This window comes from Dendroctonus ponderosae, unplaced genomic scaffold, assembly GCF_020466585.1.
Source record: "Dendroctonus ponderosae isolate FM_Combo_2020 unplaced genomic scaffold, Dpon_F_20191213v2 Dpon_F_20191213_4, whole genome shotgun sequence".
Taxonomy (NCBI): domain Eukaryota; kingdom Metazoa; phylum Arthropoda; class Insecta; order Coleoptera; family Curculionidae; genus Dendroctonus; species Dendroctonus ponderosae.
Genome location: NW_026018611.1, coordinates 9,840,258 through 9,912,346, shown reverse-complemented (window position 1 = coordinate 9,912,346; position 72,089 = coordinate 9,840,258). Strand labels below are relative to the sequence as shown.

The 72,089-nt window shown below is 30.7% G+C and overlaps 2 protein-coding genes across 4 annotated transcripts; one reads left to right on the top strand and one right to left on the bottom strand.

Moving 5' to 3' along the window:
- The first annotated feature begins 14,911 nt into the window (after positions 1 to 14,911).
- Positions 14,912 to 46,375, top strand: LOC109546442 (ATP-binding cassette sub-family D member). 3 transcript variants are annotated; one of them, XM_019917400.2, is made up of 13 exons: positions 14,912 to 15,134; positions 38,060 to 38,642; positions 40,796 to 41,016; positions 42,669 to 42,808; positions 42,891 to 43,071; positions 43,346 to 43,596; positions 43,682 to 43,930; positions 43,998 to 44,156; positions 44,270 to 44,398; positions 44,473 to 44,601; positions 44,999 to 45,209; positions 45,327 to 45,452; positions 45,756 to 46,375. In XM_019917400.2, the coding sequence occupies exons 2-13, from the start codon at positions 38,274 to 38,276 to the stop codon at positions 45,937 to 45,939; spliced, it is 2,349 nt and encodes a 782-aa protein (XP_019772959.1). In that variant the 5' UTR covers positions 14,912 to 15,134; positions 38,060 to 38,273; the 3' UTR covers positions 45,940 to 46,375. The 3 variants fall into 3 exon arrangements, with proteins under 3 accessions (XP_019772959.1, XP_019772960.1, XP_048522097.1); XM_019917401.2 differs by lacking the exon at positions 14,912 to 15,134 and adding an exon at positions 26,503 to 26,700; XM_048666140.1 differs by lacking the exon at positions 14,912 to 15,134 and adding an exon at positions 37,532 to 37,606.
- A 157-nt stretch (positions 46,376 to 46,532) lies between these two features.
- LOC109546443 (choline/ethanolamine kinase) lies at positions 46,533 to 69,057 on the bottom strand. Its single transcript, XM_019917402.2, has 9 exons — positions 68,640 to 69,057; positions 68,264 to 68,376; positions 60,264 to 60,457; positions 58,166 to 58,311; positions 50,596 to 50,753; positions 49,066 to 49,187; positions 48,753 to 48,903; positions 48,145 to 48,289; positions 46,533 to 48,086 (listed from the first exon to the last, which is right to left on the bottom strand). The coding sequence occupies exons 1-9, from the start codon at positions 68,661 to 68,663 to the stop codon at positions 47,985 to 47,987; spliced, it is 1,155 nt and encodes a 384-aa protein (XP_019772961.1). The 5' UTR covers positions 68,664 to 69,057; the 3' UTR covers positions 46,533 to 47,984.
- Positions 69,058 to 72,089: the final 3,032 nt, after the last annotated feature.

Genomic DNA, 72,089 nt, shown 5'->3' with positions numbered 1-72,089 from the left:
GATTACGGGCTATTATTTTTTAAATAAAGATAATGCTATTTGCAAGTGATTTATTTTTATTCGTCGTAAATTTCGCCACCCAAAGTGGGACAAAGTGTGATTTTTCGGATCTCAACACGAAAAGTTCAAAGATAAACTAAATAGCTTAAAACGAGGTTTGCGTTTTTCCGTCATCTCATATTTATCTCAATAAATCAACTTTTCGTTTTGCAGTGGTAACGTTTCTGCTCTTGGGCCGATTTTCAATATTTTGAGCTCATATTGAACCTAAAACTTAATAAAAATTTAAGACGTCGTATAAAACTCGTTATATCTACAAGGTTGCATTAAAAATTATTTAAAGCAGAATTCTGGAAGCTTTTCCAGAATTATTTGTAAAAATTAAGGAAATTAACTGAAATGTACTGCGAAGTTTCAGCCTAAACGTGAGCCTAAGATTTTATCAATCGGTTCAAAAAAAAAATTATTCCTGCAATACCAAAAGTTGATTTTTTAAGACCACTACGTAAATTAGCTTGAAGAGTCAAAAATGAAAAACATCAGCTTTGCCTGCTTGCTAAAGCTAAAGCAGTTTGGTAAAAATTCGATAATTTATCGCATTTTATTGCGGATTTTAACTGAAATTACAATTTGGGAATACCTCTAGAGCGACAAACAGATAGATAATTGCGGATTAATTATTTGCGGAAAATAGAATTTAAATCAAATTTTTAACGAACCTTTTCATTGGTGGGTGTTTTCTAGCTTGTACGTAGTGCTAGTCTTGACTTTTTTGTGTTAAATAACAGTTGTTTTCAAGCTTTTCTAGTTATTGTATCCTTATGGCAAGGCAAATACTTAGTAATAGTTTAAGTTTACATTCTAATTAGTTTATTATTCTTTAAAATAGCCAAATTACAGTTATAAAAAATTCCTTTGATTGGTGGTATTTTGAACATGTTTTGCCACTTTTTCTTTGTACGGTTACAATTATTTTAAAACAACTTAAATACATTTTTTGTTCAATTGGCGCAATGCAAATAATACCCGCGTCTACTAAATATTCAGTACTCAATAACGGTCTAAATTTTATTATTTTTATTATTATGTCTAAACATATAAATTCAAGTCAAGCACTCAAATAACCTCAGTTTTATAACAACTTTCTTTGAAGTTTATATGCAGTTCAATTTTCCTTTGCTTTATGGCAAAAATCATTTTTTGTAATTATGAATCAGTGCAAATAATCATTAATAATTCATACCAATTACTAAATAACAAACTTTAGTATGTAAGCAATTTGTGAAAGTATGCAATTTCCCACCGCATCTTTCCGCAAAATTTGAAAGTTGGCTTGTACACCATTGAACACCTCTATAACCAAAATTTTTTAAATTAAGTATTTTTTCGATTGGACTTGTCTGCCTAACTCCTAACTGCCTAAAATATGAAGGAGCGGATTTATGAAAGTATTGAAAGTATAAAAACATGCTTCTAAAGAAAGGTAAACATAAACTTACAATCATGCCGTGGTTTTTTATTATTGCATGGTGATAATATTGGATGAATCTCTTAGCTGAGTTATTTTTATTGTTGCCTTTCGTTCTGTTCGAAAATTCTAATAATTTAAAAAATGCTGATATTTATCGGATCAGAACTTAGTTAATATTCACCGGAAATAGGTTTTCCTTCCTGCATTGTGCATTATTTCAGAAAATATTTTCAGTTTACTTTTAAGTTACTCTGCTTATTACGTTTTTGAAGTTCAAATGCAATACTTTTAGTTTTAGACTTTACATATTATGTAAAAATTAGACGTTACTCAGTTTGTCCCATGCTTTCAAGATATCAATTATACCCAGCTTCGAAACACTTTAGTTTTTTCAGACTTTATAGCAAAATTAATCAAACATTCGTCATATGTTTGTTTGTTGCTTATTGCAATTTGTACTTTTAAATATTTCAAATGATAAAAAATGCACAAAGGAGTAACAGTTTGGATTTACTTTCCACATAAACATATCGATAGCGACAGCAAAGCGTAAATAGGTGGTTAGCTTAAAGCATTGACTGAATATACGAAGCTTAATTCGTAAGCATAAACTATAAGTACAGGTTTACTATAGTGTTTGACACGTAGTTAAGAGTCGTCTTTAAGTTCCAAAATGCTATTTAAGTGACTTTTCATAGGCCATAAATTCTAGTCCATTTTAAAAACTAATTATATAATTGATCAACTCTATAAAACAAAATTATACAGTTTCTCTCGATAATACCGGTCCTGGATTGCCGTTTTCCATTGCCCGCCCACCCGTCCGGTCGTCTTCCTCTTTTGTACGATTAATTTCTTTACTTTGCTTTTAAAATGCCATTAATTCTGAGAAGAATTAGAACAAATTGCGAATCGTTTCCAAAGGGCTTAAGAACAGAAACTTTTTACAACTGCACGGGGATTTAATCGAGAGCTACTTCAGTTAAATATTTAGGTTAACAAAACGAAATGCACTGTACTTGTAGTAATATTAATAAAATGCTTACCATTTACAGCTTAGATGCAGAAAGTTATAACTATATTTTTCCAAGGTGTGTAAATTAAAGATCACACAGCTATTTTCAACTATTGCTAAACTACTCGATTATATCCATAATGACAGACATTTTAGAAAAATTGGGAACATAAACGGTGTACTATCAAGTTCTACTCAATTTATAAACCGTTGTATCTACGACAAGAAAAAACTCGTTGAGCCATCAAGTGGGGAATTACCCAAAACTCTATTCGCATAATTCATCACTTGCGCCATCCCATTTTTTTGGGGCTATAATATCCAGGCGACGTCGATAAAAACCAAGATCGTAAAACTTTTGCAACAAACGACGATCGGTCTTAAAAACAGAAGAAGCTGTGCGAAGAAACAAAAGAAAGGGACACTGGGACAAAAGGTAGTTAAGGTTGTATTTTGTTAGGGTGAAACAAAAGAGTAACTGCGGACGGTCGACGTTGGAAAGAAATAAATGAATGTTGTCAGTGGCGTGCTAATCAATCATTACTATTCGTATCACTGATCATTAATAAAACTTCAAAACTTTTCACATTTGCGGACGTTCCAAAACACCATCGAAATGCAGAAAAGCTTGAAGAGAAAAAAAATCACATTTTTCACATTTTTGAGGATGAAATAACATTAGACATCGTCTTTTAAGTTCATATACATCACATGTGAACTCACAAATATAATATGAAAATCGCTAAAAATTCCTACTTTCTACTATTAGAAATAACCTTAATCTCTTCTTGAAAAATTCGAAATAAGCTTTGCATAACTCAACTTCTGGAGGAATTAATTGGCAACTAAAATTAAATCGGTATGATTATCAAGGGCGTCGCACCACTTTGAGGATAACTGAAAAGGCCGTGAAAAGTTACAACTTTAAAATCGAAAAATTAAAGAATTTACCATCGCAACTGATCGAACAATATTAACTAAATTCAACGTGGACCCTTTTAAGCGACACCACTGATTTGCAAGGAGAAGACACGACTCCGTTAAAAAGATATCACAAAAACACTATTTACATTCGCCGCGCTTTTGTTTTCGAGAGAAATAGAGCCTCTTTAAAAGCAGGAAGGGTTGTAATTATTGATACGGATTTTGGATTGTCTCCTGTCTAAGGCGAAAGAAGTCCTTTTTAAGGAAGAAGCATTGTCTCGTGATTGTCAGTTAGATAAGTACCGTCTTTTAACATTTTACTTTCACTTTGTCGTCGGTAATTCGGCATATGTTCATTTGTGTATGATTCGCAATTTCTCTATTCATATTTTGCTTCTGGGTTTAAATTTGTTTGAACTTGCTGATTTTTCAATCGACATTTTATGCAGATTTTTCAATCGATCAGATAAAGATAAAATATGATATAAACACAATATTTGAGTAGATTTTGGTCCCGAAATGACAATGTGATATACGATTGAAATCCACCACCTAAATGCAACCAACCCGGATTAATTAAAACACATTTTTTAATACTTTCTATGGTATGGATGGTATTTATAAAATACATCTCTGGTTGCAGCGAGCTAATCAACGCCTTTCAGACAATCAAAGAATTTTATGCAGACCCTGTATTTATTCTTAATTAAAAACCCCCCAAGTTGAAGCGGAACTGAAAAGAAAGCCTATTTGCGTTTTAAATTATTAGGGGATTCGACGAGCTGCAGAGATCATCAAAGAAAATTTATTTTTCTCCTGGAATTTTAAGAAAACTGCCCTGGGGCTACTGAATCGTTTGGGTGAAATTTATTGAAACGCCTGTTCAGTGAAAATTTCAGATGCATGTACACGAAGGTGAAACGAAATATTTTTTGTTTATTTTTAACATTTACATTTAGTGCCTATTTTTTTCTACAGTTAGTGTTCTAGAACTTGAACACAGGAATTATGTGGCACGGTCATAAATAGCTCGCATATAAATCGCATAAATAATGGATATATTTTAAGTTAAAATAGTCAAATAAATTTCCTCAATTTATGTGAAAATTACTAAAGTTCACAAATCTTGTAATTGAGAAAGTTGTCTATATTGACTAATTTAAGTTTAAGTTAATAGTTTTCTTCAATAGTAAAAATTTGCAGTTTCTAAATAATTGAATAACTGCCAACTACACATTGAGCAAAGTAGATGCAATTTGCAATAAGAAAAATGTTTGAACTATTTTTTTAAATTGTTTTCGCGTCGCAACATTTTGGCCGATTATTCAATGTATTAATAAATAATTTGAGTAAATGATACACTAATATAAAAATAAAGAAGTTCTTTCAAGCCATATGAAGCTAAACAAACCTTTTAAATTTGAACTTTATATAATAAAGCTCGATCTATTTTGACGTATTTTTCAATTTAATTTTTAATTTTTATTATTAACCAGGGCTTTGCGATAATGTAACAAAATCTGTAATTCTTAATACTGCTGACATTCAAATGACTCAAAATCGACTCTGTAATCGAATCCTGGAAGATAAGGAATAATCAAAAATTAAGGAAAAACGGTTTTGGGACGATCATGCGTCTTTCAAATGAAGGTAGAATTGAGTGGAGATGATTTTGTTACATTTTTTTGTTTGCCAATTGCTAAAGCGAGAAGCTTTATTTTTAAGAAAATCGGGGATATTTTGTAGTTATGTGATATAATAATTTAAATAATGGCAAATATATTATTTTGTTACTTTGGGCGATAGCTACATAGACAACAATATCTACGGTTGATCTCATATATTATTTGGTCATTTTGCAAATAAAACAAAATTAGCTAAATAACTCCTATAAAAAATAATTCAACATTTTTTTCTAAATTAGCTCTAGTTCTCCTACATTTACTTGAATAATGGAAAGGGTTGGAAAGTTTCTTTGCAGATGTTCCTAGCCTGCAGATATTAAGAAAGCTTGCGGGTCATTTCATTGTGGTGCTGCTTGATTTTAGCTCAAAGACGAAAATATATGTTCTGTATTATGAAGACCATTCACTTTAAATCGACCTTTTATTACAAATCTTCCTCTACTTGCACAGAGGGTGTTTTATACTAAGTATTCACTTCAAGTCATGGGACATCCTGTATTGTATAATATTTTAAATGTATTGGTCAAAAGCGGTAAAAGCGGGAAATCCCGTTGATAATTATTTGTAGTTTGCCGATCATTATTCACTTTGTTATAATCAATTACAAATCCGTTTCTTTTCTTTAACTGCTTTCAGCCACTTGCGGAGAATTTCAACAGCAGAAAAATATCAACATAAGAGGCTTAACTATCTTGGTCGATACGACCCAGGTTTGAAAAGTTGTGCCGCTGGTCGCTCTTAAGCTCTGAACAATAGCTGATCGATACATTATTTTTTTCTTTGCCGACTGCAAGAAATAAATCCAAATCTTGCATCTGTTATTATCGAAAACATTCAAATATTCTCTAACTCCGTTATTAATGTGAGCAAAACATACTCCATAGAGTTATTTTAACCTATTCACGAATACAACCAACACAGCAAAATGCAAAAATATGTTTTTAAGATTTCCATCAGGTCTTTGCAGTGAAAATGATTTTCCGTCGCAAGCAAATAAAACTGCCAATATGTGCTTAAATAACTTCTAATTCATATTGATTATCACCTATATTGATAATCCTCTTGAAAATTTTAATTGACTAAAAAACTTTAAACAATGCCTGTTTGACGGGACAGTTCTTGCAAGCGAAAATTAATTGGTTAATTAAAGAATTTTCTAAAAATTTTAATTAATTGGGAATTGTTTTTTGTTCCCCGGTCGGCAGCCGGGTAGAAGGGCATTATTTGGGCCCTTTAAAGTATTTCGAATCGGGCTGCTAATTAAAAGTTCGAGGAAAACTTCGGTGAAAAATATCTAGTCGTTAGGACGACAAGATAAAGGACAGAAGGGACGCTGAAGGGAGATGGGAAAGTATTTTCGAAATACAAAGTACTTGATAGAGTTAAATTGTGCTTTGTTTTTATCAAAAGATGCCAGCAAATATCTATACGAAAATTATTTCGGAAATAAACTTCCGCCAATTAATAAGACTTATCATTTGCTTATTTCTTTTCTGTAATAATGTAGTTAGTTCTTTGATCAGAATGCAAATTTTGGGTGTTTTTGTAAAAGCAATTTAATTGAAAAGATATCACATTTTCGCATTGAGTGGGACCTGACAACAAATTAAAATTGTCCCCCTATTTACTGCCAAGTGCATCTTCCCCGCCCAAATCAGATTTCCCAGTTTCCTTTTTCCCACTGTCGTAAATCCACCATTGATTAAGGTTATAATCTAAGAGAAATGCTCTTTTCTCTATCTGGATTCTTATCATTCTTTAAGAGGCTGAAGCTACTTCGTATCTACCCCGTTTAATGGGGTGCTACAAAAATGGCGGTTGGGGCTTGGATAAGCTTTTTAGGATTTGTTTGCAGGAAATAAAGTGACATTTAATTAATATTAAGGTGATTTCTCGAAAAAGTATTTAGTCCACAGTGCACTGACAGCTATTTATATTAGATAAAATTTAATTTTGGCTTTTTTTTAAATTCCAAAAGTTAACGCCTTGGATTGGAGAGTAAATAAATATTAATCCCAATATATTTTAGGAAAACTTACGTAAAAACAAAAAAAAGTAAAAACTTGCCCAATTGCTTGGCAAATCCAAATGCTTGGACTCAATTTTAAGTTGCAACAATCACATGAATATTTACAATTTTTTACAAATCAAATTAAGCAAGAATTATGCGTAAAAGGGCATCAAATTAAGAGACATACTAAACAATATAACATTAAAAAATACTATTTTAATTGATAACTGATCCAAAAAGTTGTGTAATTGTTCAGGTTGTTCTTTAATGTAGCTTTCAGCACCTGACGAACGTAAATTTTTCGATCATCCTGCCACTGCAAGAAATTGAATTCATTTAAGTCAAATATGTGGAAATAGTTAAATAATAGGCTAAAATGTAGCCCTGATTTTATGAGCCCGAACCGAATTTTATGTTCCAAAAGGAGGACGATATAATAGGGAAACGCTCAGTAACGTTGAACGAAAAATTCATGAAAATTAAATTGATTATTACTGACTGAACTAAAAAAAAGTACAAACTTATTTGCTATTTTGCTATTTCTATTTAGTCTGATATGTAAATAATTGAATCTTGTAACTCAACTCCAACTTTTCCTTTCCATAATAAAATAAATTAATTTTAATATTTTTAAGAAGCCGATAAAATAGCTGACTTCGTTTTGAAAATGAATCGTTATAATGTGGCAACTTTAGTATTTTACGGCACATTTCTCCATTGTTCTATTGCAACAGAAAGAACTTTCGTAACTTATCACTTCTTGTTTTATAACTAGTTAGTATAATTTATTTTAAAATATTGACGTAACATTTTCAGTTGTTTAGGTCATTTCATTTCATACAACTTTTGCAACAGACAAATGATAAGAACTGAAGAATCGGTAAAAAGCAATAGTCGAAAATTACTACAAAATCAAGTTTTATGTTAATTTATTAGCTGTTTTTCATTTTTTAACATGAATTATGGAAATTAAACGTCTAGATATTTTCATATGACTACTAATATATTCCGTATTCCACTTCAAGTTGTTCTCTTAAAATATTCCTCCTTAACTGGCTAGTGTCTAACGCGATCTTTTGCAAATTGAGAAAATATTAAATATTACCTTTCAAGGCCTGATTCAAAGAAAACATACCTAGTTAAACAGAAGCACATGATATGAAAAATTTCCAATAAATTTGAATCAACGAATGGTATTTTTAAGTTATTTGCACACGACCTATATTTTAAACCTCTGTTAAAAACTGGATTTTCATAATGGACATAGCAAGAAGCACAAATTGATCATTAAAATAAAGACTTATTCTAAATTATATTCTTGGAAAAATTAATTTCCCTGTCCTATTATTAGGAATCCAAACTGCCCGATAAATATAAATTTGAAAAAAATATTCCCTAATATTCTGTTACTAATTAAAAACATTTACGTTTTGCTTCAATGTGCATAAAAAATTAACTATATACATAATTGAAAAATGTCCTAAAACATGTTTTAAACCTAAGCGATCACAACATAGGACAGTTAGCAACTGCGTCTAATTGCTATCATCTAATTGCTAATAATGTGAATTCATCCATCCTATTGAATTAATAATACTATTTCTGTAATAAATGTGTTACAGTGAAGTATTCGCTACTTCTTTTATTATAGCCCCGAAGGCGAAATTAAAATTCATCTCATTGAAAAAGAAGGCGAGACGAACTAAGTTTCTATTAAAAAGTTTAAAGGGAATTTTCGCCTTTGAGAAAAGTACAAGACTGCCTCATTAAAAACTTTAATTGCGAGAAGTGGACGATCGACAATTCAATTTTTTTTTGGTCGTTTTGCAATTCGGGAATAATTACCGAAGGAATTAAAGTTAAAAAGTAATTTTCAGTTGAATCTTTTAGGTTCGTGCTGTGTCATAACGTAAAATCTTGATTAAAAAGTTTTAGTAAATAAATTTGTTTTTGTACTGTTGTAACGCAAAGATTGCTAAAATGGCTGTGTGCAGTCAGTTCTTGTGAGAATTGCCGGAAATTATTGCTCTATGTTATATCACTTCTGTTGTTTCAACCATTTTTTTCTGTATAATAAATATTTTTTACAGAATTTACATTAACAAAAGGTTCCATAAATATAGTTACTATTGCACTGATTCTGTAAAATTACACAACACTGAGAATCATGCTATTTTTTTTAATTACAAATATTATTGTGTTTTTCCCTCTTTAAAATCGATAGTTAACTTTATTTCAGCAATATTGTTTCATTCCTAATGCCTAAATTGAAGCAAACATAATTTAAAGTAAGATCTATATTTTATCACTTTAGAATTTAAATCTTTATAAGTTTCTTAGTTAATTTGAAGGTTGTAATGCTGCTGTTTATTATTAGTTGTTTTGCTTCCTAATAGTAACTATGAAAAATTTTAAAAAGTATTATTTGGAGTATATTTTAACTCGAATGTATTTCATTTTAATTCTTATTTGTTAGGCATTAATTGTATTCCAGTATAATATTTCTCAAAAAACTATTGTTTTGCTGTCATCCATCACATTCACCCTCTATCAGAAGACCGTATCATAAATATACGTACTTTGTTAGTTCTTTACTGATAGGTTTTCAATAGTTTGTGCTAAGAATTGATGAAATGTTGTGTAAGTTTGTATATATTTTTGTGCCGACAGAACTATGTGTAAAATTCTCGAAATTTTTATTTCTGAAACAAACTGCATGAGTTCCAAAGTCGGCATAATTTAAACTCGGTTATATTTCTAATGAACAGGGCTAATATAATTCAAAAATCTCCATCGCAATTTTAAGGAGTTATCGGTTTTTACGCCGGATTAATTTAAACTTGGCAACTTTTCTTTTAATAGTTTTTCAACGCTTAACGGAACTTCTTCAAAAGTTCCCTTCCAAACAGTTTTACTTCTTTTTCATTTTCCGATTTATAAAACTTTTAAATGCGAATGCTGATGAATTTATGCGTTGCTTTATAACAGCAAGATGAACTAAGTTGGTTAGTGTTTCGAATCTAGCTTAGGCTTACTTTAGTAAGTTAATAAAATGTATTTGGAACATCTGTTTTACAGCAAAACAAATTTCATGTGACTTTTTAGTGCAAATATACTGGTAAAATTATCGTTTTTTAAAATCAATTTTGTATAGTATTGACTGAAATCCGGCGTCAAGTTGGAAAATATTTCAGATTTCAATTGAATAACGGACTGTAAATTCAGATCTTCCATCTACTACGTATATATAATTAATGGAAAAAATGTATAGAAAATATATTTATAAATCATAAATTCTAAACCAGATTTATACGGCAGTGGTAGATAGTAAATAACGCAATATATAGCGTTCCATGACTCCCTTATCCAACTGCAAACAATGTTCTAAGGCCTTATTCTCCAAAAGAAAGAAAAATGGTTTGAAATTAAGAAAATTGCGAAACTCTTTTCGCGTCTCGAGGGAAAACTCTGAAAAATCACAGTTTAATTTTCTTCATTTTTCACCCGGGCTGATTCTGACAGGTCCCATTATAAGAAAAACTCGAAAGAGGGGAGCGAAAAACTTATTTGAAAGGGGCTGGGAATTATAAGTCCTTAAGAGGGTCAATTGATTAGCATGCACTTTTTATTTAAAATGTTTTTTTTTGTTTAAATTCATTGTAATTTAGTTCATCGATATATGAACTTTATTACAGTATAATAATAATAATAATTTCGGTTTATTGTCCAATAAATGAACCAAATGAAATAAAGTAAACATACCGAAAAAAATTTGTGAAGTCCGCCAAGCTAAAGTTTCCTTTCGAATATTTTATTCACGTTCCTTAATTTCAAAATGGCCCAAATGGAATTATACTTTAAAATTCGTCCTTTAGAATTACAAGTGCCAAATTTAAGAGACTAAATTGGAGTTGATAAATGATTTTCTTTTGTCGTTGAGCGAATATACTTTCTTCTCCCCCTTTTAAAACGTGGCGAGTGGGAGACAAAGTTGCAAAAAGAAAAGTTGCATTGAAGGAGGTCAACTGAAATTTTCCAGATAGAAGCAAATATATTTGAAGCAAATTGGAAAATTAACATGGACACAACGGTACTAAATGATAGGTAAATGAGCGAAAATAGGCATAAGATGTTGCCAAAAGCTAAAAGTAACTGAATTTTATTACCGTTAAAGGAAGACTTCGTAGAAATAGAATTGATTGAACTTTTAATAGGAAAATTTAGCTACGAAGTATGTCGATATGGATTAGAAAATTACGAGCAAGACTTCTTCACATTTAAAATTTTATGTAAAAATAACGAAAATGGAATTGTTGAAAATACCGGTTTTGAAGTGACGATGATGTTGATATTGTGAGAAAATGTTAATTTTTTGATGGATTCAAAGTGTCCCTTTTATCCGAAAATGTAAATTACCATTTCTGATTGATGTGCCAGTCGTTCCCCTAAGAAAGCAGGATTTTTTGCGTTCCTTCTCCTAAAGAGACTAATGGCCATTCATTTACTATTATAATGGGACTCTAATAGCCCAGGAGATTCAAAATGGGGGGAACGCTTACAAATAACAGCTAATAGCCCGCATGTCGATTGAATGCTGTATCATTTTGCCATTTAAGTGTTTCCATTTAAAGTTTGGAATAACATCTTTAATGAAACTAAAGGGTCTAGAACTTTACCCTGTCCATTTCCAAGAATAACATGATGCATTTCAATTATTTCAAAAAATTTTGGACCTCTATAGTTATGGAGATATCAGCTCGTTTTTCACGGTTTCGTAATACGGGTATTTGAAGAAATAAACTTTGATACATTTCTTGAAACAATTGTATTACTACATTGTACTGAGCTACTTCAAGCTTTTTCAAGCTCTTTCTTCTGCTTCAAGTTAAGATGTTTCCACACCTAAATATATAATTGTTTTGTTTTTAATATCATCCACGGCAAAGCATTTTTCGGTGTTTTTACATATGTTTTTCCTGAAGAAGATCTAATCCCTGAATGAGATTTTAATAGCAGAAATGTGTACTTTGCTTAAAATATTTTTCTTAAAATTCGTTTGACATTGGCTTTTTTTTAATTGATAACCAGCTAAATATTTTAGCGTTTATTATCAAAACGAGCAAAAGGAGTAAAACATAATTCAAAAGTAAATAGTCATGCGGCCGATATTCATGGAAACTACAGCGGTGCTCAGAAGAATTATATCCAATCAATAATTCAAATGGAAGGGTCCTGTTGCAAATATAAAGCAGATTTCTTGTCTTCTGTTCATGGATCAATACCAGCCTTTTGTCGCCACTATAGGGAACATTACTCTAACGTTAAAACTCTTCTAATATATTTTTCAGTCGCAACAAGTCCAAGCGCCACTTTACGGGTTAACAAGCTGCAGAAATATGCTTACCCAAGGAGGATTTTTGAAATTAAAATAATACGATTGTACAGAGAATCAATTGGAGTAAAGTAAGTATTGAAAATACTGACAGGAATCAGGAAATATTTAGACTTTGTTCAAAACTAGAGGAATATGTCGAAACAAAATCAATTAAAATTTTTATCCCGAAGCAATCTCGTTTACACCTTACAATTGTCTAGAAATCAACATCATTAGTAATGCCTAAAAATAAGTAAAGTTGTGTAAAGTATGTTAAATTTTAAATTCTAACTAAACGACTTTGTAAGTTGCGGCATTATTACGTTCTATTTTATTAGTGTCCCACACCTGCAATCTTTTCAACTTAATTTAATTTTATTATTTTTTCTGCAAACTAGAATACTAGAAAACAACCAATGTATATGAGAGTAAAAATGTTTTAATCTGTGCTACTAATGTTGAAAATGTTTTTAATATATCGCATAGAATGTTACTGTTAAATCAGTTTCCTAAGGTTTCAAATAAATTGATCAATTTCTGAAAAACCAAAAAAACTAGTAATGTTTCTAAGTGAGTGTATTATTTGTTCATCTTTAAAAAGAAATGCTTTGCGTAAGACATTTTTAAATCAGTCCAGACACAACATTGAATTTTGTAATAACTTTGATGTAAATAAAAACCAGGTTGTCAATCAAAAAAATCTTAATCGAGATTTTATATTCCCTTTCTCGTGTGTACACATTGTACCAGTAAAAATATTGATAAAATACCATTAAAAATAAACTATTTTGAAGATAAAACTATATCAAAATGACTTGTTTCAGTTCTCTACACATAAAAGCTAATATCGAGCAAATTTTTAAACAAAAACTTAGACAGCACATAAATACATGACAAACAAATCACATGTAACCAAACTAAAGTAAAAATTTAATTTGTCACCTTTTTTGTAATTGTGGGTTTTTAAATACTTTTAGTTGAAAGATCATTACAGAATTGCTCGGCTATAAAGATAGATGTGATTTTGAACCGTAACAAAATTCCCGTAGTATAAAGATATAATAAAAAAGCTATTAATATGTAAAGTAAATTAACAAAGTGTCCTGATATGAACGTGGGAAAAATATGTAGATATTAAATAGAAGCGCGCTGATTGTAAGCGTCAAGTATCAAAGAAGACTGGCATTAGCGCACAGCGCATCTGTTGCCCCACTCTTCTTCCCCCACCGCGCTACAGACGCAAGTAGTATAAAGACAGCAACAGTTCCAGTTAAAAAAAATAGTCACCGGAAATTGACACGGAAAACAACTTTTACCGTTGCCTGATCTCCCCCGATAAAGTTTTTCTCCATTTATTGAGTCGGTCTGTTCCCAATTGCAATTAATTTCACTTTATTTCTGGCTCTTCTAGATGATTTGCTTTGAGTTCTTTAATTGCTTAAGTGTTTATTTCCTCCTATTTTTGTTTCCTCCTATAAGCATTCACCACTTCTCTCTTGATTCTTCTCTCTATTTCTCGTAATTTTTCAGCTTCCGTTCTTCTTGCTCGTCTTTTTATTTTTTACTCTTACTCCTTTATAAATGTTTCTTTGAAACTGTTTAGCCGGTCTACCTTAGGCATTCATTGGTTCCTCAATTATTCTTAGTATTATTAGCTAGTCATAGCCGTTCATTCAGAATTGGTGCTGATTTAATTTTGTATTTTCTAAATAACCTTGTTTTGCTTCATCATCAAGAAATTAATTCATTTGCTGGTTGATATTTAACGCAAACTTTATCCGAAGTTTAAAATAGTCAACTAAACCACACTGTTTATTGATATTTAGAGCTTTCTGAATAAATTTTCTCGCTTTCGTATTCAAACCACATGAGTTGCGATTGTGGCAGTTCTAGACAGGTTCAAGTGAATTGCATTGAATTCTCTATTACAGCCATAGATGGCACAGGAACATTATCGATGTGTCTGCAACTTGCGATTCAGCACGTTGTCAAGACAAAATGTACCTTGTCACTTGCTCTAGGAGCTTAACTTGTTCAGAGTTAAAAATATATTTACCCTTTTATCCAAGAATTTGATACAATGTTAGCTTAATAAACGATTGCCGTCTAACGTGGTTGTATATAATTAAAGTGGAGTGTGTTACAGGAAGCGCATTCGAAAATATAAGTTAAAAACAATAGGTAAAACACATTTTTTCAAATATTATCGTATCTAGAGTTTTGGGAGGTAAAAACCTATAATGAGGTATCGCAGAGCTATCGGAAATAAAGTTACTGACCATGTCACAAATAAAGGCGAATGATTCCAAATGCTCTCTACAAAAAGGCGAGAATTTTATGAAAATTTTCTGAACTCTGCTTTCAAATTTGAATCGATAGACTTCTGTAAAGATGTTTTATTCGCATTTAGTAACAGAGGGCATCCAGAATCAAACCAGCTGTCAAAAACAGAGAAGCAAAATTGAAGATGAATGATAATAATAACAACAAAAACTAGGTTTTAGTTCGCAGTTTAGTTATGGTTATTGTTTGTGTATATTGCATTGCTGAAACCCTAAACAAGAATGTGCTGTTAGTCTCAAATATTGTTTAAAAATTGCATGTTCAGTTGACAGTGATGAACAATATTTACTTGCAGACAGTCATCGTCTTGGGTAAGTAATTAATTACTATTTTTATGTTTATTTCATAGCCTGTTAAGTTATGCAATACCGCTTTTACTTTTCATTCACCTGGTTCGCTCACATCTGTTACTGTTTATGTTATAGTTAGTTCACAGCTGAAAATATACATTTTGTGTTCTGTGAATATTGTTTTGAATGTTTTGTTTATAATTTTTTGGCATCACAATAATTGACAGACAGTCAGAATATTGGTTAAAGTACTTGATTTGGATCCAAAAGAAGTTAAATTTTCAACAAATTAAGTAGTAGTGTTCGTTTGTTTTCAGTTTTGTTTCCGCTGCTTAGAAAATTAACTAGGTTTGAGGTTTTTGTGTTTCTCGATCGGCCTTCTGAGGGTTTCTGAACATCTTCAGATCTATGAATGATTCCTTAAGAAGATCAGTGATTTTGGGCCGCCTCACTTTTCTCTAGTTGATAATTTTTCTTAGGATTTTTTATTTTCGTTATCAAAATAAATACTTGCATATTCAAGAATGGGAAAGGAACTTGACTCGGCATATTCACAGAGGACCTATTTGTTCAAATTATAGACAAGGATAAACGATTACATTTTTTTATTTAGCTACTTACTGACATTTTTATAGCAATTTTTAAAAATTTTTTTTGCCCACACATTCGTAATTTCATATGCTTGAATTTCACCTTAGAGAAAATCTTTTTGCAAGCAATTTTTCTTGGAGTTGGAAAAATGTTAGATTCCATTTATAAGAGGAGCATATTGTTAAATTGGAACACGAAGGGCTGATTAAAAACTTAAAAATTCCTTTGATTTTTTCCACACATCTGTTATAATTTTTGGGATAATTTATTCCTCATTTTAGATTATACTACTTGTGAGGGTCCACGGTCCAACATACGTCCGTTATTTGGAAACAGCGCGATTGTTGGTTAGAGATCAGAGACTCTCTTTTACTATTCAGAATTTTTATTTGTACGTCACTGATCGTTTGTTTGAAACGATTTTATTTCTGCGGTTAATTTAGTAACGTTTTAGGACGAATTAAATTTACAACCTGTCACTGTAACTGCAGGCAAACAGGGCGATATTTTCTTTGTGGTCACTTTTATCACTTCTTATAAACGTCTAAAAAAGTCTAGCTACATTTTTCTAATTTTGCTATTCAATTTAGAAAATTCCTTGTCTCCTTGATTTATTTTGTATCTGCCAATGTTTTCGAAATTTGCGAAGCAAATAAAAGTATTAGAACGATGGGTGAAGTTTGTCACTTCTACTATTGAACCCAAATAAACTAAGAACCACTTTTTAATCAATGTGTTATTAATGTTGTTAAGTGCTAAAATATAACTGTTATTTATAGAGAGCAAGAGTTTCCTTCGAGCAAAGAACGAAATAAATATTTTAAGTTCAACACCATTGTATATAGAAAATGCTACGTTCGGCGGTATCTTTTGGAAAAGCAGAAATGCTTGTTTTCATGTTCTCTACCACGCAAAGTTTGTCGGTATGTTGTTAGAAGAAGTATTAAATTCAGAAACGATCTCAAATTACTCGAAAGCAATTGCAGTTACGATATAAATAAAAGGGTCAAACTTTCAAGTTGAAGGTGGATCTCGAATTGATTGGAAAAGCGGCCAGTTATGCACGATAAAAACATCTAAAAGGCAAAAGAGAGCTTTTCCTCCGAAACAATATCAGCTTATATGTTTCCAAATCGTGTATATTATGTTAAAACTTGTGATCTATCGCAGAAAACCGGGGTTAAAATGATGACAAAAAAATACAAACAATATAGAAGCTGTGAGGATAATACTATACAAAGCTGGAAAGCTTCTTCAGGAAGTTTCTTTATTTTTTCCCGACGTACAGGGTGTTTTGGAAGGAAAGAGAAATATTTTGGAAATGCGTTCAGGAGATCAAATGCGCCGAGTGAACCCATATGGTTTAATCCAATTCTTAACGGTTTCTGAAATAATCGGTTGTTACGTTTTTGTGGCAATTTTTTATTTTAAAATCAATATCAACAAATAATTGTAGCACAAACGACAAAATAAATTAAATAAACTTGTGATCCATATTGAACATATTCAACCTAATCTCGTCGGATAATCATCGTTCTGATAGTACTTATAAACCGACTCATTCTGTATAATTCAGTAAATTATTATAGTAAATTGTTTTATTCGTCTATTTCTGTATGTTGTGGTGTTCACGTATATTGAGAAAGAAATGCAAGTTGAAAAAGATCGCATTTGCTCTTAGATTCCAGATTTTTTTATTTGATTCTGGTATTAGAAAGATTGGTATATTTGGTGTCAATATCAACACACCTAGAGTCAATCAGACTAAACAAAACTAAAATTAGGTTGTTTTGAAACAGTACAGACATTTATTTGTACATGCACAGAAGGTCAACCGTTAAAGATAAACACTTAATGATCCGGTGTATCCAATAGTAGTGACCAAAATAGTTTTTTAAATTTTAATGCGACTATGTATTTTTTAATTTTTTCAACGTAAGAAATATATAATTCACGAAAATATAGTCAATGCCGATTGAAAAAACTCTTATGGGTATTAGGGATTTAATATCCGAAACACGCCTGTACTTAAGAACTAATCGAATAATTTTTATTGGTTCTTCAGTGCATACAATCAATCAAGGCATAAAAAAATATTATGTATTATCCATATTGGATAATACATGATGAAAGATGTTTCGGACTATTTGTTGCAATAAATATCGATTCATTTTTGTGCTCATGCAGACATGTAGGTAAATAATCGCCATTATAGTGAATTGAATGCCAGAAAAATCTTCCAGACATCTTTTCAAAAAGAGTACGGAATAGTTCGAATGTATAAAGATGTTTTATTGTCTTCATAAGTAGCTAATTATTACTGGTAAATATTCGAGGGCTTATTTAGCTTAGAAATAAGTAATAAGGTAAATGTGAATTTTAGCATTATAAATACAAGTACAGTAAGTAAATATGCAAGAAAATGCACGAGGTTAGAAGAATAAAAAACGGTTCATTATCATCCACGGATTAATTATCTAACATTGCACCAAGTGCTAAGTCTTGATCCAAAACGCTGTCTGTTGCTAATTCATAGTGCGATATTTTTTATGTCCAATCCAGATAATTATAATTTAAAGCCTATTTATTTCCATAAACATTCTAACAGATGTTCCACTAATCAATCATTATATGAAATTAAATACTAGATGAGCTTTTTTTCCAGGGCGAAACTTTATGAGTTTCACTCGAAAAAGTTTCAAAACTAAGTTGTTAAGCAAAAACCTATATATTGAATGGATTAAAAATATTGTAAAAATAAAAAATTACAAGAAGTATATTTAACGTGCGAGACACAACATTTAAGGACGTTGTATAAACAATTTTCATTGAAAGAATTATAAAAATAGTAATAATTGAAGGCGGCATTTTTGGATCCCTCTGTATACGTCATGTCAAAGTTAAATGCAATTACTTAATGAAAAGCAACAGTTAAAAAGTTTTTAACATCTTTGTTGTTAAAATGTTTTCGATTTTCTTCATTATTTTTTAGTAATATTTTTTAAAATAAGGTAGGTGCTCTAATAGCCAAATGCATTATTTGTTTAAACGACTCTTAGCTAACATTTGTCATAACCAAATTTTGATGCAAACATTTTTTAAAACGATAGTTCGTCTTCATAGAAAGAGTATGTATTATATGATGTTACATACTTCGTTATTTAAGCAAAAATAATTTAATATTAATAATAAATATTCACCTTTGCCGTATGTTGCAATATATATTTTTTTCCATTTAATGCATTTTTCACTAATATCAAATTATTTCCTGGTAGTTGGATTGACCCAATCAAAACGCAATATTACATAATTTAGTAAACTCCTGCATAATTTAGTAAACTAACTAATGCGTCAAGAGTAAATTTAAAAATGTATGTCGTTCGGAAGAATTTACCAACTATGGGGTCTTTGCTCCTTGCATCATAATGTTATAAACGAGACTCTAATAGTTGTGTAATCATTAGGCAACATTTAAAGAAAGTTGTTATATAATGTGCCGTTTAAATGTGTGCACGGGAAATCGGAAAGAAAGTATGACATTGCTTTCACATAATGGTACTTGCTAACAACAATATTTAATAATGTAGTCGGGATTAAATTATGTTTGGCATTTCACTGCTTTCATCGACAAAATTTTAAACATATTTTGCTTTTTATCTTGTCATAAGTTTGTGCAATTAGATAATTAGGAGATATCAGAGAGCAAAATGAGCATTCTACAAATCAATATTTATAGAACCAGAACATTAAAAGTGCATGCTGAGAATGTAGCAAATTACGATAGTTAAGTGTAGATATCCTTAATTGTTTTGATCCACTGGTTTATTACTGAGCAACAAAACATAACTGTTCATGAAGAAATTGAAACTGTAAGGTCAAGACTCTCCACTGAAATCCATTAAAACAAACACATTGTTTGCAACTGCTCAGTGTAAATATACGGAAGGTGAAAGTTCGCTTAATTCGCTATTGAATAACTGTTGTTTGCCACCTTTATTTCCCCTAAATAAATTCTGATTTATGACCAACTATTAAATTCTAATATTATTTCATCCACCTCTTACCACCTACGCATGTATTTTATCAGGAATTAGTTAATTTCTTAATAAATATACGGTAATATCCAGAATAAAGCAGAGGCACAGTATAAAACCAACGCAATTTGGGTAGCCACTAAACTTAATGCAAAGGGACAAAGAAACATACCATTTAAGAGCAAGTAGAATTATTATTTTGAAAACACATACCAATTTTGAGAACAACTCTGCGCTTGTCATGTCTTCTTCTGCAAAGTACTGTATCAGCTTCCACTTTCACATTATTTGTTTGTTTTCCCGTTATTTTACATGAAGAATTATTGCAACTATATCACTCCATTAAAGTATATTTTGAGTTGCTTCTAGTGCGATTATACTAAACAAAACAATTTGAATATCCAATAAATCCGGTTTATTTACATTAAGTCAGCGGTGCAACAAACCTGTTTTTTTATATTTGCTAAGTAAACATCGCCGGATTTTTTCGACAAAACAAAGCATCTGTCTCTATTCTGTTAAATATTGTGAATATTATCTTTCAATACTAAAATTATGGCTTTTAATGTAAAAATGATTTATAAATGTATTTAAATCGTTCATATTTAATCTGGCGTATTTCCTTCCATTAACAGACATGTATGTTCTAAGTTGATAGGAAATACGAGATTCAACTGACAATAAAAAATTCAATGTTTTAAAGCAAGGAAAAAATGAATCAAATCCGTCATTATTGAGTTGTTCGTTACAATTTATCCTAATAATACGCCACAATTTATTGAGAATTGCTGTTACTAACTGTATCAAACCATTTAGAAAATTGCCTAATTTCCTATATAGACCAACGTGTATGTGTATTTTGTACATAATTATGCTGTTTCTATCATGTATTTATCTATTTACCAGGAAACAACTTAACTAGAAAAGTTGCTCAATTTAAAAATCAGAGAAAATTATAGATCGGTTTGCATGTTTTGCTGCCATATGTGGGAAAGTAATTTTTATGGCCATAAAGGTATAAAAATACATAAATTGCACTACGAAGCGAATGCAGTGATATTTAAAGCTCTTAACAATTTGAATTAATTAAATAAGATTAAATAATTTAAAAAATTAAAAGTTTGTTTTACGAAAATCTGATCACCGAGTGATCTCATCAATGAAATCTCGTCAAGCGCTTCGGATTTCATCTATCTACATTCTATATTCAATTATACAGCGATTTGACATGTTATCCGAAAAAGGTTAGCTATGTAAAAATTTGAGATTTAATTTAAATTATTTAAATAAATTTAACCTTTTCAATGTTTTACCGAAAGCTTCAGCGATAGAAGTGATAATGGATACAGAAAAGTCGTTTCTGTATGGTTATTCTTGTCTCACAGTGGTGGTGTTAAGCTCATAGCAAAATGTCTAACTTTCATATATTCTCAGATCTTGATAGACGAACCGTGACGGCACATGTTTTTAAATTTGTTTTGTTACAAATTCAGTGTTATTAAGTCCAACAGTGAATGAGATAAAAAAAATAGTATTGAAATTTGGTTAAAATTTACTAATATGACCTCATTTCTTTATTACTTATAATTATTATTATCTTGAATCCTTACTATGGAATTTTTCAGTGTGAAATTTTGGGTTATCCTTATATGAGTGTTATTAATTAATTTTTAAATAAATCTTTTAGACAAAAAATAAATAAATCAAGAAAATGAGGAAATGAGAAAAAAATCAATTTTTTTAATTTAGTTATGAGTGTTATTAATCAATTTTTAAATAAATCTTTTAGATAAAAAATAAATAAATCAAGAAAATGAGGAAATGAGAAAAAAAAATCAATTTTTCATGCAGTACCTAAAACTTTAAATTCAATAACGTAAATAGTCAAGTAATCTAATAACCAATATTTAATTGTGAAACAAATGGTTGTTTAATGTGTTTAGTTACTTTAGGAAAGACGGGCGAAACGGGAAAAACGTTTAACGCAAATAATCCCACACAATATATATTTTTAACGTGCATTATATATTTTGTACGCAATGCAATCTAATTTGCAATTAAAAGTTTGCTACATAAATGCATTTTCTATTTTTCTATACTCGTGTTTTTTATATTTGTTTTTATATTTCTATACTCGTGTTTTACTTATGTTTTTTAACTTATGTTAACTTCCTAAAGATTACATGTCTCTAAACCATGCAAAGTAATCTCATTATTGCATATTCCCTTAATAAAACACATTTTTTAATGATGAAGGTCGAAATCTTTAGAAAATTGCATCTAAAGGGAAAGGAACAATAATTTGAAATGCTAACAAGATGATTAATTACTTTACGTGAAGTGCGAAATGAACCGCATACAGTTTTGGAAACCAGTTGGCCTTATTCATCTTCTTAACGTTTACGTATAAATGTACTTAAGAAACCATGGTCAATGAAACCAAAAATAAATTATTAACTTCGTTTAAAAAAACGAAAACAAGAGGACATGTTTGACTTGCTTGGCTGTCTTATGGTTCTTAATTTAGCGCATAAGCAAAATTACTGCTTTTATCCCTTACTTTGACGTAAATGAGCACAGAAAATAACTATGTCTTTTTGTATTAATTAAAACACTATATTTCTTAATTGTTGCCTTAAACGTGTTAGTGCAATTTTTTTTTCACTCGAAGATTGATGTTTTAATATTGAAAAGTGAAGTTTGTTTATTGAAACGTCGTGAAATTATATCACTGGCCTTCCTACAAAAACAAAGTGTTTTAACAACAATTTAACAGTATGAATAATAAGAACTTAAAACATTTGGTAGGAATCCCAGACTTTAAATAAATTGCTTTGTTTTCTGATAATGTAAAAAACAATCATTGAGCTGAATCCGTGAAGGTTTGCAATGACAACCAGCAGAAGAACCTCGCCCTCAATAGTCACATTTAACAGGCACCAGAACTTGAAATAACATGTTCCAATCCGTTCAGCACAGATGCGATCAGCTGGTTAAAACTATTTTTGCACGATCAGTTGTAAAACCAAATAAAGAATGTTCACAAAATATTCAAAAATCGCAATTTGCTGCTGTGTCTTTGATGAAGTCAACTTCAAGAATAGAAAAATAACCAGAAAAGCATGTATCCTTTTAAGCACCTTTAGAAGATATTAGATATACAAATTCTTGAATATTTACGACAGTATACATATTCTCAAAAGTAGACTAGACATCATATGTGGTCTTTAAGAAAAAAGCGTTGCCGCATTTTAGCGAATACCTTGAATTAAAAATTGAGATTTCTTATCGTTTAACGGATACACCTCTATAAATCACAAAAAACCTGACCTGCGGAATATTCAATATAATACAAACGAAGTAATAAAGGTCATCATGGTTTCACTACGGCAAATCGAGGTCAGTGTGGCAGTTTAAGGTCCCGTTAAGGCATTAACCGTCCAATGTGCAAATTATACTTCTTCGTTTGAAGTTGCAAATTATTACCAACAGCAAAGGGAACGAACGGTACATGATATACATACAAACCTACATTTAACATTTTCTTTGAAAATATATGATTGAAGATTGAAGGCGATTAAATATTGTGAAAAGCCTAGGTGTGGAACAGCTTTCGTGCGAATTATCAGAACTCCAAAGAATCGGCTATAACAATTTCCGCTTCGTAGTTCTTTGTAACGTTTTTGCAAGCTAATTTTAATTTCCCTTGAGTCTTACATTTACATATTTGTTGCTTAATGAATTGAGTTGTTGACTTTTTCAAAATTTGACACTATTTGGTTCGCTGTATGCATGTTTCCTGGTGCCACTTAGGTTTGCTTAATTAATGAATTCGATTTTTTTAAATTTTGAACCTAAACACAAGAGAAATGTATTACCAGACAAGTGATTCAATTTTGTTTCTACCCTGAACATTAACTTTCGTTTGTGATAAATAAAATGAAATTTACAAGTACAAAAATATTGAGGATTTTTTAAGACTCGAAACTTAAACTGACAAAGAAAAATAAGAAAAAGATTAAAATTATTGACTTAAAATGGGAATATTTCAGGGGCACGATAGACGCGTGGAAAGAAGGAAATAAATAAAGAATTTACGATACACGTGAGTTATTAATTCGTTAATAGAAAATAGTGAAAAAAATAAAATAAATCAACTATTAATATTATTATTGCTATTGATAATTTTGTGTGATTTTTTAGGTGAAGGTGGCAAAATCTTTTTGAAAACTTGAAGTTCTGAACAAATTTGTGTATCTAATGGTATGGCTTTATTTCATTTCTTCAATATATTTAGCCAATTTTTCTTTACAAAAATAACATTTCCACATACTTTTCCGTACAAATTGATATTTGCAGTTGGATTTCTACTATTCGGTGTACGGTATTCAAAGTGATTTTGCAAAACTCATTTATTGATCCGACAAATAAGCATTCCAAATCGTTCTATTATTTATGAGAAATATCGGAAAAATAGATTTAAGTTTCAATTGCGATGTTTTTATTTAGTCGGGGAATTCCTGAATATTATTATTTAGGCTTCATATTTTGCACGCAAAATCTCATGTGTAGGTACCTAATAGGTCTTGATTTTTTCCGGGTTTCAAGTTGAATGTGAGTAAAACATGTTGAACGTTAATTGTCCGTCTAATTAACATGTGTTTTTGTGGTATAATTTATTTGGTTTTTTTTATTAATTTAACAGCTTTAAAGTTATGGGTTTCTAGAGTGCCTTCCGGATATATTTTGCATCATTTGGGTCGCCAAGGACACAAGCGGTTTGCAAATTAAATATTGATAAAATTAATAAAACGCGCGTGTTTTTGGAATGTGGTCAGGTTTCATTTGGTTAAAAGTCTTTTTTTCTCTGAAACGGGTTAAATTTTGCATAAAAAACGCGTTTGGATTTTTAAGGCACTATTCAAATATGTCCGAAATAGCGCATGGTTTAATTAATGAATTACAAATTAGCGGTACAAATGGTTACGATCATCTCCGCACGTAGACGGGAACAAGAAAATAATAGAAATCCATAAAAAATGTCTGAAGGGGAACATTAATTGGATATCAAGCAATTAATTGCCATAAAAATGTTTTTCTTTATTGAGGAACCTTTTATGGCAGGGCATATATCCTTGATTTAATCGCAGCATGGATGGTGAGAAAAAAACACACACACTCACGGGAGCGAAAACAGTTAATTTGGATTTAAAAAATCTTATTTTTGGTCTTTTCGGTATTTTCGGTCTTATAGTTTTATATGCTAAAAACAAATTGCTTGTTGTTAATTTTATAAGTAAAATAACCACGGAATGAACAACTAATTAATGTTAATGCGTTTTTTAAATATTTTGCTATTAACAATATATCTTGAAATGGCAAAGTATAAGAAAGAAATGGAAAAGTATAAGTAATTATACCTATAGTGAGTTTGAAAAATGTATGTTGTACCTGGGAATCGCTGCGTTTAATTGATAGGAGGTACTCTTTTTAAAATAAATATATTTTTTTTGTATTTGCGAAATTAAAGTGTCATTATGCATAGTGGTAAAAAATTGCCAGTTTTGTTTGGAAAGTTGGGCGTTTGTTTATACATATTTGCGTAGTACAAAATCGTCAAATGTCCACGATGACTTTGCAATTCAATTACAATTCTTACGAAGATTCTTGCAATTACATACGAATAATAAACAATAAAAAGGTAAATAAAAATCAAATGTGAATCCCTTTCATTGAGATTATCATCAATCATCTGGGTCTTCTAAGTTCACTTTGATTCTCCCAGCAAAACGAAAAATTAACAAATTCCAATACCGTCATATCAGAATAGGTTTGCGAAATAACACTCATTATAATGGCTGCAGTAGTAACGCATTTAATGTTCTCCTTAATGTTGTTACAGGCAAGGAAAGCTGATTAAGCAAAGAATAAATTCTGCAGAGAAGCGAATTTAGCATATCTTAAAATGTTCAGCTTTAGCTATTGATTCTTTTAATTGTGAGATATTTCCTTTAGGTAGATGAGTATAATTAGCTATATTATTTGTAACGGAAAACGTGCCAAGAAGTTTGCGTGATGAAAGCCTTGCTTAAAGATATGATAAATTATCTTAACATGACCCAGAAGTACACTGACATCATAAATTTCGTTAATTAAGGAACCGAGAAAGAGTCAAAAGTTAAAAATGACCAAAGAGACAGCATATCTGATTCTTCGGGTTTGCTTTATTTGACTTCACATCTGGATATCAATTAAAGGAAAGCATATTTTTTGAGAAATTAATTATCATTTGATTGATCAATGAAGGTTTCATTCAAACCTTTTTTTTCTTTATAACCAAAATTTATTTTTATTTGTTCAATTTAGTCAAACTTGTAAATCTATTTGTGTCTGGTGTTTGAAACACTCTTAAGCTACTAACATTAAAAAAACGTTGCATCTAATAGAGGTGGACTTTTAAACATTTTTCGTATCTTGATGTTTTCTTAATAACATTCATTTGCAGAAACATTGTTCAATTACTAAAAGCATTTTTAGATAAAAAAAAGGTTATATTTCCTCATTCCAAAAACATTTTCATTCTAAAATCCCTCGTCTGCAGTGTAAAGTCACGTTTACCTTGGCACCTGGATTGAGATTGAATCAATAACACTGGTAACGATTATTTGAAGCATTGAACTGCAAAAGCGCAATATTACAACAAATTTATTTAATTCCACCAACCCAATTAAAACGAGTTGCCGAAGAGAACGCAATGGAACTGACGATCATGGATTTTGTACCATCAAGCGCCCAGTCTTAACCAACGTCAGTTGTAAATATTGCGCCAGTCGCTCGCCAGTCGTTGATTTTCATAGACTATTTCCAAAAACGCTGTGCCGGGTAAAATTTGATATTTTGTTATTGTTGAACAGAACTCTGCTGATAGTGCTCTTCTTAAAATGAGATAATCACAGAAAAAAGTAAGTTTTTTTTAATGCATATTTTCAATTTAAATGAGTTTTCCATACCCAATATTCACAATTCACAATACTTCCTTTGAATTGGTTCAAATGCATATGAGTTCAACAAAAGGTAATTAATTACATTTATTTCATATAAAGTATATATATTTTCAATTAAATTAGTCGAAAAACCCAACAGATCCACATATCGGAAATGTTTCTTAGTCATGATTGGTCAATTAAAACAAAGCTTTGATGTTGTTCGCAATATTTCCCTCAAATGACTAAGCTTATCTTATGTATCCATTAAAAATTACTAAATTGATGACGCATTTTGCTGCGTGATCCACTCACAATGTTTGGGAAACAATATTTGGATCTAAAGCCAAGTTAATTAACTATTTAAGGTGGAGGTTTCTTTGTTTTTAACTGTTTTCGGATATCAGTATTATTTGACATAATTTCAAGCGCTTTTTAGTATAGTTATTATTACAGTTTACAAGTTTACTCATTACAAACTAATTTAGAAAAACTAGTAGTAAATTTAAAATTATATGCATTTGCATGCGGTTTGTTCCTCATTTTTAGCTGGATCTGCCTCGAAAGCTATCTATAAACAGTTGATTGAAACCCAAATCAACTAGAGAATTTTTTCAATATTTTCATAAGGCAGGAAAAAATTTAATTTTAAACATTTACAAATCTTCTTCAATCAACGACTTAATCTTAGGAACATCGAAATATTTACACCAACACCAATGCTTTTTACTAGGAGAACTTGTGGGTATTTCGAATTATAGGAAAATTTTAGCTCGAGAATGGATTTTGCTAACTCGATGAAGCAAGACATATAAATATGACGAATAATGAAAGTAAGGTCATTGAATAATGAATCGGAAAATATGATTTAATTTACGTTTGTGAATCGAAGGCAACGTGGTGCCACTTAATTTATCTGAAATATTTAGTACTTTGAAAAGATCAATTTTCGTATTGAAAAGAGGTTTTTGTCTGCGACAAACTAACGGTTTTCTGCAAAAAATAACATGTTCAATTTAACTCACTCAACTCAAAAACTAATTTTCCTACTAACTTTTTCCAGTAACGAAATCCACTGGTGTGAAACGTTCACTCTATATTTTAAGCATTTTATATCTAAAGTTTTTTATGTGGAATAGCGCCATTCATGGAATAGACCATATACACTTTTACAGCTGAATAAAACAGCTAAATGTATTTATTGCTTCCTAACGTGTTGGTTGTTAACATGGAAGTAAAGAAAAGTGCATAGCAAAGACGACGTACTTTACCTTCTCATTCTCTACGTTTCTGCTCTAGTCTCAAAATAAAAAATATTCATATACTTAGATATTTGTTTTGTACATATTTTGGAAATGCAGAAAAGTTCAAATGAGTAGTCAAATTCTAAATTTGCTGTATGATAACGCATATTTTTTATAATTAGTTGAAAATTGCAAATATTTTATTTAATTTTAAAGGTTTATAGATGAAAGGCCTTCTGGTCTTTATGTTATTGAGAAATTGAGGACTTTTGACTGAGAAATAGTTCTAGGTAAAATAAAATCGAATACGTACTAAAAAATTTTGAAGTGCATATTTTGTTAGGAAAAGTAAAAATCTATTATTTCGATGGCTTTTAAATAGGTAGGAACCAGCGAATTTTCAAGCGTTAAGAAATGTTTTATTGAGTTTCATTCATACCAGCGACGATAAATCTTAAATGTGCCAGTAAAATGCACACAAATTGCCATTATTTGGCTGTTTTGTCTAAAAAGTGTTTATCACATTTCCAGCAAAGTACCTAATCTAGGTAATTTTGATTGGACATATATTAAAACGTTCCATCTCTATTAAATCGGTTTTCTATGGTTTAATAAGCGCAATTTTGAGACTCTCTATTAACTCCTTGAATCCGCATCAAATTCACATTTCAAGTGACTTTTCAACCTATTCAAAAGTTTTACAAAGTAATTTCTTATAAACTGCACGTGTGAAAGTTAACATTTAAATTTGTGAACAATGAGGACATTTCCTCAAGCCGATAGTTTGGAATGAATACATAATAAATATTTTTTAAACGAATTTGCACTCAATTATGCTCAAGTGAATATACACTATTCTTCCATTTAAAGAAATATCTATTTCAAGGCAAGTTTCCATTACACTTAACAGAAGAGGGATATAAAATTTCAGTTGGTTTCTCTTGAAGAAAGGGATCATATTCTATTGTCTGCATTATAGAAAACTATTTATAACTGTTGGAAAATTAAGAACGAAATGTTGCTAATTATTAGCAACAGATTATTTTTCTTAGAAAAATGGTTTTATATATTTTTTTGAATCGGAAGCTTCGCATTGAAAACCCTTTTAGAGTAACCAGTTGCCAAAAGCTGTAAAAAGATGAATTTAATATTATCGATGACACCAAAAACTGAAGTGACATAATAAAACAAACCAATATCTTCAAATTGATAATATTGACATTGCCGAGTTAATCCATAGGGTTTTATTATTAGCCATAATAAAATGGGTAATTTGCAGCATACACCTACACAACTTCAGTAGAAAATATGAAAGGAAAAATTTAAATACGAAGTAAAAAATAACACAACGGCCATGGGATTTGGAAAAGTTCAGTTCACATATTTACAAAGAGCATGACTGTAAAAATTAACTAGAATTTTTTGCTGAATTAGTAGTTAAGCAGGGAGTGTTATTTAAGATGAAACAGTCAGGTCGAAAAGGGTGCGTTGTAAATAAGCTGTTAAATAAATTAAGGTAGATTATGTTGCAGAACCAATCAGCCGTTTATGTGCGATTAGCGAGTCGTAAACTCTGTAAATAGGGGAGATAATAAATATTCACCAAACTAAAAACTTGGTTAGTATAATGATTCAATGGTATACTTGGAAATGAGGCGAATTAAATGTACGCAGTTATTTTGCAAACTAAATAAAACCCGATGCAATTTGTAAATGGCTTTGCCTGATTTAAATTTCGGCTTTTGAACACCTAGCTATTAACCTTGTTTAAATCATCGTCGGTTTTGATCATGTAGGCAGTTACAATTAGTAGACGGGAACGGAAAGTATTTATGCTAATATAACGATGAAACAATAAAGTGTAAATTATGTTAGATATTTAATGAAATCCAAGCAAGCATCGCTCTGTTATTTTAACAATTATTGTATATAAAGTTGGTAAAAATGTTAATGACGGGGAAAGTCACTCATCTGAAATAGTACAAATAGATTTACCGCAACATGGAAAATTCAATAAAGTGTTTTTAAATATACTTATTAATAAACTGTAATATTTGAAACAAAGGAACTTATGGCACAATTAGAATTCAAGGAGGATTTGACGACCTTTCCTTTGCTTAGTTAAAGATTCTGCATGCATTGCGATGCTTGAAACGTGTGTGACGCACTTGAGGTCAAGACCACAATACTTATTACTTGATTACTTGTATATTCAGAACGGCGATAATCTAGGACACTATTTATCAACTTCGGAAGTGTTAAAAAATAGATAATATTTGCAAAGGTCTCTCAAGCCAATTGCGTAACTAAAATGTGTTTTTTTATTTATATATTAGAATTTTATAATAAAATTACACAGTAGGTGACTGTAATGCAGAAACACAATTTTAATTTTATACATCTAGGAATACGTACAGTTTATCCAGGACGTCCTCAATAAATCATGAGAGATATTTGATTATTTAGACGGGGTGTCTTAAAGATATAAATGTTCAATTTCTTCTTTCACAAAAATCGAAAGAAAAAAGCTAAATATAATTGAAAAGGATAATCCAGTTAGTAGTACGTGTGTGAATATTTTCATCACACTTTTATTGAATTTAGTCGAAGTTTTGATTTATCACAAAACATTATTTTAGGCATTGATAACTCAGTGAATTTTCGGGGGTTGGCGCAGTGATGCCGAAATGGCTTGATGCGCCAACCCAACACACCGGCACAGCAATTCACGGGTGCAGTTGCGTTGCATTCGCCCATTTGTTGCGGGAACACATTTTGCATCGCGTTTTTTTCAAGCTGTGAGTTCAGTATAGGATAGTGTGCTCTAAATGTCGTCAAAATTCCTTGAAAGCTGAAAAGTTAATTCAAATCGCATGAAGTCCTGAATTTTGCGCGCTTCGTAAATGTTGATTTGAAAATGAACGCTTTTACGCAACTGCATACTTTCATTAGAAAACAAAAAACATAAAACTGGAACCCATATTTACATATCCGAAACGGTTCTTGGCAGACAAGCCTCAGATGAGCTTGATGTAAAAATACAAAACCGCCCAAAATTTAAAAATTTCTAGTGAAGGAATCGATGGTTTAATCGGAACCAAATCCACACTATCAGTAAGCCGATGCTTATTGTATTGAATACTGGAACCCAAATTTCCATATCTGAAGCGGTTCTTTAGCGAAAAGCTTCAGATGAGCTTGATATAAAAAATACAAAGCCTCCCAAAGTTTGAATTTTAACTCCGCAAGAACTAATATCCCAATCGACACCAAATACACCTTACGAGTCAGTTGATGAATATCAAACTAAAAGTTCTACAAGTACATGGAAACCAGAGGCAAAGTAAAGGTTACCGAAAGCTGCGTAGTGCCACCTGGAAAGCAATAAGAAAATGTGTTTAGTACAGCAGGAAATCTGTCCAAAACCAAACTTAATTTAAATCCGCAAAGCAAAGGGACGGAAAAATACAGCAAAGCAAAGATAAAGAATCCATAAAACTCAATTCAAGCTAAAACATTTTTAGATTGGAGATCGTTTTTACCAGATTTCTGCATGCTGGCACCCTATCCTCCATGTTCTACCCATTATTCCTCAAGTTCACTACACTTTCACAACCTTGTAAAAATATTGACTAAACCAAAATCCCGCGAAGAGATCACTTAAAAATGAAGCTATTGCTCAATTTCCACTCCTCAATTAAACATTTCCTTTAAAACTCACTCATAGAGCGGCATCAACTCAAAAGCGCAACTCAACACAGTGTTACCCAGGCCCAGATTATTTTATACATTTATTACAATGTCGGAAGGACAGAATTTTGTTTGTAAATCAATTTTTTGCAAAGCGATTTCCTTTGCTTTAAATAATACAATAATAAGAGATATTAAACTATTAAATTAAATAAAACAAGCAGCAAACAACGAATCATATTTATAACATTATTTTGGCTCGAATTGCAAAGAAAATTGCATTTCTATATCAAATAGCTTTTGTAAATAATTAAATATAATGTTAATTTTCGATTATAATTGAGTATCAGAACGGAAAAAATTTCCGCTTCTTCCAAAGAGCCTTCTGCTGTCACCGGAAAACTTATTTATTTTTTATTTATCTAATTCGTTTTATTTCTCAATGTAGACCATATGGTTCTAATGCTCCGCCCATAGAAATTTAACAGTGTTAAATCAGACGATCGTGCTGGCCATTTGACAAGTCCTCGGTTTCTAATACAATTTCCTTAAAATATGTTAAGTAACCAATCTGATATAACTTGGGCAGTGTGGAGAGGGGTACCATACGGTGCGACCTCACATTATCGAAGCGTTTATTTAAGTATTTCTTCCAGACAAATTTGTAAAATTTACTTCACATATTACTAGTTAAAAATAAAAATATTTAAGATTTGCTTAAAAAAATTCAAATTCTTTTTTGAAATTGAAACTGATTTAAAAAATCTGAAATTTTAATGGATATTTGAAACTTTTTTGGGTAAAGATTTGGAATCAGTTGAAAACGAAAAATCGAAGCATCTAATTTGTAACGATAATCGCAAAAAAAGCTTGACAAACACGGTGGTATTTATTGAAACTTAACATCATTAGAAGTTGAAAGATAAACTATAATGTTGTTTGTCCCAATGTAAGCACACAAAACTTTAAAGTTTTCACTTAACAAATACTTTATGCAAAACTTAATTAGGTATCTTAAAAATGATTTATTTAAATTATAATTTAAGCATTATGTAACAGTTTTGTCGCTGTAAGAGAACGTCATCACTTAAAATGAATAAACTCAATAAATATAAACTTAGGTTTTCTTAAATGTATGTTTTTAATTGAAAGCAATGAAATGTTAACATTATAAATGTCGTTTTTTATTACATTTTTGTTGCACATAAGATCACGTTTTTCAGCTTTAATTGCGACATCCTTAGAACTGATGTTTCAGATGAATACGTTCCTACACAAACTAACTGTTTCATTTGTGTATATTATTTAAAGGCACGTGTTTACCCAATTAGGTAAACTGTTGGATTTGACGACTTTGAGAAAAGCCATTTCAAGATGCATAGATTACGTAAATAAATTGCTATACAACGCTTGCTAAACATTCGCTTTCATTTGTATACTTGCTTTTAGGTACACAATATTTTCTTGGGTAGTTCTGATTCAACAGTATTTTCAATTTACACGATATTTATAAATTAAATGGAACAAGATTTAATGAAGCAAAAAAATATTTCTTCCTTTTTGTTAATTTTTTAAAATTTGAAAACGGCTGCCTCGTGAGTAAATTAAAAAAAATAAACAGGATCTAAGTAGGTTTTCTGAAACAGGATATTGAGGAAAAGCTTCTCCAAAGAAAATGTTTCAAAATAGTTTGTTACCAACTGTTGTTTTGTTTTTTTTTAGAGACTGTATTTTTCAATTTTGTGCGTGTACATTTTTTTTGACTACATTATAATATTCTTTCATAAGATTCGGTCCTAAATTGCTGTTTTTCAGGGCGTTCATTCACACCTTTAAAATTATTTTGTATGCAGACGAAAGGTGGCTAATTCGCATTTTATAAGCAATTATTCCAATTGCTCATTCACTATTAATACTGTATTGTTCTCGATCAGTTTCTACCTAATACTTGTAAAAATAATTAATTATGTACGTATGTTAATGTTGACTATTAAAAGGACACGTAAGTGAGCCTCAATGACATCTTAATATAGAACAATTAAGCTAAATTAAATAAAGTTTACTACGAATTACGCCTGAAAAAGTTTGTCAGTGTAAGTACTGAAACGTGGCCTTGTAGAGACCACTTATTTTTTGGCCAAAAAGCAGATGCAAAAATTTTTCTGTACTCATTCGGAATCAAGAATCTGATCTTGTTTTTTTGTAACTTAATGTAAAAATCCCCTAATATTTTCCAAATATAATTACTTCATCCTATATGAGACAACGACTCAAAACTCTAATAATTACTAACGCTCTTGAATCTCCGGTTTTTATTAATAATTATAAAAGATTTTCAACAGAACATTATCAAGTATACCTCTGACAATTATTTAAACCTGTAATTAATGTACATATTTAAATTTTATGAAAGAATCTCGGCTATTCAGTTTTTACAAGATTGACAATGCATATGTTTTTTGTAATTGACCTGCGATGTGAAACGGTTAATTTTAGAAATTAGAATATGACTGTTCAATTAGGGTTTGCTTATTCAATCAATTTTTAGTTATGCAAGTTTAATCAAATTGTTCTCATCACCTTCAAACCAGGTTTTTGTGATGAACGGTTTACTTTGAGTTGGTTATTTTCAAAATGTTTATAAAAATATGTATATATTAATTTTCTCAATAGTGAAGTGTATTTTTCGATTGTATACAATAGGTTTTGTTTTGCAATCTAACATGAATATATCTTTACGCAAAGAGCCATTAAATTAATTAGTTACTCATCTTTAATACCATGTGCACATTTATTAAAGGTATATGAAGTAGGTACACTGTAAAATCATTTTCTGCAATTGTTAAACTGAAACACGCAGAACTAATTGTAACTTCAATTTCCGATGAAGAAACCAACAAATTTGATTGAAATTTGCGCAAGTTTCTTCAAACATAGTTATCGATATTCGTCAAACATTCAATTACTATTCGTACAAGGTCATAGAAACAAAGATCACAAGAGGTGTTTTTTGCATAATTATTATAAGATCTGGGTTATGGTGGAATAATCTAATTTACATACATATCGGCTGGTATTACCTAATAATCTAACACGATAAACTAGTTTGGACGTCATATAAAAGATGAATTACATTTTAGTTTTGAATTGTAATTTTTTTTGGCATTTAATGATCGATGGTTTGCAGGGGTATCTGAATTAATTGCCTCTCTATTTGTTTTTGGCAATTATTTGGGAGTAATTAGCTAATTTTTGTCTACAACTTTGCAACAGGTAGAAAATAAATATGCTAAAACTATTTAAGAGTAAAAATATATTACAATTTACAAAGTTTTGAGTATAAATTGAGGCAACTCTAGACACTGTTCTCCAAAACAGTGGGCACTTATTTGAATCAGTAGCTCAGGTTTTTCGGAAATAGATGTGGTAGATGTAGTAGATAGAGATGTAAATGGAGGAATAGATGTTGTAGCGTTTATTGTCTGAGGAACATTGCACAAAAGTTAATAATAATAAAATAATTCTTAGTAGGATATAAAATAATTTAAAATTGCTGTCAATCAAGCAATAATCAACTTTTATGGCTCCTGCATATTTTTTATTTTCCAATTTTTATTCATGTAATTACTTTTTATGTTATTACTGTTCTAATGTTAGAATTTGCCTTAAAGCAGCTTCCTTCCGAAATCGTATCTAGAAGCATGTCTTGTTGTAATTGTAATAATAGATTTAAACGGACAATCACGTTACAGTCATCAAAATTATGCAAAGACAAATTGCTAGATAAGAACAAATTATTTAGCAAGATCCGTGTGCGAACAATAAGAACTTTATCTCGCATCTTATGCTTCAAATCAAGTACGTGAGATATTTAATAAGTAGATTGTCGCAAAGACCTTTATACTTTTCTGAAAAAAGTTCGACCTTTAACCTACATACTTACATGACAAAAAGTGATATTTTCTGATTTATCATGCCTGATCAGAAAGCTGATGATATTGAAGAATTGGAAATTTGTATTTAATGTGCATGCTAGAAAGTGCATAAGTTTAGCAACAATGGTGCATGCACACAATAGTTAAATTAATAAATTCAATGCTAATGAAAACTGGGCTTGAGCAATACGATTACCTATATTTTTTGCTATTATGTCATAATTCATAGTATGCTTTTGCGTTATGAATGTTATGAAAATGCAATGTAATTTTCTTGAAAACTTTCCGATTTCACATCAGTACGGAAATAGTTGAGTTGAAATGATTTCGAAAACCTTAAGCTTAGTACAGCAATACGTACGTATAGTAAATGTTTCAGGCAATTGGTCTAATTTGCAAGCATTTGTAAGCATTAATCTGGTATCGTTATCATTTACTTGGTTCGAAAGTGTAATATGTGTGGAATTTGTATTTCACTCTATTGTAATTTTGTGATACAGCCTTCCTGATAACGAATGAATATCATTTGTATATTTCAAGTGTATTTTATATAGTAATTCCATTAAATAATTATCAATTTTCTGTAATTGGATGACTTACCTGTTAGAAATATCTGACTATTTACTTATTTCTTTATAAATGCATCCGACTTTATAAATTTGTCTTTTGATCCAAGAACACAAAATTCTCGTTTGCAATAGTGATTCACTCAGTGTTTTATTTATAGTGCCAGAGTTTTTTTGTCGATTTATTATTAATACTTTTGTTTTTTGCATTTTTCCATTTTTCTTCCTAATCTCTCTAAAAACTAGAGTTATGTTCAAAACACTAATTGAAATAATACTAGAATGTTCAATTGTTGCGGCTCAATAAATAAATTACATTTTAACTTTCTTTTTTGCTTTAGAATTCCGCGAATTATCTTCCCTGCTGCTCAGTTGCTTACAAACTTATTGCAATCTTCAGCAGTTAATAAGTTCAAAATGAATTACGTTTTATTGTTATTCAGGAACTGGTTGTGTCACATTTATATTTTGGATAGTAGATTTTTTCGAATGTTTTAAATTCAATTTATAGTAATTATTTTACTTAAATCAATTATTTTACAACACCTGGATATTTATATACCGATATTTATATGTGCTCTTATATCGATTTAAATTGTAAAAAAATCTGACGTTAATCATAACGTGATAACGACGAAATGTTAAGTTAATGCAGTACGAACCATGTCAAATAAACTTTTAAATATTGCGCCGTAATAGATAATTAAAAAGTAATAAAAAGGACATAAATGTAAAACATCTCCTCTATTTTATCGGTTTTATTGCATTATTTCAAGTTATTTCTGATTTTCAACATGAGAAATCTTCAAAAGAAGGTTATTATTGCCATCATTATTTTTATTGCAATTCGTAATGTTACCCAAACTAACTAGCTAGATTTGCTAATGTTTCTGTGATTACTTAAAGATTGATATTTGATTTGTATCAATTTTTCTGGTTGTTTGGATGTTCATTAGACTTCAATGCTGTTTAGTAAGCCAACACAAAGAATGTGCTTAAAATATATTTTATTTTTATTTATTCACATAAACAATACTTTGGTTTGAAATTACTCGGGTTACTTGCAATTAATTACGTTCCTATATCTTCCCAATAATTTGTTAAAAGCAAATTCGTTCGAATAGCCTTTAAAATCACCCGTCCTTTAAATTAACTTCTCGTCAACTTTTAAGCATTAATAATATAATCTTCTGATATAAAAAAAAATGGAAAGTTTAATTGATCAATCAGTTTCCGGAAAAGTTTGTTTCCTAAGCCCAGATATGAAAGTGTATTTGGTTATTGTTTGATAAGTTATCAGGGTTAATAAAATTCATTAAATATTAGTCACGCGCAAACTTATTCCTGTTGTACCGCTTTATTTCCTCGATTAAAAGTGTATTTCGACAATATTCCGCACTATTCTGCCACCGATTAATTAGCGTTCATTTAAGTTATTTTAAAATAGCAGGTACGGAATTTTCTTCTCTTAAGGATCGACTTTTATCTCTTTTTATCCGCATCTTGTACACTTTATTTTTGTTCTTCAAATATTGAACTGCACTAATCATTTAGAAAAATATTGCAATGCATTAATACAAGATTTTGTTGGCAAACATTCCATGGAATATTCATAGTAATAAACACTCTTTAATTTCGCAAATATTAATTATTTTAAATTACTAGCATTCCGGATTCAATTTATACTCTATGTACTCATGTTCGATAAAAAAATCAGTGCTTGAACTTTGATTGAAATGAGATGTTGAAACGGATCATTATTTTAAACGATATAACAGAAAAATTAATTGGCACATTGAATGGATTGCATAAATTCAGGTTCAAGATGTTCTGAACTTTATTTTTATTACTTATTATAAGTATTTTATTCTACCCTATATTAATCTAGCGTTTTTTGTTTCAGGATTAACATGCGGACTTACTACTCCAAAGAAGCAACTAAAAAGAAACACAATTCTATAAATGATAATTTTTACTTGAGGAAGGGAAACTAACACACAACAAGCAAATATTAGCAAAGCCTTCATTCGCTAACTGAATCTGCATCATCGAAAAACGGAATCAGACAAAAACAACTGCAATTAGTGAACCAACTGTGAGAACACAAGACTTTCAAAATGCCTTCAGTAGTCTCGAAATTCCTAGATAAAAGCGAAAAGGCTTTTTCCAAGAACCAATCGCTCTTATCAACAGCAGTAATAGGGACGGCTCTGGCAGCGTATGCCTACAAAATAGGATATCCTTTAGTCGAGAGCTTAATATTTAAGCCAAACAGGGAAAGCGATTCTTTAAACAATAATCTAGTCAAGCCTAATGGTATTAAAAGTGCAGCAAACGGGGAAGTGAAAAGTGCAACGAAGAAACCCAATGGAGTAGTGCAAACACATGGAGATCCGAAGACTAACTCGGCTATTTCTAAGCGGAACCGACTGATGACTGGTATACCAAATTTTAATTTGGCTTTTATACTGCAGTTCATCAAGTTGGTGAGTAGGGAAACGCAATGGTGAAAGATATAAATAATTTTTGCAAAACGGTTTATAAATTGATTGTTACTTTACTTGTATACTGTACCAAATTATTAAAAATATCACAATCTAACAACTGTAAACTCACCGGTTGGTATTATGACAATGAACAATTTATTACTATAATTACTATTCATATACTGCTTCTGAACCTTGGATGTCTGTTGAGATTGCAATATTGACCTGGGACATCGCTAAAGGCTAATTTGATTTTTTAATTTTGCTTTGCTTGCATGTTTTTTGGAATTATACTTGATAATTTACTGCAACTAGCAGCACTCAAAACACAGCCTGTTTACAAATCTTAAATGTTATGATACTGTTCATAAACTCTCTGTTATTTCATATTTCGAATATCTATTGATAAGGGCTCACTGAGAATATAATATAATAAATGTCCTTTCTTAAAAATACGAAAGGCGGGCTAGAAATATTTTCAGAAATGTTCCGTTTTGGAGATATACAAAGCAGAAATTTTGAAAATGAACTTGCTAGTCTGGAAGTTTTTTATTTTTGTGTAGTTACAGTGTCTGCAAAGCTTCATGTAGTTTGTCTATAACTGAAGCCTAACATCATACGAAATAACTTTTCCTTAACTGGGAGAGTTTAGCTTTGTTTTTAATTGCAATTAAACAAGTTTGTAATTTTCCTCTTGTTTGAGCAAAATAACATAGAAGCTTTATCGCCAAATGTTTCAAGAACGTAGGAAGCATAAATATGGTCTTACTTGCAGAAAGTCAGGATTTTTATTATTTTTGTAATTAATAATAATTGAGACATGAACTTTTTTGGTGATATATTAAACGATTTTCAAATTTTTGAGAAATATCTAAGATTGTCATAGTAATTACCATAAATTATATTAACAATTTATTTTAATTAATTTAGACAGTCTCATTTTTACTCTGTTAATTATATATTGCAATTGCTCCTTGAGGTATTATTTCCCTGTTTTCTATATAAGATTCGCAGCTTGTTATGCATGAAATTGTGTTTACAATGATATTAAGTATAGGAAATTTTTTTTATTCAACACATTTTATTAAACATTTAGTACTTTTGGTTACCATTGATGAAAAGCGCAAAGATAATTTCAAAGAAACCAGGACAAAGAAATAGCAAAATTTCCGATACTTAAAAAAATAAAATACGATATACCTACCAATAATATTTTATTGTAAAATTATTGTCATTAGCTCATTATCGCAAAAAGAGACAGTGTAAAATGATGATAATATTGAAATAAACGGTTTGTTGCAATTCAAGGTAAGTCACACTAGTTTCGATAACAAAAGTCGTATTTTTAGACTACATTTTTTACAATGCGCCGGTAAATTAATGGCGTGTGAATAAGTAATTTGAAAACATCATCTATTATCCTTAAATGCTGCATTAAGCATGAACAACAATTTTATCGAAAATAGTTTGAATAATATAAATTGAAAATTTAATGGACATATTGATGCCTGAATAATTTTTATTTAAATATGAATTGATCATATGTTTTATTGAAGAAAAATAAATAACCATTTATTAGGGCAATTTCGATAGAGCGTGGAAGAATTATTTATTTAATACAAATAGACAGTTTTACTTCAAAAAAAAATATTAATTTGCATTTTTAAAGTTTAAATAAAAAGTCTTAAAACCTAATTCATCTACTAGTAAAATGTTTTTACACAAGGGTTTTTATCTTTTGATAAAAATGAATGTCGACGATACGTACTTATTGTGATAGTGCATTGTCAAAGAAAGTAATAAAATTAGAAACAAATAAAAGAATAGTATATTAAAATGGTGAACAGTCAAACATAATATTTTTAGTACATAGTTGTCGAAAAACACTACAGTTTTCAACAGGTTTTAAACATTTGGGACGATTATTGGAAATGTAATAACTTTTCAACACTATCTTTGAATCAAACCAGTTATATGAAATTTTTTTAAATTGTTCATTGAAAATGTGACTTGAATGTGAAAGTAGACTCAACTTTTTTTCTAAACATTGTTTTTGCACTCACATGAAATGTATTTCTATCGATTGCCGATTGTCATCAACTGTTTTATCAAATGCATTGAACACCTAACATTTGTGTTTCTTTTATTAACAGGTGAGAATTATGATACCGAGCATTCTGTGTGCAGAAACGGCACTTTTAAGTGGCCATACGATATTTTTGTTCTTGCGAACTTTCCTGAGTATATATGTAGCCAATCTGGAAGGCGCTATAGTCAAATTCATAGTGAGAAAGGACCCCAACAACTTTGTAAAACAATTAATGAAGTGGTTTGCTGTAGCCGTGCCGGCTACATTTATAAATAGTATGATTAGGTAAGCCCGTTACATCGTAATAACCATTTAACACATTGTATCAACATTCATACTCCTGGTTATATAATTTTTTTTTCATTGCAAAAAGCTCTTTTTTGAGATTTTATGTTTTATTTCAAAGGTTGAAGTTTTTTGTGTTTTTAAACCCCAATATTTTCATTCTAATTGAGGAGACTATGCTAATTTAATTCGGAATTTTCCAGCAAAATGTTTTTGTAATGAATCATTTATTGAAAATTTATTATGGTCCACATGAAGCACTTGAATAATGAGCCGTAATTAATTGTTTTATTGCCCCTGTTTTTAACGCGATTTTTTTTCCCATTTTAAATTATATTTTTTCAAATTTCCCAGCCAATTAACTGAATTATTCAGTACCACCATTTTAATTTAATGACGCACTAACGAAATACGAAAAGCTAAACTATTTGGTAATACCTACTTAAAAAAATAAATGTCTATACTTTGTCTAAAATCAGTTTCCTTGTGCGTCATCACGTTTGGCCGCATAATGAACGTTCACCTTTCTGTACGTTTGCGCTGAAGACTTTGTTTTAAGGAGTTACGGATTATAAAGAATTCCAATCAATGTTTTTATCCTTCAGGCGGTAACCATTTTTTTTGTAGAAAGGATAATTAAGCTCAGTTACTTAATTGCAAAACACCTTACTTATGCTGCACAGGGTCTGATGGAGATAACGTTTTGTTTTTACTCAAGCATGAATGATTAGTACAAAAATAAAATTGTGGTGTTAAAATAATTTTTAAAAAATTAAAAATTTGTAGTTGCAGCTCGTATGGCTATTTGTCAAAACATCGTCCAACTATAGATAAAAGAATGCAAGAGTTTTGCAGATTAAAACAAGACTTTCAAGAACGACATAATTTCATATCTCCGAAACTATTTTTTGCGGACTCATATTATTCATAATTTTTTGGTTTAATTGGACACGCTCTGCATATGAGTTTTTCTATATTTTTCAAACTAGGTATAATTAAATCGGTTCTAATTCTCATCCCAAAAATACCTTGCTTTCCTGCGGGATTCAAGAGGAACTGGAATGACTTGAATGTTCTAGTCCGATATAAACATCTTCCAAAACCCTCCACTTTTACACGCTTATTTGCGGATTTATAAATGAATTAAGTCAATAATTGCAAATTTTGTTCCTACGCACTCTGCGGGGTTTAGAATGCGAACTGGAAGAGTTCTTCTGGTACGTGTTCTTGACACTCTAAACCGAGCCCATATGTTCTCTCAGAAACAAGACTTATTCAAAATGGGCTTATTTTGACTTTCTAGACATTTCTTTGAAATATTTCCATTTCCTCCTGAATAACCCTGAACAAACACATTTTCACCAAAAGCTCAATCACTGTGTTATCTTAATTATGAAAAAATATTTGATGATGGTTTATAAACTGAAACTAGCGTAATATAGCAAAGATTTTTACTACACTGGAAACTCACAACAATTTTAAATCAAATAAAGTCACGAAGAAAAGAATGTTTTAAATAAAATTGTTAAAGCTTCTAGTATATCAAAATAACTATTATATTTTATTTTATAGGCCAAACATACGTTTCCCATATCTAGAATTTTACTGATAATAATTTGAACAAATATTCCATAAACTTTTCTTGATTGCAGATATTTAGAGAGTCGAATAGCCTTAAGGTTTCGTACAAGATTGGTGGAACATTCTTACAAACTTTATTTTAAAAATCAAAGTTACTATAGAGTAACGGTGCTCGATGGCCGATTAGACAACTGTGCTCAGAGACTTACAGGTAAATGCTCTTTATGTATTATTATCAACATATCGGCAATTAGTTCCGCTGAGGATTTTTAATATGGTAAAAAATGTTGCAGATGATATAGAAACAGTCGCAAGCACGGTTTCTCATCTATATGGACAAATTACGAAGCCATGTTTCGACATACTACTTATGGCCATAGCATTAGCAAATTTAGTCAAGTCTAGAAATTCGAATCTGCTAATTGGACCGGTTATAATTAGTGGGGTAGTTGTGGTGTCAGCCTTAGTTTTGAGGTAAGGTTAAAAGTTCTCCAAAGAAACACAAGAACAATTTTCGCACTGAACATCAGTTTGTTCTAAAGCGATTTGACTTGATCAGAGATTTTTTTAACAGTATCTTAAACATTCTTTATTATGAAAAGTACTAAATAAATGTGATAGATTCAATGGGAAAATTTTTAAGTGTTTAATTAAACCCATAAGAAAACTTGTTTCAATACTGGTAAAATTGCTTTAAATTACAGTATTAAACAATTTTCCTCGTCCCATAACGATTATTTTTTTATAGACTAGTCTCTCCCCGATTTGGTCAGCTTGTAGCTCAAGAAGCCGAAAAGAAAGGATACTTGCGGCATGTACATGGACGCATTGTATCCAATGCAGAAGAAATTGCCTTCTACAATGGTCACAAGGTGGAACAGAGCCATTTGCGTAGCGCTTTTAGGATTCTTACCCAACATTTAGAGCACATGTTTGCAGTCAAATTGTGGTTTGTTATGTTGGAGCAGTTTTTGATGAAATACGTTTGGTCTGGAACTGGTAAGCTATTAAAAAATGAATGCTGCAACCATATAATATTCGTCTTCTGATCGTCACTAGTTTACTAATAAAAGTCTTTTTGCAGGTATGATTGTAGTTTCTCTACCTGTTTTCCTTCCCCAAGTCATTAGGCAGGTTCGACCAAAAAAAACAATTTCTTTCACATCGCCTAAACAAATTACTGCTAGTCAAGCCGAGCCATCAACTTCGCAGAATAGTGAAATCTCTGAACCTGAAGACTCAGTTTCAGAAAGAACTCACTACTTTACTACTGCAAAGAATTTACTTCTGACCGGATCTAACGCTGTCGAAAGACTTATGAGCAGCTATAAAGGTAAGCTACCATCGAAAAAGGAGCTGAATTGAAAGCATTTAACTGTTGTTTTGGTAAATATTTTCAGACATCGTTGAATTAGCCGGACATACAGCTCGCGTTGCGAATATGTTTTCCGTTTTGGAGGAAGCCAGCAATGGCATTTATCACAAAACAGTAGTCGCAAAGAAAGAAACAATTGGAGACTTTGAGGTTGAATTTAACGGCGACCAACCTGTGGCTAAAGGTACCTAATTAAGATCAAGTTCAAACAAGTTACTGTTGGGTAAAAATTGTCTTATTTCCAACTAGTTTCCGGAATATTGTATAAGTTTTTATTATTATCAATACATTTTCTAGGTAAAGTTTTTGCCGCAACTCACAACGAGATTATTTTGAAGAATGTACCAATAGTAACTCCCAACTGTGATGTCGTATGTCCCTCTTTGAGTGTGAATCTCAAATCCGGTCAACATTTACTTATAACAGGTAGGATATTTGGGATTTTATGGTAATTGTATGATTTATTGCTTTCAAACGACTAATTTTTTAATGTTTTCCAGGACCAAATGGCTGTGGTAAATCCAGTTTGTTCCGAATTTTAAGCGGTTTGTGGCCTGTTTACGGTGGTGAACTAACCACCCCTAGAAACTCAATGTTTTATATTCCTCAAAGGCCTTACATGGTTATAGGTAAGTGCTAGATACCAGTTTTCTTAGAGAGACAATAGAATAATAGTACGGATTTCTATGTAGTTTATTTCATAATTTTTTACTTTAACTTCTGGATGAAACCGGACCATGGTACCGTACAAAAATTGGCTGAATTTAAGTGTAAATATTTGAAACGGTATTTTTTCTTCTTTATTCATAGAGTTTTTTGCGCTATGAAAAATAATTTAACTCGTTTTACAAACCCGAGCATCCTCAGAGGTGTTTCGCCCCCCATGTAAGCTTTAATGTGAATCACCTCTGAGTATAGAAGCCACTTTTGCTTGCGAAACACGAGGAAGAAATAAATTTCCACGCCCATATAAAAGCTCGGAAAACCCAACACTATTAATTGTAAAAAGAAATGGTTTAATTTTAGGCAATTTGCGGGATCAAATAATTTACCCAGACACATACGCCGATATGATTAACAAACAAATAACTGAAACGGACTTGAGGAAAATCATGCAGATGGTACATCTGGAACATATTCTTGAAAGAGATACGTTCCACGAAATTAAAGACTGGACTGATATATTGTCGGGAGGGGAGAAGCAAAGAATGGCGGTGGCCAGGCTGTTCTATCACAAGTACGTTTAAAGGTTTCTTTATTGCAGACCTTCATCAATTATAAATTCTTAACTTTCTGGGGTGTCCCATACTTGATGAGCATCATTATCGATGTTGATATTTGCTGTGTTTTGTAGGCCTAAATACGCACTCTTAGATGAATGCACATCAGCAGTTTCCATCGATGTGGAAAGTAACATATATCAAACAGCAATAGATATGGGAATTACTCTGCTCACCATAACCCACAGACCAACGTTATGGTAAGTTTTCATTATCGTTTTTTTCTTGATCCCCTGGTACGTACGTTCTGTTTTCGATGGCGAAAGCATCACTTTTACCCATTACAAATTTTTTTCATCCCGTGTGGAAAGTAATAACTTTGGCCACGCACTCCAGACAGATTGACACCCTCGGCTTCGTCTCGGGTGTCAAAGGCAGTCGTCAATCGAAAAAGGACACTTTTCGCCCTTGTATCTAAAACTACTATTATTCAGTTTCATTGTTTTGTGTTGTAATATACTTGTTTTACTTGAAAATTATTCATCATTCTGTTGTGGTTTTAGGAAATTTCATACTCATATTCTTCAATTCGACGGTCAAGGCTATTGGGAATTCTCTGAATTAAACTGTACAAGTCGCATGGATTTGAAAAAAGAAAAAGATGAACTGCTACTGAAACCAAACAGTGACGAAAAGACTCAGAGGCTTAAAGAAATCAATAAAGAGTTAGGCGAAGACGACGTCTAGAAGACCTATGGGCACATTGCAAAAAGGCAATTTTCTTTGTTGTGGTGATATGTAGATAGTTAAAATAATTAGTGCAAAAGTTTCCAAAGGAGGATAAGAACCTGGGTGGATAACTTATCGAATATCCGAATGCATTAACAGTTGAGCATAACGACATGCAAGTAAGTACTTACCAGTAGCGTACCCAGTTCTTATGCTGGTATTCTGGAACTACTCAATTGACTTGCCATGGTGTGAACTGTGTATGTATTCTATTTATGATTTTTTACTTAACTAGCCTATAGTTTTCCTACGTGATGATCAAGCATCACTATGTTTTTGTGATTTCGTATACATAAAATTCTAATATATTTTGTGCCCAGTGCAATTAATGTTTAGTTAACGTAAGAACGAACAAATGAGATGAAAAAATAAATATTTGTTTTACTATGCCTTATGCCTAAGTGTTTCAATTCATCTTACACCAAATTTCACCATATTGTAGAAAAAGCATCAGGTAAGCACATTCTGTTATACAAATTTCGGAGATATTCAACTCGCATATACTTATTTTTGCGACATATACAGTTGTAGGCTAAGAAAAATAAATACACTTTGTTGTTATTCTTTAGCCTTTATTTTCGAATAAAACAAATACAGACATGTATGGTAAATAAAATTATTTACACTTAGTAAACCATGAGTAAGGTTGCATAGTAAATAGATAAATGCACTACAATTCAGACCTCAAAATATCAGTCTTGAATGTTAAGAAAATTTTAAACTACTACAAATATCGTAAAACTTATTAGTATTTTTCATCATAAAGTATATGATTAAAACTATTAAATGCACTGCCAGTGTACGAATATATATGCTTAAACTTTGAAAATATTGTACTCAATATAAATACATAATACATCATTCGAAAATAGATAATACGATAAATAAAATAAAATCATAACAACTTTGTACTTAAGTAACTTTTAAATCTGACGAGAGTTATTACTAATGTATAACGTTTTTATTGCCGTGTTATATTATCACAAAGGTTGATTTTTATGCGTCATCCTTGCAGTGGAACGTGTAGTCAATAAAAACGTTACAAAAAAGACAATACAACCCGTTTGCATTTCTGGTTCATCTTTTATTTCGATTATGTTTAATGCTTAATGCAACGACAATCTTTGAAATACGAAGGCGCAAATGTGCTTGTAAGATCTAAAAGAGTGATTCTATAATATTCGATAAAATTGCGTAGGAGCTAGTTACTCTATCGCGTGTCCGTTTATTTCAATTTTTAACTAATAATCACCAAAGTAACATAATGTAAAACCAAACCCTGTATGATATTATCTAAAAATTAAAACTACTTATATCGACATTAAATATCACAAATTGTGATTATTTTCTTCACACAATTCACAGTCAGTTTACTACGACTAATATAGGTAGAGGCTGTTTGTAGAAATGGGTATTTATCATTGGATTTTAATTCAACCATTTTTAATATCGGTGCTTATCAAGCATTGAAAATATATTTTCTTTGGGTAAAGAAACATAAATGGAATCTTCTGGAACAGGAAATCAACTGAACTTCTTGAATAAAATTCTGCTGGCCGTTGTTCTCCATCTTTGTTTATTAATGGCCCTATCGAAGGGTCGAAGTAAACAAATGGAGAATATCTATGTTAAATATTAGATCTAGAGAAAGTAATTATAACTGATATATGATGCATGATTCCAGTTATATTTGCAAAGTATAAAGCATGTAAAATGTACTTTTTTACTGAAACAACAAACGGACTATTGCCAGCAACGCGTGTACAAAAACAAAATATTAATTTCCAGTATATTTTGAAATGTAAATTGCACTGGTACCCAAAGGTTTGCAAAATTGCGAATGTTAATCCTAGGAAAATCCATGTCCTCAAATAGATTTTGCGAAATCCGTTATTTAAAAATGTTGAGGACATATTGATTTGATATTGAGTACACGCTTGCCATCTCTATCTCACCCAAGAAGGCTCCGTTATGACTTCGATTTCAGGATTGTGCGAATTAACTTACTCTGAAGACAACCATTCCACCTTTCTCTTGATTTGAAGGTTGCATGATAGACGTTCTTTGAGTTTCAAGTATCCAGTCAGTCTTGAGCAACCATAATCCTTTCAGACCAAAAAACATATTAGTATGATAAATTTTTTTAAATGTTAAAACTCTTACCCAATATCCAAAGGGAATTTCCGAAGTATCTGCATTGATAAAAGCCCAAAGCGACCAGAAGAAGTTCGTGGCTAGAGTGAAAACTTCGACTTCTTTGAGCAGTTTTTTGGGTTGTTCCCGAGATCCTTTTTCGTTCAGATAAGCTCTGTTAACAAAAGTAGGATTAAATAAGTAATTTAAAACTAGGTCGTTGATCATTTTGATAAAAGAAGAAAAGTAACAAAGATCCTTTAAAATTTTTATTCTCAAGAAAATTGTATCAAAAGTTGCTTCAAAAACAACTTCTGCGAAATATATTGTAGTTGACACTAGATATAAAATAATATAGTATATAATAATAATATTATATTATATAATAATTATATAATATAATAATAATAATATTATATTATATAATAATATATAAAGTAATCGCATTGAGTGGTGGAAAGTACAGGTTTCGCGGTCGCTAATTTCAGGCTAAACCCAGCTGCCGAGAGCTAATAGGCTCGAAACCGGTCCTGGGGGTGCCTGAGGTTGGCAAATCTCGAGATTTGCATGCATCTTACATGATTTCTGATACACTCATTAATTGCCGACTAAATTCATGTATTTACTAAATATATTACCTGATGAAAAGAAGTCGTTGTAGCTCGGTTGGGTAATTAGAATAATCTTCTTTGTAGTAAGGATAGTTATCTTCTTTGTAATCGTACACCCACTCGATGAAGTGATTTGCAATGTCAAAACCTCGATAATTATAAGAACAATATTCGAAATCTGAAAAATAATTTAATTAGTTACATATTTATAAACAAAATGTTTGAAAGCCTGGTTTCTTTATATAATTTTGCACTTTTCTTTACTAATTTGATAAAACTGGTTTGTTATTTTTTGCAAGCTTTATAAGATTAAATGGAGAATCTACTAATATCGACTTACCGATAATCATTAACTGAGATTCTTCTGGGTTATTTTCTTTATCATGATCCATATTCAGCAGAATATTTCCTTCTTGCATATCATTGTGACAAAATACAACTGGGCTTTTCTCTTGTTCCATTCTGTAAAAAAATTACAATGTTTAAAAATGAGCTATGAGCTCAAAAATCAGTTAGAATAACACCTCAGTATCAAATATCCAAATAAAAAAAAGGTTACCTATTTTAAACTCGAGACTAAAAAATATGAAAGTTTTGAGTGATGGTTTTTTTAACATTTTTATCTAATTAATTAATATTATCATTTAAAACCATGTAGTAAATTGTGTACTTAATCATTATATGGGGAGTTCGACAGTTTATCTATAAATCGGAACAAACAAAAAACACTTGAATATGATTTAATCCATGAAAGATCATTGATTGCTTAAAAAATTGGCCTGTCTAGTCAGTTTTCAATAAGAAGATTATAAACTTTAATAACGCGATTACATGCTTCTGACTTTTTTATCTAATTTTATCTTAATCGTTTGCCAAATAGGGTGATTCCTAAATTGATACTTTTTGAAATGGAAGAAAAAACAAACATTTTAAAAACGATCTGACTATACTTTAAAACAAAACCTTTTCATCCTGGCTCCTACACGAATTTGAAACAAGTCGTCTTTATGTTTATTGTTATGCCTATGTGCCTTATGCAATATTGAAATATACATATTTGATTTGGTTTGATTTTTGCACCTTTTAGTTAAACAGAATTATGGACTTTTGCGCAAAAAAATTATGAAATTTTAAGGTTTAAAAAAATGTATTAGAAACTGTTCGTTCAAATGATCACCCTGGATATATGCAGCGTGTTAAATATCATATTTTTATACAGGCTTATTTAGCATTTGTATATAAATTAAATAAAACGAACGGAAATGTAAAATTTACCGTTGAACTGAATAAATAGATTTTATTTAAATTGCAATAAAGTCCATTCCGAAATAAAATTACCCTGGAAAGCACACATATTTGCTACATTTAAAATATAATATCACAACGCATGTGATTACTTCCAACTCAAAAATATTATTTTCCAAAATTCAAAAACTCAATATTTATTGAATAATAATGGCAATAATAATGATAATAATAACAAACATTTAAGAAATTGATAAGAACTCTCGAAGTCTTGTTAAACAAAAATCTGGCAATATTTTGTTTAAAAGATAACTGTGTTAAGAGCTACTTCGCACGCAATTTCTTACTCGGTCTTCAATTGGTCCATTTAAATATAATTAAAGATTTAACACTTAATTACTGCACTATGTGACAATAAACAAACACGCAATAAATTAAAGAAATTGGGTTAAAAACTTTTGATGAGAATTAATTTTTATTATGACGGTAAAAAAACTTCGGAATATTTCTATTTACCAAAAGATACCATGTGCAGTCCAAATCCTAAAATTATTAAACTAAGTAACAATAAACCTTTAACTTCAAATATAAAAGTTTAACATTAACGATGAAGATAACAAATTACCTTTGTCGCAGCCATTTAGATTCCGCTCGAAGATCGACATTATCCAACAGTTCTCGCACTTTCTTAGGAAGGTTATTACTCTTCAGCTTTGTATCACAAGTTAGCAGCCACCGAGCAATGGTACCCCACAACCATGTTGGCTCTTTATGTAAAGGCACCTGAAAGAGTTAACATCTACTTTAATACCAATTTGTACATAGAAAAAATACTAAATATTTCACTATATAACGTAATTGAAGGAGCAAGCAAGAAAATCAACAAGAAATAGTCATTAATAAAGTGAATTAATACATATGGTAAGTTTTGAAAAGAACACATCCAGTCTGATGAACAATTTTGCTTGACAAAAATCGATTTAATCGATTTAATTTACAGGACTAGAGATTGGATGATGTCGTTATGAGCCGCCACAAGTGTTGAATTGAAAGAACAGCAGAAGGTTTCTTTTCTTAATTTAGTTTCAGTTTTGAGAAATCAGTTTTGCCGTGAATTGAAATTGAGTTTTTTGTAATCATTTGGCTTATAAACAATTACATTGCATAATTACATTTACATTTGTAAAAACTACAAAAAGATGAGAACACACATTTTATTGATATTTTTGTTTTTGTGCCCTAAACATCTGTAACTTAGAATGAATTAAAGTCAATTGATGATTAATGTGGGTCATTAACATTTTATGATGCTTAATTACGTGAGTTTGATAAAAGTAAGTAATCACTGGGCTTTGCTTTCATTCATTTCAATATGAACAAGCTTATTTGGTTATTTTCGAACATGCTTTAACTTTGCAATTTTGCAATTCTAAATGCTTTTCAAGAGCAAAAAATGTATATATTTAATTTTTGGTTGGTTTTTTCAAAGTGAAGAAGTTTTAATTTTCCATCAAAATAAAATAGGAATTGATGCAATCTTTGGCGAGCATTCGCAAAGAACCGTATTTAATAATACATATCAATTTTAGTGGTGCCACTTTTAATCAGGCGACTATTTCATAAGAATAATGCAAATAATTGTTGTGTGCCTGATAAAGAACAATGGATGGGTATTAGAGTTTTAAGAACTAATTTAAACACGTTTGCGAATCTTGTGACTTTCAAGTAAACTTTGATCGTTGGACTACATTAAATTATTATTAAGACATGCAATAAAAATAGCGGCAAACGTCTTTCACGCCGATGGAACAAAAATTAGACGATAAATACATAAAGAGCCAATGTATTATTTAAGAACTGTTGAACACATTTTGTTACACTGAACTTTATTCGCTATAAATAAGTGCCACGTGTGTCCCGATTCCAACTTTGTTTTGATATAAGTTACGTTACAATAAGTTAATTCCGGATGAAAATTACTTTGAAAATCAACCATAATGGCAAAATAATTGCCGATGTTGAAACGGTCACAACACGTAACCGCCTAATAATTATCTTACTGAAATATGTGATTACTTCCAGCAAAAAATTGTTTTTCTGAAGTAAAAAAGCTCAGTAACCCACAGATGACTAACGTCTCAAAACTGAAGATCAATTTGAATGATTTCACTGTACTGATTGATGAAATTAGCAAAAATTATGATTTTTCCTACTGCTTGAGCACAGGTCCGTACTCAGCCATGGGAAGGGATTCATTGAGCCCCACATTTCTGGCGCTCCATACCTCTGATGGGAATGAGCTGTAGATAAGCTGATGATTAGCTGGAACAAATAATAACAGCATACCCCATATGTGTGATAGTCGAATGAACTAAGTGTTAGACGGCGCTTGTTTTGTACTTAGCCACAGGGATATCAATGTAGGGCTTAATGTCCAAACATTACTAATAACTATCAACAACCTTAAAAAAACAATTATTAATTAGAAGTTGGATATGAAGGATGGAAGCCTAACCAGCTTTAACCAGATATAATGAATTGTTTATTTTAGATTGTACTTTTTACAGGAAAACTAATCTATCTGTTTATGTGTTCCCAATTACAGTAAGGACATCTCACTAATGTGAGAAAAACACAATTTATTTACACAATATCGTTCTTTGAATTAATTGCTTGGGTGCTATTATTCAGTAAGCACTGTTATAATGTTTTAATTTGAAAAACAAACAATGAATCAAATAGCCAAGGTTTAAAAGATAATTTGCTTTGCATAAGCAAACAGATCTAGGACTATTGAATCAATATCGAACTTTGTTTAAGTGTGTTTATGGATAATTGATACATCGCTAACTAGACTAGACTGATAATAATTAGTAAAGTTCATTGTAAACTGATGGATGATATTTCATCTGGTAATAGTTCTATCTATATCTGGTTATAGTTCTATAGCTTCAGTCAATTGATTTAGTATATTTTTTCGGTGTGAAAAACAGTCCTAATTAACTACGTACACAGTACCAAAAGCTTTTTGTTCAGCAAATTGAATTAACTCTGAATAAATCCCCCGAACACGATAACACATTATCCATTTTTTTTTCTGTTTCAAGCCTTGTTTTGTGCCATCTAGTTAAAGACTCGTATTGTATTATATTCCCAATCATTGCATTTTTAGCAAAAATTCAGCACACGTGTAATAATGAGTTTAGGACTAAAAAAATACAATAAACTACAAATATTGATTCAGAAATTATATCAATGTGGCGCAAAATATCTGTTGGATCATCCAATGAGATACGTATATCAGTTTACGCAAGTTTTATTTACAAAATAATTAACAAATCAGTAGCAAACATTTTTTTTAACACATTGACGGGACCCGAACAACAATATAACAAAGAGTTTAATTTACTTTTGGATTTAGACCAATTTAAGTGTGTACTAAGTGAAATCCAACTTTTCACGTTATAATTTTTAAATAATATAAATAGTGATTTGCTAAACCGGATATTCTGCGTATTGAATGATTGCACTTAACAGGATTTTGGTTTTAACTGAGATATTAATTATGGAGCTAAAATGTTTATTATTCTCTGTTTGCTGGACACATTAGATACAAATGCGTGATATATTTACTTGGGTACGAGATATACATACCATATGTATATTATCTATGTATATGTGTTTGGTTGTGCTTAACATCTATATTTACTCGTTACGACAAACTTACAGGGAATTTCGGATATCATAGTAAGCTGTAAATATTTGTTTCAGTTTTGGGATTTAAACCTCCATTTGGATAATACCTAGTCGAATGGCAAAACATTTATTCGAAAGAATTATTGTTTTTTAAAATTTGAAATTAACAGATCAAATGTTATTGTAATATAAAATTTTCCCTACATTTAGTTATAAAACATTTTTTTCACCATTATTTGCACTCTTTTTTGGACCTTTGTACAGCTTAATGTTCTATTAGATGTTTTCAGTTTTCAGTACTTTTTGGTCAACTTCTGAAATTTTGAGATTACATTTTTTGCACAGATACTCGAATCAAAAACAAAACGGAGAGACGCATTGAAATAATTGAAAACACCCTGTATATAGCACATGTCTTCAGATGATATAGTTTGGCCAAATTCAATAATTCGTTGCAAAACTGTTTGTTTGTTCAAAAAATACAATTCAAGTTGAGAAAAACTAGTTTCTTAATTACGAAGTGAAGGTTCTTTGAGAACATCTACTTACTTCTTCAGAAAAGTACGAAACTGGTTTGTATTGTTATTGGTAAAAAACTGAAATACATATACGAAAAAACAAAGTATTTTTTCACGACGACATGAAAGCTCGAGAAACTAAACAGTTTAAATAATTATTATGTTACTTGAACCGTCCAATTATAAAATTTAATCTAAATTGGTAATTGGCTTTTAGTCAGCTACCGGGTGATTTCTATAAATGGACACCTATATTTACCTATTTATTTATAATTTTAGAAAAAAGTACATATTTAGTATAAACAGTATATTGCTTGATCATAAGATCACATGTTTAGATGAAAACGTTTATGTCTAATAATAATAATAATAATAATAGAAAAATTGCGAAAACTTGCATTTTACTTTGGTCATTTTAGATCATTTTAAAAGTTTTAGTCAGATTAAAAATTAAACTAAGTGCGCAAATTTTAGTTTGATAAAAAACCGACATACATACTTATTTTCTGCCCAGAACTAAAAATACAATTTTAAAGTGGAAAATTTATTATTTATATTGACTATAAGCATTAGTTTTTTTTTGTAACCTTAGGCGATTATAAACTCTTCTTCAAATTCTGAATTGCTTGATTTTTTTTCAATTTTTATGGCTGTAGTTGCGTGTTTACTATATTATGGGTAATTATCAGTTGTTAAGAGATTTAACTGTTCTTTAACCTCCATAATATTGATTGAGATATTCTCATATATCCGTGTATATTTCACTATTTGACCCGATAAACGTGATACTATCACTAGCCGCCAACAGTAAACACTAAAACTTTCCGATGTCCTAAATTAATTTTATTTATAAAATGTACAGTGATAAATTGAAGCGACAATGTTATAAATAAACCAAATGTTGTGCAACGAGGAGGTTAATAATCGGTGACGTTTGAAAAACGAAAAATGTATGCGATTGTGCACTTTTGCAGTCCAAGATTTATTCACAGTGTATTTGATGAAAATTGTAGTTGCCAAAATAACTATTGCTACGACGGAATAATATACTAAATATTTACCTACTAAATGAGATTTTAATTAGGAAAACATTCTCTATTCGGGGTAGTTTTTTGGATCAGTTTTCTATTTGAAGACATATAAAAATTGGCTCTTTTACACGCGAAATTAAATTATTTATATGGGAACGTACACGCAACTACAAGCAGTTATTTGTAGATTTGAAAGATTTTGCGATTCTACGAAAATCAGTATGCAGTTTGAGAAATTATTTAGAATTGGAGATATTAGAATAGCAATTTTCAAAAGTTGATAATTTCTGGAAAACATTCAGTACATTTAGTGGTTTTGGTAGAAAATCGATAAAAATATCTACTAATAATAGGACTGCTTGAAGAATAATTCTTCTTTTTTCTTTTACTTCTTCCAGACATTAAACTAATTAATTTTTGCATTTTTTTAGAAAATAATTAAACAAATGGCCGCCATGATTTTCTGCGCTTATGCTTAACCGTTTCCGAAACATTGGCGCTTAACTTGAAAAACAAAATTTATTTTATTATTATATTACTAACTATGTCTTTATACATATACTTTAAGTTTGTTTAATTAGTAAAAAATGCAAATTTCGAAGCTATGAACAAATGTGTTGATTAAAACATAGGATAATAAACAACTATTACAAACTGAATAAATAACAAACAAAAATGGTTGTTCTTGTGGTTGTGGAAGTTTAAATATCCCAAAGCGATTGATGGGTAAGTATATGCGATTATAAATATAATGCGTTTTAGTGATTAAATATTTATATGAAATAACAGTGCATATGCACCTTATTGATTGATTGCAGAAAAAATGTATTCGAAAAAGTAATATTTTTGCATTACAACGTATTGTTGTGACTCCATAGGACATTCTCATTTATCATTTACTTGCTATTTTTGTTTCAAATGACGCTTTAATTTCAGGCCAATTTCGAAATTCGACGTATAGTTCGTCAGAATCGTGAGAATGACGTAACTTTATCCAAATCAAAGGAATTTTTTATTGAAGCGTCTAATATCTGAAGCTATAATACATCTATGAACTTATCGCATATTTCACAATACCGCTTTTATAATTTATGAAACATCGGAATCTACCAATGTATTGCTTCACATCGTATAAATGATCTAGAAGTTCTACATACAGGGTGGCCATGTTCAGAGTTCTTATACATTTTTCTAAATAGTTTGTTAAATGAACAAGACTTGGCGAACAGTGAAACTATTGGTTTTTGCAGTTTTTAAAAACTGCAGGAGAACTGTTTTTTCATGGTTTCACAACTAATGTGCTAATGTGAATAAATTGAAGAAACATGGACGCGAAAGAACAATTTGTAAGCCTAAAAATATTGAGAGAGTAATTATTCTGTTCACGGTTAGTCCCATTTAGCTTTATTCTAGAAATAACAAAGGAAGCGCAGATCGCACTCTTCACAGGGACTTCACATTTGATCCTTCCAAATACTAAATGGAGAAACATATTACTTATTTATTAGTTTTTGACCATAATTTTAATGAGTGCAAAAACACATTTCTCTCTCAACCGCGTGGTTAATAAATAGAATGTTAGGAATTAGTCAAACGAAAATTATCAAGAAATCATTACAAGCTATCTCCATAATAAAAATTTTCTGTTTAACGTGCGGTAGGATATTTTTGCATTATTAGTCCATATTTTTTCTGAAGGTGGAAATAACAGTGAGGTCCGACCGTTTCCTAAAGAAGCTAGAAACCTTTTTTAAAGCCTGATTTAGAAAGAACGAAATTACCGAATAATAAGTTCAACGTTCACGATTCTGGAACCTAATTTCGACCCCTGAGCGCACCAGACCTTTTCTGCGAGGCCTTTAAGGTAGAAAATGTTTCTAATTCTTCTAGAAAATATCGAAAAACGCATAAACCCGGGGAATAAATCAGGTTTTATTTCAGTCAGTTAAAAGGCGAAATTTTTGAAGAATTTGGAGTAAGTCAAAAGCTCCAGTAAATCCCCAAAAATTATAAAAAAACGTTCGCAATTTAAACTTTTTAAAGACAATTTTATTGAACTATTAAAATAGGTAACTCTGTGATGAGTAATCCCGCATTCCCAACTTTGCCATAATTTCAAACAAAATTTAAAAATGTATGCATGAGCTCGAATACGGGTCACCCTGTATATAAAATGGATGTATTGCATAAAAATTATTCGAAATAATTTAAATCTTTCAGCCGTTAAACGTGAAACCAATTTAAGATGATATTTATAACATCAACACAGTGAGTAAGACGGAAAATTTCCGTATATTTCTGCGGTAAACAATCTTAATCGATAGAAAATTTCCTAACTTGCTTCGAGTTAATATCTTTGAACATTATTATAATGTTATACTTGAAACCCAAACAAGGATTTGTGCTTTCACTTGCTTTATCAGAATTATCAGGGCTTAAAATGTCAATTGTTTAATAGAATGGAAGCATTAAAAATGATTTCTAGTCCGACAGTTGGAAAATTCTCACAAAGTGATGTAGTAAATTACTTATTGCAAAATATCGGGATCTTTGATCTAGATTGGCTTAAATGTGCGTCCAATTATTAAAACTGTTTCTAATATTGCGTAAATATTGGTATATAATCTTTAATAATCGTACGTGTTTAACCACCATGGCTAAGCATACGCAAAACAAGCACTTTTGCAAATTCACTAACCAATTTGACGTGAATCTTCAAGTTCAATTAAAGAAGATTATACCGAAATGTTTTTTGAAGAGCACTATATAAATGTCTAAAAATTTGAATAAGCAACCATTTTTTAACAAAGCAAAAAAATGAAACACAAATGTTAAAAACAAAAGGATGTTACCTATCCCACCTCTACTTTGATGATACGGAAGAACCGCAACTTTTGAAAAATCTGAAACAGAATGTCTTAACGCTGAAAAGCGTACTATCGGCGCTTACCTGCATGGAATGCAAAGCTGCCATTTTTTGGGCGATTTGAACCGACAGTCTTGGGTCAGCTAGTTCTGTATTGAGAAGTGGACGTGCATTTATGTATTGTTCCAAACGGCCTCCGGGAAAAACTCCATGAAGTTTCGGACCCAAACCTGAAAAAAAATCATTTTTTATTAATTCACGTATAAAAAACTAACGTATAGAAACGCAAACTAAACCCAAAGTACAAAACTGAACCCAAGAAACAAATTTAAGATTCGAGTTTCCAACATGAAAATGAGTGCTCATCATGTGATGACAATGTTGTCTACCTTGTTCCCCAATAAGTAAATTTCATTTAAGCTTCATTAAGACAGATTCCATTTTTTTTAACGGTTAAAACTTACCAAAATACGAAAATTCAAACCCTCTTGAGAAAATATGATTATGAGGAATTGTGTTACAGCTAAATAAATTATGTGATGCATAAAGTCAAAGCTTCATCACTAGATAGTTTTAAACTGCAAATTGCTTCGCAAAAAGCAATGTAGTGTGGCAGCAAAATGTTTGCCTCATATCGTCTAAAACACGGTTCAAAATGGAAATTTAAAAAATATTTCGACATAATTGATTGTGAGAGTTTAAATGTTAAACTTTAATAAAGCTATAATAAAGCAACTGAAACTTTAAAATATACAAAATTATTTGGTAAATGCAACAAGCATATTTCCGGGAATAGCTTTCGAATAATATGCAAATTTACTTCCGCATGCTCTGGATATTTGCGTTCAAAGATGAAAAAAATTTCAGAAGTAAGCAAAAATTGTAAAATTTTCACGCCAAACTGAAAGAATTCTATTACAATTTTTTTGCAATTATCAGCTTAAGATAGCGTTTACAGTAAAATAAAAATTAAACTCAAGAGTGAATTTGTTAAAAGTTGATAATGTTAAAATCTACAACATTATCTCATAAATTGCATGATACATTTCTTCAGCTCAATGGCTATTTGTAGGTCTTAAAAATCTTAAGGAATGAAATAGAACATAAATTGTAAATTGTAAAGTAATTCACTTGATACTACTAAAATCTACAGAATTTTTATCTTAAATGCAAATTAAATAATTTTACAGGAAAATATTTATTCTAATTTCAAAGCAAAATGTAAATGGCAAAAAAACTGTTCTAATGTGTTCCTCTAATCTACCTATCTGTAATTCGTTTTTGTAAAGCTAATGTCGGTTAAACAGTTTGAGTCTTAAAAAATAATTAACAGATTTTTAATTCCAAATACCTACGTCGTAGATCGGCTTTTTGAAAAAAAAATATAGGTATATCAGTGCTGTGATTTAAAAACTAGTAGCAGAAGTAGTAGAAATCTTGATTTCTTACAGAAATCGCTATCGACCTATATCGGTCCCTTAATATCTATTTTATAATTAAATTTGATTTGGATAAAGTAACACTACACTAAACTAGATTAAGTGAGTTTATCAGAACAGTTTACGCACACCTAATAAAATGTAAAAAATTTGAACCTTTAAGGAACCAAGCACTTAAACAATTACGTTTTACTTGTAAATTTTATTGTCACTAATTGTCTATTTTCAGTCGGATGTTAATAATTCGCAACAAACAATTTTTAGTGTTAATTTAATAAGCGCCCATAGGTTGTTTAATTTTATTTGAAAAAATATATGCCAAATAATACACTCTAATTGGGCATTCAAACAAATTGCAAAGTGATAAACAATGGCAATTACTAGCCATGCTAAGGAATCCGAGTGATAGTGATAAGAGTTACTTAATGGACCTTAACTATTTCGTACCGGAAAACGGCAATTTCAGTGCAACAGTTTAATTCGATTTTGATAAGCAATTGTATTTTCAACCAAATCGTATGATGTCTTGTCTATGGGATATTTTTAAATTCAATCACCCCATACCATGTCGTGTGAAACTATTTTTAGAGATAATCCGATATCTCATGTGTGCACTTACAAGGCATTTTTTAAATGTAAAAGTGCGATATGTTTGAAAAGATAATCGTTTATATAATGAAGCATGCAATTTGCCGTGAACACGTATCGTATTTAAGAGCGATAATATAATATCAGATACTTGCCTCTTTCACTCAATAACGTGAAAATAACACTTTCAGTGATTAAGGCCTCAAGTGCACCTTCTCCATGAGTTTGCCCATAAATTCGAATAAGCACGTCTTTAGGCTCCTGACTTACAGTTTTCTTATTGTCTTCATACGAATCGTAAAAGTCGATCGGTAAGGAAACGTGGTACAAATGATTTGAGAGTCCACCACTGCAAAAAAATAAAATAATGAGTATGTTAATAGCTAATAAATATTATTATTTAAATTGCGGAATGTCTGAAATTCGCTCCCAATTTTTTAGCGATTTTATAGAAAAAAATCTAAAGTGAAATTAATTTCTCCTGCCTAAGGAGCAGCTACAAAAGAGCTTGGACCTTACCTAAATTTTGTCTTTATCAGTCCGAAGTTTAAATAAATGCTGTCCTTTATATATGTTTTATTATATTTTTTGAATCTTGTTAATAAGTTAAACTCAGAGATTCACAAAAAAATTAAATCTGCCTTGCTTGCATTATAAACCGGTCCCAAAGCATGTAAAGCTCCTTTTCCTAAGTTTTTGCAAAACGAATCGGTTTAGTTAAAAATAAAGATATGAAAAGCAACGAAAGTGTAATGAAAACCAACCAGCGATCTGCAATCGACAAATTTGATTCCTTAATACTGCTCAGTTCTGGAAACTTGGAGAATTATAAATTAAAAGCTTTCATGAAAATTATCAATCATTTTTAAACACGAGCGATCTTACCCTAGAAAAGATCAAAAGTTATGTGTGACTAAGCGATTAACAAACCGAATCGAATAACAATTATTTGATATCCCTCATAGCAACAAACGTTGGGAAAACAATATTCTGCTGCTCTAAGAGTGATTTTGAGTTGAAAAAATGTATGTTAAAAAACGCATTCAGTTACCAAACTAGGATTTAAACCCTCAGAACGACTAAATGCTCCTTTTCAGTGTTATTTTGTTAATAATTTGCAGCTAGAATTAAATTGCAATAAAAAATAAATAATTTACCAGCATTTGTAATTCCTAACATAATAACAATCATTCTTTATTTAAGTATGTTGTTTTCAGTAATATTGCAAACTTCAGTATCTACTAAATGCCGTATTATTACGAACATGCAAACAAAATAAATGAGAAAGTTAAAAATAATATTGCCAAAACATATTGCAATCCAGGCATAATATGGCTTTATAGTAGTAGTAAAGAGTAGGTAACATGCACATATTAATGTGTATCGCATGTCTCCATTTCAGGGCTATAACAGTAAATCGCGATAAACTGAAAAAAAAACTCTATAAGCTAAAGAATAAATATTACATGTAAAACGGAATACAATTCACATTAAACGTCCCTAGCAAATGAAAACCTTCAAGATACTGGTTAACAAGTTTAAATTGATTTTAGTTTGATGTATTTTATTTTATTTGATTTTAACTATTTAAACTTTTTAATGACAGCTTCATTGTCTAGAATAGTTTCTCCGGGTATTTTCCGGTGAAAGTTCAGACGTATTTTTTAACGCGTCTAGGTACTGACTATTGAAAGAAACTAAAATAAAGTATTTCTATGCATGATTTTTTTTTACTTTAATTTATCTTTTATAATTTGTACCTTGTTTCCACAATATGTTTTTTTATAATTTTGTGCTCTTGGCTTAGAATTATTTGAGTTTCAGTAAGAACTCGTTTAATTCAATAGTAACTTGTTGCGTAGATCTTCATTTTCTCGTCGAAGCGTCTAACATAGAAGATGTGGTTACTTTGAAGAGTACTTGAGCGTATAAATGAAAGAATAGAAAAAGTTGGTACATATATTTATGGCAAAGATCTCGCAATAAATGTTAAAAATTTTGGTAAAGGATGTGACAAGAAAATATTTGTTATTGCTGATTTTATTAACCGAATTTTCAATCAGCACTTAGACGTACATTTGACTAATTCCTATATATAAAACTTGTGATTAAATTTGCTCACGAATAAAATCGATCAATCGAATTAAATTGATTTTTCAAGTTAAGTAAAGGTGAATCAACATTGTAATGAATTGTGACAAACTATTTGATGTGCAAACATAAACCAAAATGATCTGAAAAATGAAAGTTCAAATTTCTGAGTTTCTCACATATTAAACCCAAACCCAAATGTAAGTCAAGACATACTCAGATTCGCTTTAAAAATGTAATATTGAGTTAAAAAACCATCAATATTTGAGTGCGTTTTATTAGAAAATAAACTAACAAAAAATCATAATAGCCATGTAGTCGCTCAAAACTCGCGAGCTCAATATATAATTATTGTATAAATTGTGGACTTTGTTTAATAAAACAGCAATATAAAATTTAGAAAATGACTTTCTGATTAATCGCGTAGTTAATCCAGCCATTTAGTGTTGAACTGACAATTACAGGTAAAGTAATAACGTAAATCATTAGGAAATTGGCTAATAGATTTCTACTACTTATGAATCACACTACTTGTGTTTCTGGTTAATCATGTTTCTGGATATGCTTGTGATTATTTATTTAGATAAACAAGCTGCTTACTGAAGCCGTGAAAACAATATAGATAAGAGCTGACTGCAAGTGCATTTAATCGGGTAGAGTGAGTGTAGACAAAACACTGCACATAGCACAAGTTTTAAATTTATATGGGACTGAATACGCTGTAAATAGATTAGTAAGCAAGGTCTTGAAAATATTGTTTGAACGGCAATTTAAAACCAAAGTCCAAAAATACATAAATTGATGAGCAACGAGAAAATAAAATTGAAAGGCTATTTTTGCAACAATCAATATCTCGGCAGCCCGTTGATTTCCGAATAACCATACGGTTGCTCTTCGCTGTGCTAGATGAAAAACATATTTATCAATAATTATCAATAACTTTTCTAAATATTTACAGATTTAGTATTTATTTTCCTGCATTCTTCATTGTTTACAACCTTATTCGGCAAGGTTAAACACGCAAATGGACATATTTATGGAAACCTTTAATGTTTACTAATACGTACTACTAATGCGTAATTTAATGTTTCTTTAATAATTATTGTCTTTGCTATTGTTTAATGGCTAGAACTTCTGCGAAATTCGTCTAGTCTATGTATTTTCTAAGAAATATTATATGACAAAGCAAGTAAATTAATTTCTTCTTCATTCATCATTCCCATTAGGAACCTCATCCATTCTTAAGATAAACCGAAAACATATGTCCCAAAAGTATAAAATATCCTGACTTATCGAAATCAATATAGAATACAAAGTACATAATACAATCAGAAATTCCATGTCACCACGATTATTAAAATCCTTCGTTATCAGCTTTATGGCCTGTTTATTCCCAAAATCTAGCCCAGACTTTGGTACAACGTTAATTAATATAGGGATAAAGCGTGTAATCCCTTCTAAAAAGCGTCTAATCCATGCCTGTATTATATTTTGTTAGCCGTAACGATATCATCGTTATCGGTTAAAACAAGCAGCTTATGTGTTTTGTATTTTTTATAGGCTGAAGGTTACACCACTAATAATCCACAACAAATTGTCGGTAAAACGATTAAACTAAAGTTGCGAAACCAAGGCTATTCCCCATAAGTCAAGGCATTTGGGTAACCTTGGAAAAGTAGGATAATTTTCATAGTTGTGTGCATGCACTTTAGGAAACTGAAGTTGGATGTGAACGTTTATACCAAAAAGAAAAAGAAAACGATTCAGTTTCAAGCATCAAACAAAATTATTATGTTGTAAGAAAAATGCACATTCAGACAAGTGAAACTTACAGAAATCAATGAACTCATATGTGTTTAGTTTATATAGTTTATGTTTAGTATATATATATTAGTTTAGTTTAGTTTTGCACTTGATTTTTGTATATAAATATATTATAAGTTCAAGAACTTTTAACCACTTTGTTTAAATTACTTTCTACGTGTCAGCACTTGTTTGATCATTAGGTAAATCTAACAAATTTTTTCAATGAGAATTAACGTATCATTATTCTAAGCAGCCGCACGTAATCATTAATACACGGAATTTACATTCTTAAAAATATAAGAACATGGTCAGTAACAATTGCCAAAGTAAGAAAACTTATCAGTTGCATTTCCTGTTAAAAATGCAGAATGATTATCTAAATTGGGGTCACTCCTACTTAAAGAGCATGAGATAAGCATATGTAATTCTATCATTCTCAATGTGCATTGTTTAAATGCTTCAATGTTTTATCAGTCTAAACCACAACGATGTTTATAAATCAATACAGAAATTAGTAATCATCATCATCATTAGACTGGCGATACTGTTTTCAGATTTATTTAGTTCCAAAGTATCTTAATTAACCCCAAGATTCATTTTGTACAACTTTTCATTTCATTCACTATTCATTTTAAACAACAATTTTCGAAAGTAGATTTAATTTGATTATTATCCACAAAAACAAAGTGCCTAAAAACAATATTTAAGTGTTTCGGAAAGACATATAAATTGCGAAATAGGGTAAGCTGTAGAAAATTTATTGATCATTTCAAAAATTCATTTAAGTTTATGTGCTTTTGAGTAATTTTCAGATAATCTAAACCAACTTTTTTAAAAAGTGCAAAAATTTAATTATTTTTGGCAATCAAAATATCGGATATTTGCTTGTACTTTCAGGTACAGATAACAAATAGATGTGTATATTGTGTTTAAAAAGAGAAACAAAATGTTCCTTCCGGATTTAAAAATAAGGTGTATTAGTTGCCTCTAATTGCACCTAAAACTACATATGGAGCTCATATAGAGCTTAAATCCATAATTTCTCGGTTTTGTTCTCAGAACATTTTTGACCGTTTTCCATCTTAAAATTCGAAGTGAAATGAAGCTTTTCCTAAAGTTTTGGGTAGCTTGACCGATTCAAAAACGAAGAAAAGAGTAACAGCAAATTAAAAATCCATCATTTATGTATATCAATAAATGCTATCAGCTTTAAACCATGGAAAATCCGGTACGGTAAATAACAAAACGGTTGCAAATTAAGCAACATTTTAATTAAAGTAATCTTTTTAAGTAGACCCACTTAGGTTTGTTTGAAGTGGATCACTCAAACCTTAAAGTCAGCCTGTTCACTAATTGTTTTTGTTACTACCTGAGACTTATATTTTATTTTAATGGCCTTTGACTTTTAAGTTTGGAACCGTGAAATGTGATCAGTTGCGATTCTGCGAAAATTCTTCCAACCAAAATTTTTCACCGGATTTCGAGTTACAGCTATAAACAGGTTTCAAGAAAGATGAAATAGAATGAATGGAAAATAAGAGCTAAAAAAGGTAGTCTCTTCTTTTGCAAATAAAAGAATGAAAAATCTACAAAAATTTAAGAATTGAGTTTTTTAACAGGACAAATTTTATGCAGTGTTCAAATGGTGATGCGTTAGTCGCAACTGCGTAATTAAATAATACGTTCCTCAAATAGTCTTTTAAAAAATATATTCGAAATAGAGGTATTGTTTAATACCTTAACTAGAGACTAAGAGTGATTTTGCCTATATATAATACAAAAGAAGAACTCGGACGTTTTGCTTGGAGCTCTATTTATATGTTGCTTAATAAATATATAAAATATTTTGAGAGCTAGATTTTTTCTAATGCAAGCAAGTAATGTAACTAATGTATGCAAGTAGAAATATTTAATTTGGTTCGGGATAAAACACATAAATGCATTTTCATTTTGTACTTATCATTTCAAGACCGTTCAAAAGTTCCATTTTCTGCTTATTTTTCCTTGTTACTCAGTTTTTGCAAATGTACACGATTATATTAGAAATCAGCCGGCAATCCAGAGAAATATATTATTTATATATTATATTTAAAACACAAAATAGAGCCTTTGAACAGAGGATTTAGAAATAAATCATAGTTTAAAATACGATTTTACCAAATTGAGTTCTTAATAATTAGTGCCAATATTTAATTAAAAAATTTCATCATTAAATTAAGTACTGACTAATATTTAGAAAAGGTTCATCCGTTTTATTTTGCAAGAAAATATGAATATTTTAGAATGTTTTATAGACTCCAAAAAAGTTATAAAATCACTAAAAGCTACAAATGGATTTCTTTAGTTTTATAATTTATACGATAGATTATAGATTTGTTAAATCAGTTGAACAAGAAACACACATTGTGTCCAGAATAAGATTGTCTATTGTAGAATCTCAAAACCCTCGAAAATGGAAGAAAAGTTACGGATTTATTCACCTTAGGTCTGATGATCCAAAAAGTTTCGTTTGGTCCTAAGGCTATGTGAGTACAGCTGAATCTTGACGATTTTGTTACTGGCAAATTGGTCGCAAATGAAATTATAGGTACTCTCTATAAGACGTTTTTCTTTAGAAATACCTTAGATTCTTAAATGCTTGATTGCAATTTCCAATAGCTGATAGCTCTCAAATCTTAATCGTACATTATATTTTGTAATGTGTTTGTTTTGAAAGTGAAAAACTTTCAACTTTATCTTATCAAATTCAAATTATCTTAAGAAGGAACGCCTGTAAAGGCAAAGAGACAAAAATATTTGCAGACATAAATAATTGTTAAAAGTTTAATCTGCATAAAAGTGGTACATGATTCAAATTCCTCGACCTAAAAAGATCCTGATACGAGCTCATTTAACGTTACTTTGACGCCCTGTATTTTGAACCTCGTTTCTTTTGAATTGCTACTAAATTACATACTTTTAAATCAGTTATATTCTTAAGTACGTCCTGTGAGATTAAAACTTATGCCGATGATACAGAATAGTTTTTTGATTTTGATCCTGCTGTGGAGATCTTTGATCTGGACTAGTCAATTGTTCTCAAATTTTCAAGAAAACACAACTTAAAAATTTCAGACGGAAAAGTTGCCGCTTTTCCGCCCGGAAGGCAAAAGTAACGGTCTAAGAAATTATATCAACATAAAAATTGAACATGCATTTTTAACTTAATTTAGAGAACGGAACGCATTTCTATCCTTTAAACTTTCAATTCAGTAAAAAATTATGTGAATCCAAATACCATCCAAATCCATTTTTGCAGGTTGCAAATGGAAATACCATTCAAAATGATCAGAATAGCTACAGGTATTTATATAAAATTTTGAAGAAGTAGACATGTTTTTCTGCGAGTATTAAAGCATTCAAGACGCAAATGTGACCATAATTTACTATGGCTATGACTTATTTTCACGAAGATAAAGAAGGAACCCGTTTATCTGTATCAAAAACTTGCTTTTAGTGAAACAGTGCATAGTCGTAAGTTAAGAGATAAGAACGTTTTAACAATGCCACATTATGGAACAGAATCGTTTCTCAAACGTTTGATCCAATAAGCAACACGCAAAAAAGATTTTAAAAGAAAAAAGAAAAAAGTTAATATAATAGTAAATCCTTGACATTCGTAGTAAGTAGACGAAATTGGTTGTTTCCTCAGTGGGAATTGATGAATAATTGAAGGTGTTTCATTATAGTGCAAATGTAAAACCGCTTAACTAACTATAACATGATGATGATGATGATGATGATGATAATAACAAATTAAAGGTTCCGAACTTAAATACTGCTGGACATTTTTTTTCAAACAGAACATTTGATATTTTATTCACCCTATGTAAACCTTGAGATTCTGGAAAACGAGTTGTCCCGCCAATGTACTAGGATATATTTTTCCCCGATTAAGAGTGGATTTATAGATAATTTTAACTTCTTAAGCACATCATCTTAATGTATACCGTTTTGAATAAAATCTAGCTTACATCCATTTAGTGGTTGTACGAAAGTGTTAAAAGAGAAAGGAAATGTTTGCTTATTTTATAAGATAAGTACAGTTGGCTGCCAACGAAAGCTTCAAGATTTACTCGCTGATTTCGTCTTGGGTGTTGAGTGTCGATTTTTTAAATTCCTGTTTTTAATACCAGGTCTGAGTTCAAAAAATAAAGGAGCTGAGGACAAATGGACGCCTTATAGAAGACAGATTAGATAGAAAATTGTATTTGCTCACCTAATATGTTTGAAGCCGATACTTTGAGCAGTTACTTTTTTCCAGGCTCCGTGAAGATAGTCTCTACACAGTCGAGCAGCCACTTCTCTCATTTCGATGGTATCACCATGGATCTGTTTGGAAAAATTAGTTGAAAACATAGTCCTCCACATAATATTAGGAATTCTGCGCATTTTAACGGCAGCAAAATTAATTAAATCAAACTTTTTTGTATTGAAAAGGGCACGTCCGTGTATTTCACAGCAGGTCTGAACCGGGGTCAATAATTTCACGCAATCGCTCGCAACAGGGGTGCAACACAAAACCGCAATAATTTCCAATCTGCTGTGAAAGATTCCAGCAATGCCATTCAAATTCATATACATAAAGAACTCACCTTTTTATTTCCACTTTTCAGCATTTTTCAAGATTGAGGAAGACCGCGTATATACGAAAATAAAATAAATCTATCAGTATTAGGGAACTACTGAGCAGACCGAAGTAGCAAACCGCAAACGGAAAAGTAAAAGAAAATGTCGCTAATCTTGTACGAAAAAACGTTCTATAATTGCCAGAATCACACTGGGGAGTGTAAGGCCAATGTCTTCCTTTTATATTTATGCAAAAGTCCTAATTAAACAGTTCAGTTTGCATAAGATACGACAAACTCCACGATATTCACAACCGATCTCGAACGAAGTACATAAGCCAATGAAATTACTGTTGGGTACCTAAACTGGTTTGGAACACCACATGGAATACTCAGCCCACCAATCCTGACGTCGAACAGTGGGAGAACTCTCACAATTAATGGCCAAGATTTTGGCCTGATTTCAGAAATATCGTCCAGTCTCGATAGTCATTATTCGAAAGACGGTGGTCGGCAAAAACGTTATGTAGCGCCGTGAGAAAAAATTCTTACGGAATGAATTTTACTTATGAAATAAATATCAATTAATTTAAAAAAATAAACGGAATGGTCCTGTTCTCAGTGGCGGCGCCAGCTTTATTTTCCGCTTGGGCGAAAGCCGGTGAAAAAATTTTCAAGATGGGCAAGATATATTTATCTTTTTAATTGTAAGAGTTGGATATAATATATCTCTTTTACCAAATATTTTGCTTTCTTCTTGGGCCGAATACAATGTGAAATATTATTTAGTTATTTTTAGTTATATTAACTTACAAGCGTTGCAAAGATTCTTTTTTAGTAAGAACTTCTAACGACATGTTAAGCAAGGAGCTAACAGAGTCTGACAATACCTTGAGTGTCCCAATATGAATTTACAATGCAGATATTATTTTCATGTTCAATTAAACGCTTTAACGTTTTAATTAAAGAAGCTGGGTTATTTCCATTACCTAGCACTTAACGACGTTTCTTTTAAGAATCATACAGCCCTTTTATTTAAACGGGCGCCTGTTTATCAATAATCTTGTATCAAAAAAGTGGAATTCCTAGGAATAATTTTAAGAAATAGCCCTTTGATTTATTGCAATAAACACTCCATTTCATTGAAAGATTTAAGTTAAATATGATGGTTTCAAATTCCAAATTTTCACATATCCCTAAACAAATCGGAGAAATAATTCATCGCGAACGATTTATCAAAAAGTAACTGCCATTTTGCATCGCCACGAATTAAGTTACGATTTACAGGAAGGTTGCAAATGTTATTACCGGAATAACAACCAAAAATCAATCAAATATTTGTATTAGCACTGAAGACTGCGTCCTTAGTAAGATCGCATCTTTATAGTCAAATCTATAGGAGTTCTTGTGCCTTTCCCACTTTTTTGGATCAACTTAATGTGTAGCGTACTTTTATTAAATCTCCGCATAGTTTACTTTTAAGGCTGTGTTTAATCAGAAATTTCAACAAATCTATACTGTGGTAAAAAGCGTTTAGTGTGATAGCTTGTGAAGCAAGCCTTAAAAGATTGTTAAGGTTTTTTATCATCGGGCTAAATGGAGAGCTGCTCTGCTTTATTTTCCGCATTTTTCTAAATTAGGAAAACTAGAAATTTTATGTATGCACATTTTGAAACAACTACATAAAATGTGTATTCATATGTTTATCATGAGCCTATTTTCTGGGAATCTATAATCTATATCAAACTTGGCACAGATTTGGAGTTCCGACCGCTCCTTAATACTACTAATGAACGTTCAATACGAAAAGGAATTTGCTTTTATTTTAAATTTCGATAACGATTGAAAATAAGTGATTAGAAAAAAGAACAGTTTCTAGGTTTATGTAATTTTTATAAGTGCTCGCATAAAACTGGAAAACTTTGCTCCAAATATTTCCTAGATACGAGCGGATCGGAGGACAGAACCTAAATTTGAAGAAAGAATTATGTCAAATGATGTTTAAATTCGTCATACTTACGTGAAAATAGAAAATTTATGGTTAGCCACAGCGACGCTTTTTAAAACTGTCTGTTTTGCGTCTTTTAACCAAGTTATTTTGCAAAAAAATCCCAATGTCGAATATTGAAGAAGTACTTCTTGGAAATATTCAATCAGCCCTTATAACCATTGAGATTTCCCATCTGAGCGAATAGGGTTTCCCCAAATATTTTTAAGGATTAAAACGTTAGAAGCGAATATTTTTAACGAGCCGCTGATGGCGAAAACCGTTTACCTCAATATCATTGAAATTATCTGATAAATTGCTGGAATTTTTGTATCCGTAAAAAAACAAAAAAAAACATATCTAGGGAAATATTCGAAATATAACTACCCAAGAATCATTTTTTCAATCACTTCATTTTATTAAAAAATGAACAAGTCAACTAATGATAAAAACAAGGTCCAATAGTATCAATGGAAAAGGTGGGTATGGAAATATTTATTATCATGAACCACAGCTTATCAATAATGGTGGCTTATTAATAAATCGTATCCATGTATTTTATCAAGGCATATAATCATGTTTATATCAATGCATTTGCTTTATTACCATTAATTAACAACGTTAGCTTCCACCTAGTCTCTTAATAAAATATGTTATTTATTGCTTCTCTTCTAAGCGCATAGCAAAATTTCGGGTTTTACTCAAACGACTATATTTGCACCCACTGTGGTACTACCTGAAGAGTAAGACACCTGATAAACCTTTCGTATTAGTTTCACGTTTACTACATGTATCTTTATCTATTCCATTGAACGCATCTATGCTATAAAACATTGTTACAATGAATCATCATCGTACAAGCCACTCCTCAAATATATATAGACCTAGACGGTCACAATCGCGAATCAGGCGAGACATACTCGTGTGCTCCAGATTGGAACTTTGCCACATTAAGCAATTATTGCACAAATGCTGGGAGGTAATAACTATTTTCTTATCGCCTTAATGCAAAATACTTTTCATGTTGGTCACTTTTCAAGATGCGAATTGTCTGATTTTGCATAAACTTTTACAAATATTATAAAAGAAAAAATGGACTTATAGAACGGTAGAATATGTTGTTAACTGTTAAAACAGCAATGCTTCAGTCCACTATGTGGTTCACCTTAAAATAACACTTAAAACGCATCATTTGAATGTATGAATAATACAAAAGGCAAAATTGCATTTAATCAACATTAAAAAATATTATCACGTCTTTTAGCGGAATAAAACATAAAATTTGTGATCTAATTTCTATACATAACTTCCGAAAATTTGCTTCAATATTGACAATTTGGCTCTTACCGTTAGCCAAAGACAGCCGAAAATAAATTACCGTCCTGAACATTCCCTGAAATTATAAATCGGCAATAGTTAACAACCGGAGCTGATCTTATCAAATAAACTACCTGCAAGATGCACCATCGAGGTCAAACCAAACACACAAT

Coding starts and splice junctions, on each gene's coding strand:
- LOC109546442 (XM_019917400.2), top strand. CDS start 38,274: ATGCCTTCAGTAGTCTCGAAATTCCTAGATAAAAGCGAAAAGGCTTTT. Junction 44,602..44,998: donor AAGGCCTTACATGGTTATAG/GTAAGTGCTAGA, acceptor GTTTAATTTTAG/GCAATTTGCGGGATCAAATA. Junction 45,453..45,755: donor ACCCACAGACCAACGTTATG/GTAAGTTTTCAT, acceptor TTGTGGTTTTAG/GAAATTTCATACTCATATTC.
- LOC109546443 (XM_019917402.2), bottom strand. CDS start 68,663: ATGCTGAAAAGTGGAAATAAAAAG. Junction 48,904..49,065: donor ATCTCAGTTAATGATTATCG/GTAAGTCGATAT, acceptor ATTATTTTTCAG/ATTTCGAATATTGTTCTTAT. Junction 48,087..48,144: donor AAATTCCCTTTGGATATTGG/GTAAGAGTTTTA, acceptor TTGGTCTGAAAG/GATTATGGTTGCTCAAGACT.